Here is a 72089-nt window from a genome sequence, read left to right as displayed (position 1 = left end):
TACTCCCACCCCTCTTCCAAGACGTCTGGCCGGCATGGAAGAGTAGACCAAATACACTCTAGAGGGGCTCTCGAGGGCTCACTCTCGCGAAAGCCTTCCGGCTAGTGGTGGCTGGCGTAAGAAAGAAATTCCAGGGCTGCGTCTTTATCTATTTAACATTTTTTTAAAATCAAAACAACAGTGAACATCTTAAAATCTCTATGGAATACTACGTGCATGCTTATGTATAGTCCTGTAGTGTGCCTTTCGTGATGAGCAAATGACAGGTGATAAAACATGTGGGCATATTTTGGAGGGGTTGTTATCCATCACATGTTGATCCGATTCTCAGAGTGAAGGATAAAAAGTGTTCTTGGAAATCATAAGTCATGGACAGTTGTGTATGTGTCTGCCACAGATACCGTGCAATGAATGTCTAGTAGCTGAGCGACTGCAGGCGTGTTGAACAGTCATTGTGAAATATACCTGTCCTTGTTGAACGTATCCCTCCGTCTACTTTTCAATCACAACATTTATCCCTCGACCTGTTTACAAATCATGAAAACTAATTATCTGTCCGTTGTGCGTGCAGTTATGTTATAGTTGACCGTGCTACTGAAGTACACTCCTGAGTTTGCGTAGCGATGACTAACAAGCTCAGGATACAACAAACCCCTCCAGGCACCTGCAGGGTGCACTACTTTTGTTTAATTTCTAACAATTTAGCGACAAATTCGTACCGTACTCCCTTTCTAAGTCGAACGCATGCGGTTACAGCCTCAGGCGCCCTTCCCTGAGGGGGTGTTCGCGAAGGAACCCAGTTATCAAAACGGAGGAAGCTGCAGAGTTTCTACCACGTCACTCCAACAGGCAGAGACTTTTGAACAACGTCCTGCAAGTGCCGGGCAAAGGAAATAGCAAGAGAGGTCAGCCAACGAGCAGATACACCGACGAACGTAAGCAAGCTGGACAGTGAGCTCGGCGGAAGACATTGCGCAGATCGCAAACAACCGTGAGAGGTGGAAATCGTCGATTTGCCAAAAGCATCACTGGCGTTTCATGACATCCCCCCCCCACATCTTCTTGATTCTTTCGGTAAAGTCACGTAGAAGGGAAGTAATAAAATAATAAAAATAAAACATAATAAAATAATTCTGACGACGTTTCGGCCACAACGCAAGCAGCCGTCCTCAGGTGAAGAATGAAACACCACCAAGCTTGGAGCGTATATTTAAGCTGGGTTGGAGGAGGGAAGAAGAGCGCCTTGACAAAATAATTTTGCATATCAAGAGGAATTTAGCATATTTATGGAAATGCGTAGGAGGTGGGCGGGGGGTTTGAAAGTCATATTATGCCCGTGCATTATGCAGGATTAGCAGCATCCAAGGGAGGGGATGGGGGTAGCATTAACAAAGGGAAGGAATGTTAATAGTATGTAGCTGCAGTTACTAAACAACCACGTAAAAAACTAAAGTATAAACTACATATTATCATCAGTATACTAAATATACTTTCCAATAAGCTGAGCTACTAACAGTAAGTAATACATTACAATTCTATGTCGCAAAAAATATAATATGCTTCCAGCTAAACTTTTTTCTCTTACATCACACGGGTCTACCCCGTACTATATACTACCATAGACAAACCCAACATTAAATTATATACTGTATTACTATACACCACTCTATACAGTTAAGTGATGGTGCGGTGGTTCGAGCACTGTGTTAAGCAGAGCCCAAGTGGCATTAGTTCGACTCCTGGCGACGGTGAACATCACCTCGAGTCCTGCCGTCGAGATGGCCATCGCCTCTGAATGGTAGTGAGAAGGAAAACAGTGAGCATAAGGAAGTGGGGTTACTTTACTCTGACATCAGTGGTGATCTACTCTGTGATATCTGAACTGGCCTTTGGGCACGGCATGACTGATAAGGTGCAGGGATAACTTCATCTGACAATGGATTGACCTTGGGCTGTAAGTTATATTGCAGTTGTTTAATTAAACACAAAACACTACCCTAATTATTTTTTTCACTGAATTATAATCAAGCATTGTAGTCCTGGCATGCACACAGTGGGCTTTGATGAATTGTGATGCATATTCATGAACGCTAATGTACGAAGAGCAAAATGAACACGAGTATATGTTGAGTGTAATATTGTGATGTAACTTGAATTGTCCACATTACATTCCAACCAATTACCATACCTCAAAAATGCACAGGATAACATAAATTGCATTTTGTAATGAATGCTTCCTGGCTTTGCAAATGATGCGTTTTTTTTACTTCAGTGTGTTTGTTTTGGAGGGGGAGAGAGACATTTTATTGCCATTGAACTTTTTATTCACTTCACAGTCAAACCAAAACTTCCAATTATCACACGGGCGGCTTGCAGTAATGATATCCATGCCAGAACAGGGATCATGCATGCTGAGATCATGGGTTAAAGGTGAACAGTTAAGGTATGAGTGTTCTCAAGCGCAGTTGCCAATTGTGTGGTCTTAGTCCAATTACCAACAATTTTTAGAATTAAAGATTTCTCGAATTACTTCAGATTTTGCACCCAATTTGGCAATACTGCGGTTGTAATAGTTTGCAGTCAGTTGTCAACAAACTGACGGATGAAGGACTCCCAATGCAGTCTCAGTCATCGGAGCTGCATCACCATGCAACATCACAATTTGGCAGTGTGGATTGGTAAATAGATGGGGCCCAGAACTGCTTCAGACTTCACTTGCTGCTGACATTAGCTGTGGCCGAGATTCGAGTGCAAATTGCCCTTTTCGTAGCGCCGTACCCATCGTTTAAGTGTCAGACACAGAAAAAAGAGAGCTCATTGGATATTAAGACATCGCAGTCACTGAATCACTGAAGAGTCTATCAGCAGATTATATATCTTTTAAAAAAATATCCCCGTCAGAGTTGATTTGCTATTTATGACACGAGCACATTTTTTTTTAAATCACTTTAAAATAAACTGCTTACGTTGGTCACAAACAAGTTTGATGAGAAAATGAATGCGTTACGCGCCGCCAAAGAATGCAAAAGAGGTGAGTTTCATCATTATTCCGCACTCTGCATTCGCTGTCAGACGTGAGTGGTGGACGGCCACCACCACTCTCCCCGCATCTGTATGCAAACCGTGACGGGGCCCGCTTGTGTTTTGTGCACGACTCTGTGGCACGTGACAGCCGTACAGATACGAGACAAGCCGAGACGAACACTGTATAGACTTATCCATCTGAGAAGCCCATGGCAGTGTCTTGATAAACCCCTGCGGGTGCAAAGATATGCTCTGTGAAGTGGTCGAGACGTGGTGATTTGCAACACCCTGCCGGGCCGAGCGCGGGTGGGGGGGGGGTTTATTAGCGAACTGGACTTGCAATCTCGAGGTCGTCGGTGGAATTTCAATCTATCTGACGTGGCGGCTGCACTTACGTACACCCAACTCTTTTCGCACCGTTACGTAGCCATCCGCGCTAATCGTAGGTGCGGCGTAGGACGACGAACTGAAGGCTAAACAAAAGTTGAAACGATGGGGAAACAACACTCTTTAGTTCTTTCAGTAAAGTCACGTCGAAAGAAAATAAATTAAATAATAGAGTACGACGTTTCGATTGCAACACAAGCGGTCGTCATCAGGTAGAACTAAATTTGAGAGACAAAACACAAACACATAAACACACAGAGACGATCAAGTAGGATGGGGGAAAGCTTCTCAAATACACCCGTCACCCAGCTTGCATCCATCCGGCAGTCGGGCAAATCTATGAATGGGTTCGCCATGGCGGTCCGTCGTGGTGGGGTAAATTGTGGGCCTTCTCCCACCTCTGCCAGGGGAGCTGCCTCTCGTTTCTTCTGGTGGACGACCTTCAACCACGGCTGTGACGTTCGCAAACACTCGCGGGCCACTGCGGGCATTCTCTTCCCACGAACGGACACACCACTAATGATGAGATGTAACAATGCACGAATAGGCGACGGCGACGATTTTTTGTTTTCCACCGCAGCCATTCAATTCTTTTCTGCGGCGGCCCCTTCAAAACAACGAGCGTACGCACCTGCTAGCGTCCGTTGAACTGAACATAGGTAAAGTAGTTTGATGTAAAGCTTTCGTGACTGCAGGGATTCATATTCTTGGTTCTTTTGGTAAAGTCACGTAGAAGGGAAATAAGAAAATAAGAAAAATAAAACAATAAAAATGTTGCAGTCGAAACGTCGTGATAATTTTTTATTGTTTAATATTTTTATTATTTTATTATTTCCCTTCTACGAGACTTTACCGAAAAAACCAAGAATATATTTAAAGTAATTTAGCGAAAGGCTGAATGGTTACATGACAACAATTGATTTTATTTTATAATGTGCTGGATACCCACATTACCAAGGCAATCTGGGATATGCGTGCGGACAGAACCGTTGCCAGACGCCTGGAGTCCCAGCGGGGTTACACGTGCCATCGTGTATAAAAGTATGCAATCTCTGCGTCTATAAAGTACAGCCTGAACAACTGGAACGCCAATATATGTAATAGAATAGTAAATTAAGAGCAAACAATCTCGAAACAAAAAACAAGACAAAGATCCCCCGTATAGCCTTGAGAGACTGTTGAGGCAAGTGCTGTTGGCGAGCACCTACGAAGGCCGGCACGCCACACGAGGGGGTGGGTGGCCGGCACCACGCCCGACCGCCTTTGTCTCCCCAGTGGCGATGTTTTACTACACACCGCACGCAGGTATTCATTTTAGGAGGCTGAGTCGACCTAGGGGAGGCCCAGGACCGAGTCAGATCATCATCACCTCTACACTGCCACTGCCCCACACCTCATACACACAATCTCCACACACACAGCCCGTCAAAATATTACATAGAAAAGAAAAAAAAATGTTTTCATGAGTAGAGACAGAGGACATGAATGTAAACCCTACACGATTGTTAAACATACGAAGAAGAATTACATTTAGATGTGAGGGATATTTGGAATGTTTTTAAACATAGTTTATTGGTTCGAGTATGCAATGTCAAATGTTGAAGCTGCGAATGTACCACGTATTGATAAAGTTTGTGACAATTATACATAGTCTGCTTAAATGTTATGCTTGTCTGCGCATTTTGCAGTGTATCCATCGCGAAGCAAATTAAAACTTTACACTTGTCGATTTTGATGGCTTTTAACGAGCACAATTGCAGCCGAAACTATTCCGCATTGACACAGCTTATTACAGCGTTTAATTAAGTAAACGTATCGAACTACAGTTCTACAATCACAGGAATAAATATCGCCAACATTCCCGTCATGATTCGGTCATCTCCCAAATTTCATGAACTGTTACGATTCAGGGCCATTATTTAATTGAAGAATTCTGTTATATATTATTTTTACCACTATGGTGAAACGTTAAACGTGTATATTATTTTTGCCACCGTGGTGAAACGCTATACGTGTGTCGCGACATCAATGGTATCACTACAGTGTAGCGACAGTACCGAGGGAAGAGTGGTACTATACGCGGGGTGACATTCTATGGCACCAGTGTGTGCACTGCATTAAGAGGCTCCCTAAAGGGCAGGGTCCGGGTGTCACGGAGGTCGGGTCAAGTTCAAGTTCAAGTTCATTTATTAGGTATAGCCCTGTGAGCCATTCGGCTCTTGAATCGGGTGCAATCGCAACAAACAAAAAACATGAACAAAAAACATCTTAAAGTGAATATGTCAGGACATGACAGCCTGCGTGCACCCGCGAGAGCACGTGACCGGACAAGGGAGCACGGGGACCCCCAGAAGGGGGTGAGGGGGCCACGTGGTTTGGACCGAGAGCCTCCACGAAGGATCTAGAAGGGGGCGTGGCCATGGGCGGAGTCCGGTCACGCCGCAGCGAATATAAGCCCAGTCCCTAGAGGGAGCTGGGCTGTCCGACCCGGGAATGAAGCCGCTTTCTTCGATCCCACGCTCTTCGGTCTTCGCGCACGAGGGCCAGGCAGCGTGTTAGTTGTCCTGGTCCAATCATATAGTGATCCCGTTCAAGTGGTTACGTGGTTAGGAGCGGTGGCCACCACCCTATGTAGTTAACCCGTGATGTACATATTTAACCCGTGATGTACATAGTTAACCTCGGAGCGTTGCGCAGTTATCTGTTATGTTAGCCGGTTCGAGTTGTGTGAGTAAATAAACGTGTTGCCTCCAAGACTCGGTGTGCTCCTATTTAGAACCCACTGCACGTGTATATCATTTTTGTCACTGTGGTGAAACGCCTCCAGTGGCTGCAGGGTACCAATTACCCAATACGTACAGTTCTCACGTCAGCGATTGCATGTGCTTACTACTCGATTCATGTGTCTTGAGCACGCAAATCAATTTGGTGTTGTGAGTTTGAAGATTCATATTATGTTTAATCGTCAACGTGCACCTCTGATTAGCACGGTTGGCTACGTATGGTGAAAAATAAGTCCAACGTACAAGTTCAACATACAACAGACATATGCACAGTCATTCCACCGATTTGCGTCTCCCCTTTTTGCATCGTTTCACAAGTACGTCGTCACTTTATTGACACCACTGCCTGATTTGCATCGCCTCAACCCGCACTTACGTCGCTGACAGCATCGTCCGTCTTTTCTCACATCCGTCGCTTCTCAGCCTTCGCCTCGACCTACTACCCTGTAAATCGCTCGATTCACATCGTTTCGATATTCGTCATCGCACCTTTCAGGAACACAACCCGCAGTACTTAAGAACACTGTAGTTTCAAAGCTTCAAGTAGAAGTATACTATTCATTTGTAAAAACAAAAGTTTTCATTCTAAAGATAAAGGTGAATAGTGAAATAATAAATGTGCCCTGTAATACATGTTTAATGACGACTTGGACGCACTTGTCTTGAGATGGTTTCTTTATTAAGGAGCCAGGTGCTCACACTTGAACAGGCGGAGACCCCAATGCAACATCCCCGAGTCTCCCGCGCACAAATCAACAGCAGACTCTACCGTCCTCTTCCATCACCTGGCCACGCTCCCTTCTCGATCAATCTCGAAGCCACCAGTCCATTCGTACTGCAGGCTGACTTCCCTGTCATTACCTCCCATGGCCACTAGTCCATTCGTACTGCAGGCTGACTTCCCTGTCATTACCTCCCGTGGCCACTAGTCCATTCGTACTGCAGGCTGACTTCCCTGTCATTACCTCCCATGGCCACTAGTCCATTCGTACTGCAAGGCTCACTCCGCTGTCATTACCTCCCATGGCCACTAGTCCATTCGTACTGCAGGCTGACTTCCCTGTCATTACCTCCCATGGCCACTAGTCCATTCGTACTGCAGGCTGACTTCCCTGTCATTACCTCCCATGGCCACTAGTCCATTCGTACTGCAAGGCTCACTCCGCTGTCATTACCTCCCATGGCCACTAGTCCATTCGTACTGCAGGCTGACTCCCCTGTCATTACCTCCCGTGCCCACTAGTCCATTCGCACTGCAGGCTGACTCTACTGTCATTGCACATGTAAAAATACGTAATGTTTTTAAGTCAAGGCATTTCAAATTAAGTTACCATATTACCATGTGGTGTATATCTCCGGAATGTCAGTTGAAAGTGTGATGTCAACACATGCGATATTTACAAAGTTCTGAACTTGCAGTGACTGAAGCCAATGTAAGCATTTCAGCAGTTGGTATACCTGAATCAAGATCACTTTCTGATTCACCAAACATCACTGCCAAGAACAGCTTATGTTAGGTGTGGCGCATTGAGTTGGCTCAATCGTTATTGCCAAAACGCAGTTTGGCTTGTCCAGCTTATGTGCTTTTGAGTAGATTTGTCATCTGCTTCGAGAGAATGCTTTATAATTCTGCTGCTTTTTTGTTTTGTTTACCATTAAATATATACTCGGGCTTTGATAAAAGGCCAATTATGTTGCATGAATGCGTCTTTCCTTGGCATAAAAGAGATAGTGCTGCCTAATTGTTATGCCAGGGCAGAGATACTCGATACAGAATAATGAATGTGATTAAATGCTAGTTTATTAGGTAGTGAATACCGATGAATTTTTGAATATTGTTAAACATAGCAACCACCATAACATACACAATGCATGCTTTGGTGTTTAAAAATTGCTGTACAGCAGTGTAGCGGCGTACACACTCAAACTAGAATATCATACGCATTATGAGGTCAATTCTGGCATTCAACTTAATGAAATTGCATGTCCATTTTAAAATACATGGTTGTGTTTGTTGAAATTAACATTTTTTGTTGTTCGTCAATATAAATAGATAGACGGGAATGACGATCCCACTTTGCTTACACTAAACTCTTAGCTTACTCAGGGTAAAATTCACATCACTGAGGACTTTCTATTTTAATATAGAAGTCCCATCTTATTGTGATGTTCACGTGCATCTTATTTAAAGCGCCAATGCAGCAATTAGTGGAGTTGTTGGCACGTTATGTTCCCTCTACCATGCTTTGAAACGGGCAACCCGAGTTGGATTCCCAGCCATGGCTAACATCAGTGGTGAGGGACATCTGTCCTGCCACACTGTAGCTGAAACAGCATTGGGAGGATTTCATCCAGCAGTGGATTGGCAAAAGGGGTGTAGATTATTATTGTCATCAACAGCAATAGTTATCATTATACGTGGAATCCGTATCGAATACAGAATAAACGAAGCATTGCAAATTGGTAACGTAATTAATTGCATCACTGATTGACACAGCATTAAACAACGGGGTAATTATGCAAACACGCATATTTAAGGTTGCAATAACCCATGGCATTTTGAATTGTGGTAAGGATTATGAACATAAACTTTGGAGCAGATGGCTCCTTTATGTCAATTGTCCTGAAGATGGACACGCGAGTCACAAAGCTAAATAATTAGCGCTGGGATTTGGCAGCCAAATTGACTGCAAACACGGCCGCCTCCTACAGAGGCAAATGACTCCTCGGTGCAACATTTGTGGTATTTACACCGCCAGGACAGAAAGTAATTGGCAGCACAATGTGTTTAAGATCAATGGAGGAGTGAATCGATTATTTGCATGGCATTTTGCTGTTGCCTCCTTATCCTGCTTGCTCACTTCTTTGCTCACCCCTATAGCGTTTTCGCCTCCTCCTCCTCCTCTACTTATTCCATGTGACATCGCACTTCTATGGGCTCTCGGCATTTTTGTAATTGGAGAGTGTGAATGTCACTTTCTGAAAATAACTGTTTTGATTCATAAATGAGACAGACGCACGTGGTCAATAGGGAATATTTTGAGTGTACGTTTTTCTCCGTGTTGATCCTTCCAGGCTAAAAATATCAACCATGGATCATCATTACACAAGCATAACATTCCAATGAAATATAAATGCTGGCAGAAATGTTTGTTTACAAAATAGTTTACGATCCATAAAATATGCATGTATCTTATTAAGTATTATAGTTTTATATATATAGTTGGGTTGTATGAGTTTTCATGGATTTTTGTTGTTATTTTCTATTGCAAAGAGAAGGCATTTGGAAAGTGAGCTGAATTGATTTCACGGTCCAATACCACCAAACCAAGACAACTCTGCTGACTAAGGTTATAATCCACACTGTGGGAAAATGTGTCTTTCTCTGAATTATTGGCTTAATAAGCACTTTTGTTGAAAGACAGTGAGTCTCTCTGTGTGTATATATACTATATATATAACACCGTGTTATCGCTCACACGTGTACCGCCAATTCTCATGACAATAAAAAATATAACCTTCCATTCTACACTGATTCAATTCAAGTTCATATTAAATACATCTTTCGACTCTCATTTTCTAGACTGCTCTACACGAGGAAATAAATGTTTCCAAATTTAAGTTAAATGGATTTTTTTCACTCCACTGCGTTCTACTAAGTGAGTAGTCATACCTTACGGAGATTTCACTGCTGTCAGCTCGGGTTACAAGGACATTTATTTCGTGAGCGCTAACAAGGAATCTGCTTTTTCCAGTGTGCTACAGAGGAGTATCGGTCACTCCAGAAAACAAACCAATAGATCTTGTTTTCAGTGCTAAGAACATTGGCCTACGGGGAATTTCCATAAAAAGATGTCTGGACTGCTCCTGTCCAATTACTGTCTGTTTTCACACGTTAGTATACACCAAAAGTACAATGTATCTGTCTAATAGAATGCATTCATGAATACGGTAGATCGTCTTTGTCGATGTTGTATACTTTTAAAATGAAAGAACGGTTGAATAGTTTTTCATCTTTATCTACAAACCATGCATACCATTGGACTAAATATTATGTAAATGCGGTATATTGACCGAACCGTTACTTTTTTTCACACCATCGTTAATGTTGCGGTACAATATTAATGTATTGCAACTCGCAGCATTCATGCGCATATTTCTCATTATAGCATAAAACATTCTAACGTTGTGGTAAATTTCCCACATTGGGAATTAATTTGTACTGTTGATTGAATGGCATTTTGCATCATTGGAATTATCATTAATTAAATGCATTGTCGTTTAAGTCATGAAGTTTAGAACACTGAAAACCCAGTCGAGCATGGACTTATTTTTTTACTATCATCATTGTAAAGCTTTTGAAAAAGCTGCAGTAGTTAGCAGTGTATACGAGAGTCAATATTTTGCTGTCTTTTCTTGGATTTTCTGTTTGCACTTAGTCACATATTCACTTTAAGATGTTTTTTGTTCATGTTTTTGTTTTTTGTTTGTTGCGGTTGCACCCGATTCAAGAGCCGAATGGCTCACAGGGCTATACCTAATCAATGAACTTGAACTTGAAACTTGAAGTTCAAGGTCGCACCACGACTCGCTTTTATAACAAAGACAACTGGTCAACCGACCTACCTAAGCAATGCCATCCATCCATATGTACCATCGCGAAGCCTATACTCATCTGGTATGGACCTGCGGGGTATAAAATCCACTCAGCGTAGGACAGTAGAAGGAAGACCTTAATCTGCAGCCCCAGTCAGTCTAGAACAGTTCCTACCAGCTAAAGTCCGCTCATCCCCGGCAATCGGTGCTTTGAAGACCGGACTAAACACATACATTTTATTTTCTGTGTCGTTTAATTTAGGTTATTATCTTTGTGCCAACGGCACTCATGTCTCAGCGTTTTGCTGAATATGGTGCTCTACACATCTTGGATTGATCGACATGGTAAAATAATACACATTGTTTACCGAAAGAAAACGCATACTGACGCCTATCTGAATGCAGTCACACCATCACCCTGCACAGAAATCTGCTCTTATCAAGACGCTCATTCATCGAGCTAAGAAAGTGTAAAATGGTGACAGTCTGAGAAGTGAAATTCAACATGTTAAAGAAGCGCTGCAAATGAATGATTACAATGATGCACAAATCAACAGGGCATTGAATGCCAACACCACATCAAATAACACGAGCATTGAAACTGCCCAGGTAATTAAAACGATCAAAATACCGTACATTGCGGAAGTAACTGATAAACTAGCCAGATGTTTAGAAAAACAAAACATCCGAGTCAGATTTGGCACGGTACATAAAATACAGAAATTCATACCTGGTACAAAAGATGTATTACCGAAGCTATCAACAGAAGGTGTGTACAGGATTAACTGCACGTGTGGTAAATGTTATGTTGGGCAAACAGGACGAATGATCAGCACGAGACTAAAAGAACATCAGAGAAATAGTAAATTCTCCCAAATACAACTTTCAGCAGTAGCAGAACACGCGTGCCAACAAGGATACTCAATTGATTTTGATAATGTTGAAGTTCTGTGCCAAACTAGCTACTACTGGCCAAGACTAATTATATAATCTGTCGAAATTGAAAGAAATAAAAATAACTTTAACCGTTTGGATAGCTACCGCCTTAGTGCTGCGTGTGAGCGAACCATCAAATAATGCATTATTGAAATGCATGCCTACAAAGGGCAGCTAACTTCAATAGGGATTACCGTTGGTACGGCTATTTTAATAAACACAATTGACAGTAATGACAAGTTCAAAGGGCTCGCATAATGCACATGCATCATGTACGTTGCCTGAGTAATCCCCCCCCCACGTGGCTAAAGAGCGCAGAAGCGTGGTCACCACATCTACGCCTCTATACAAGGAACAAAACAGACTTCTCCACAAATCTGGCTGTCGCCTGATGAAGCTAGTTGTAATTACTGGCGAAACGTCGTACTCAGATTGTAAATGTTGTGGCTTTGTTCTCCAACACACCGGTGGTGCTGTACTGGTGACGAATTGGCCACGTTCTGTTTACGTGCCAACCCTTACTAGTTGGCTGTGTCGGGTGGTGGTGGGTTTAACGACACATTTATATATTTACGCGATCTAACCCAAAAAACCTCTATTACTATATTCTACCAAAAATATAATTTTCCCGAACTATAGATGTTTTCACATCAACATATAGAAATCCATTCCATTTTGCATATTATGTTACCCAATTTCAAGTAAATATTTGAGAAAATTATTCTACATAGCAATACAGCAACCTCGAGTCAAGCTGTGAACTGCCAACACGCAATGTACATATGTGAAGCACAATTATCCAAACATTAAATTACATTACTAGTTTGAGTCAATATCATCATCAGCCATGATCAAACCACCACTGGATTAAGGTTTCCCCAAGCCCCCACCACCTCTTGCAATGTTATAATCCACACACTGATTCCTATTTTGAATCCCATTTCCAATTTCCATGCAAAAACCCCAGCATTTGTTCGTGAAAACAATGTTAAACACTGGAGAATACTCGTTGTCTACGTATGAAAGGGTAGATAACAATACACTATTTTTGTTCAATATACAAGCACACCCATCGACAGGATGTGGAAATGTGACAAGTGGAAGGAACATCCTCACACTGTACATCCTTGATGAACAAAAACACAAAGACTAGCCTCAAAAATTGTTGGGGCAAGTGCTATTCGCGAGCACTTGTGAGGGCCAGCACGGTACACGAGGGATGGGTTGCCAGCACCACGCCCGGCCGCATTCGTCCTCTAGTAGCGATGTTTATACATCGCACCAGGTACTCATTTGAGGCTGAGTCGACCTGGGGGAGGCCCGTGACCTGCTCAGATATTAATACTCGGCACTGGTGTTGGCCATGAGCACGAGTCGAACTCGGAACCCTGGTTTCGTAGCGCAGCGCGCTAAGCACTGCATCACCGCCCCCTTTGTAAAAAAAAAAAGTACACCCAGGGATAGACAATACTTGAAACAAAGTTTCAATGCAATGACATTTCCAGATCATCTGCTCATTCGCTTCTGCTTACAAATCCAATATACACATGTAATCGCCTATTACATGCATATATTTATTTTAGGGGCAGTGCGATTGATGAAGGTGTTGAGTTCAAGAGTCGCATTTGTAGTAAATTGAGTGTTCAGATAAATACATGGATGAGCACTTCTAATCGTACAGACTTTTGGAAAAATATTACAATTATATGTAATTAATAGTTATCATTATTATCATCATCATCACCAACAGCAAAAAGAAGCATAATCATCACCATCCCTTGCAGATTAGCCTTTGCATTTTTAAGTTCATCTTCTTGGTTCTTTCGGTAAAGTCACGTAGAAGGGAAATAATAAAATAAAAAAATACAAATAATGAGAAATATATTAATATAGAACAAATAATATTTTATTATTTATTTCATTATGTTTTATTTTTTTAAACATAATAAAATAATATTTTTATATTATTATATTATATTACTTAATTATGTTTAATTTGTATTATTTTATAATTTCCCTTCTACGTGACTTTACCGAAAGAACCAAGAAGATGAATCCCTGCAGTCACGAAAGCTTAAATCTAAATGTTTAAGTTCAGCAAGCACTGGTGTAGATTTGTGATTGTACTTCTTTGTTTTTTGTACCAAACGTGGCCAAATGTTGGCTTTTTGATACAATGGCAACGGATTTAGTAAAGTACCCACAGTACAATTTAACAACAATTAACACCGGCTTTTACAATGTTATTGCAGTCACAGTAAGCACTCTAATTGGAAAACGGAGACTGCATAGTTTTGTTTTAAAATAGTATTGCTGCATTCAGGACTTGACACTCATTGATATATAATGCACGAGAAGTGAAATAATTGCAGCTGCAGCACCAAAAACAATAAAGAGCCAAAAAACACCAAACTGGTTTTGTATTCACGCTTTCTTAGCTGTCGACATGTGGTAGCTGTTGAGTATTTGTGCAAGAATCTGTAGGCTGCATTGTACGCATGTATGTTGAACTTTGGAACCTCATTTGCCAGTACAAAATATGATAATAGTTTTTTTACCCTTTTATCTGGCAACAAAACTGACACCTTTTTTTACAAGGAGTCATGATTACATAGACCACAATACCTGCAGTCATAATGCAAACAAAAAACATAACTCTGATAATGTGCACTGTCCTTGAAGTTGATTGGTCCACACCCGAGACAGCTTTCCTTAGAGCCTAGTCTCACATGGGTTGGACCAGATGACGCCAAAAGGCCAGTGCACATTATGACTGCAGGTATTGTGGTCTATGTAAACACGACTCCTTGTAAAAAAGGTGTCAGTTTTGTTGCCAGATAGAAGGGTAAAAAAACAATTATCATATTTTTACTGGCAAATGAGGTTCCAATGGTGTAAATGCTTACCCCGAGCTCTCATACTCTGATGGTGCATTGTCTTTGAGTTGTGCGCCTTTTGGCGTCATCTGGTCCAACCCATGTGAGACTAGGCTCTAAGGAAAGCTGTCTCGGGTGTGGACCAATCAACTTCAAGGACAGTGCACATTATCAGAGTTATGTTTTTTGTTTGCATTATGACTGCAGCTATTGTGGTCTATGTAAACATGACTCCTTGTAAAAAAGGTGTCAGTTTTGTTGCCAGATAGAAGGGTAAAAAAACAATTATCATATGTTGAACTTCTTTCGCACCGTGCATAGACAACCGTGCTAATTGTGGATGTTTCTCTGGAAAGCTGCACGTTTGGTGGACAAGGTGGACTCCTTGGAAAGAGATCCACATAATTGTCAGATTTTACGGTGGAGATTGTACTGAATAATTATCACATTTTAACTGCAGGGAAACAAGATAAATGTGCAGCCCTTCCCACCCGTCTGTTGTTCCTCACGCCTCTGAGTCCTTTCGTCTGTACGAGAATGAGCGAATATTGTGCACATTACATGTTTAAATTATTTAAAATTATGATTATTATAATACAATATAACTTCTAAAATCTGTCCTCCAATCATCCACCAATCCTGAATCTTCGGCATCTCTGCCATTCGTGCACGGCAAAACTCATAATCCGTGGGTGGCGAATATTCTATAATCCACGTTTGTTCGGGAGTGATTGGCGCCACGGAGGGTAAAAACTCCCAAAATCCACGAAAATTGCCACATTTTCGGCACAGATTTCTGGAGTAACATCACCGTGTACCACAGATTACAGACTCACAAGACACACTACCCCACATTTCCGTGGGTTTTTTTAGGGTTTTACTGTAATAATATACAGCCAATTGTCAATCATAAGCTCTATGAAGGCTTACCCATGCCATTGGTTATTTGCGTTGTTTGACTCAACACGATGACCATTGAGGAATGGTGAATTGCATTGTGGGGAACCAGGACCAGGAGTCGAGCCTGTACTGTACCTCCACTCCACCCCACAACTTCGCCACTGACCCACCATAGTCATTGTGCTCATAGGTTCATGATGTTTGTAATTTTATAAATGAATACATACATTCATAAAACCAGTTATTAATTAAAAAAAATGTATTGTTAACAAACATACGTAATATATATCTATTATTTGTTCATCATGTGTTGAGGACCCAAGAGTTGCAGATTATTTGCTTTCATTTGAACCTCGTTCACACTAAATTGTTCGAAATAACCCAATAAAAACGAATACTCACCCAGAAGTAGCTATTGAAACATATATACAATAGTATTCATAATCAACGTGGGTTTAAATCGCGTTATTTATAAATGTGTCGTAACCCTCCACCACCCGACACGGCCAAAAAAGTGTCACGTTGACAAAAGACAAATAGTTCACTGCTTTAGCTCACCGGTGTGTTGAACCGTGAAACCACAACATTTACAATTTGAGTACGACGTTTCGCTGGTAATTGCATCCAGCATCATCGGGCAATTCGCCACACCGGTGGGCTAAAGCAGTGAACTATTTGTCTTTTGTCAACGTGACACTTTTTTACTGATTGGCCGTGTCGGGTGGTGGAGGGTTACGACACATTTATAAATAACGCGATCTAAACCCAAAACGTTTATTATGAATAATATTGGTCGCGAAAGCCTATGTGTTATATATACAATAGTGTGGAAGATTAGGCAAAATACACTCTCAATGTGCTCTCTAGAACTCGCTCTGATGGAGGCCTTTCTGCCAGCAGTAGCGTGAGCAAGCTCTTGCAAGGCTGCACCGTAACATGAACATGAACATTGTTGAAAATGACAAAATGCATGAGAAACACCGTTTGCATAAAATATAAAAGTGAGAAATGCGTTGAGATGGCATATATTTAGACAGCAGTTAAATTGCAACTGCACATCGGGCCCAAACATGTGGATGTAAAAAATGTTGAATGAAGTCAACAAAAATCAGTTTAAGTTGCCATGCTTATTATGTTCAGTCTATGTCCTAGTCTGAAAAATGCTCAGCATCGGGAGCCATTTAAATGTTTAACGGTTACACAACGGAGGGTTATTAGACATTTTTGCCATTTTAAATTACAATAGATTTCATTGCATTATTACACATGAAATAGTGTAATAAATGAATTACATCTAATGTAAAACTGGCTCTCGGCAGACCCATTGCCATGCAGATTGGAAAACAAATGCAACGCATCTATCAAACCTTCAAATCATTCCTCAACAGCCACATATGATACTCTGTGCTACAAAGTGTAGCATAAAATGTGAACACATTGCACGTCATTTCTCAAGTAAAATGTATTTCTTTATTTTGTTTCATACATATTAAGTTTAAAACCTTACACTGAGTTTGATCACTTTGTAAATAGGAGTCATCATCAGCCATAATTAATTGTCACGAAGCGCATACTGGGGACAATATATGGTCAATACCCATGAATTACTCAAGGGTAATAGGGTGACTTCGCTGTCCTTATCCGTGAAGAGTGTATGAAAGGGAAGGGCGTTTCATTAGCTACTGAAATGTGTTGCGTAACATTCAAGCCAATATTTTTTATCTCACAACTGGAATTTAGCTAAGTGATTATTTTTGCGTGTGATGTTAATGTGACGGATACAGTCTATATATATATTGCAGTCGTTGATGACTGGGCTGAGAAAATCAACTCGCTCCACTTGAGTGCCTGTTTAATTCACAGGCGGGTTGGAAGCCAGGATCTCAGTGGTGCTGGCTCGGGCATCTGCCCTCTGAGTCACCTAGCCACATCCTCATCAAACAATGTACTTATTTGAGAATGCAGAACACAGTGAAATGCACACGACCAACATCAATTGCACGAACTTTTTTTTAAAATAAAGTGTAATGTTAGGAAATATTATCACTGTAATTGGATATTTAAAGTCAAACTAAACCCCAATATAAAGCAAGCATATAAGCCACTATATTTTTACCACTTTCATTATATTCGCTCATATCTCAACTTGCCAAAACAACGTCTTTGTCTAAACCACTATTATCGAATTGAGGTTTCAGGCCATTCGATACGAATACAAATCAAAACTTTCTAGTTTTTCAATTATTTTAATGTAGATCAACAATACCTGCCCTAAGATTGAGCAAAACAAAGTATAATGTCACCGTAAAAAAAATCAGAAAAATAACTGTGTAAGGGGCTTGCCAATCCACTCATGGGGTATTATCCATCAGTTTAAGGGCCATCCAAATTAACTTTCCCAGTAAAGTTTGTTTACAAAAAGCAATCCGTGGGCCAGTTTGAATTCAGTGACGAGTTATTAGCAACATTTAGTTCATCAAGCCCTTTCTTACTATAGCAGACCATACAAATGCACTTATGTCATTTTAAATAAAACATTATCATTACTTATTTATCCAGGAAAGCCGCACCGAGGCTTCGGAGTCTTTTTCCTGAGGTTCTTGCATTAGGTTTCTATTTAAATACGTTTTGAGCCAAAGTATGAGTGTTTATACGTGGAAGAAGACGGCACCATTCAGAATTAAAAAAAAACATGCATCATGGGACCTCCTTTGCCAGTACCAAAATATACTAATAGGGGTTTTTCCCTTTTTTTTGGCAACAAAACTGATACATTTTGCAAGGAATCATGCTTACATTAACCACAATACTTGTTTTTTGTTTGCATTTGACTGCAAGTATTGTGGTTAATGTAAGCATGATTCCTTGCAAAAGGTATCAGTTTTGTTGCCAGAAAAAAGGGGAAAACCCCTATTAGTAAAGCCATGCATGTGAGGGGTCAACACTATCTCTGAACAGATGGAAACAGATGGACATTAGTTCGTTTTCTCTATTGCCTTATCATGGCGAGCCAGGGTAACCCCCCCCGCCCTACGCCGTCGCTGCTTCCACAGTGCTGGATTACGGGCGCACACCGCCACCATCGCCCATTGTGTTACAAATAAGCCTCATCTGTTTGCGGAACGTTTTAGAAATATTTTAAAATGTTCAAATACAACTAATTGCCCTCGTAGATGTGGTAATTATGTTGTAAAACAAAACTGAAGCGAAGCAAAACTCAAAATTGCGTAAGACGTGTTTTAACCCTCTTAAAAATAAGCTAACACACGTTACTCGCCTAAAATGATTTCTTCAGCAATGTAATTGAATTCACTCTAAAGCACATACATCACCAATAATGTGCAGGAAATTAAAAGGACGACACACATTTGCTGTATAGAAAGGTGTCCTTCTCCATTCATCCCGAAATTTTATTTGGGTTCAAAACCATTGAATTTTAACCAAAGTGACAGTCGCCTCGATCTTCTCTGACCGATAGATGACAGCTGCAAGCCGCACTTCAGCAAAGACAAATCACGCCGCTTCTTCTGATGGAGCCTGATCCACCCTTTCAACCATCCATTAAGTATCATTCATATGCAACAAGTCCCAAACAATTCCACAGATCAATGAGAAAGCCTTCCCTTTATTATCACAAGTTGTTAATATTACTAATCTACTGTGTTTCTCTCATAATTTTTATTTGTACTTTATTCGTCACCGCTTTAAAACTTAAATACGATTTTTCATGATTTAAACAGCACGTTTATTAATAATAAATTTAAAGACTGGTTAAAACAAAAAAATAAGCAGATTGTTTCCAATAAACACAATCTGATGCGTGTTAATTTTAATCAGCTCCGAAAAAGTAAATTTTGGTTCACAGCAAAGGATTACAAAATGTCCCCCCCCCCTCATATCAATTGTCAGTCTCCAGCGATCAATAAAACTATCATCACCTTCTCTCGATTGTCCCATCATTTGCTAAAAATCAAACAGTCCTCACGATACAAGTACTACATTACATTAAATAAATACACACGTGTGGAAATAAGTATACCTATAATTATATTTAATTGTAGTGATATAACAGGCAAGATATTTCAGACGGTTCCCAACAAAAGTGTGCTCCAATGAAAAAAAACCACCCGTCTTTTTGCTAACATATTTACCCCAAATATCAATATAGAACATGCAGTATAAAATATGATAATACCGTGGACTTTTCCAAGCATCCCGATATTAGGCTGGTGACATTGTTTGACATCACCATTCTCAAAACAATCGAATCGCCCTGTTTAGAGACGTGGCATTTTTAGCGTATTTGCATACGGAAGTGATGTGTGGTGTATTAAAGTAATAATTCCACTAAGATCAAGTATTTTCAAGGAAAAATAAATCGGACATAAAACTTAATGAAGTGTGGGTGTGTGCCAATTAAATATTTAGAAACTGCTCAGGTGGTGTAAAAAGTGGTCATCGAACATTAAAACGTTGGTCCGTCTCAATACAAAACAATAGCAAGAAGGAAAAGGCCAGCGGCGTGGGTCAACTTGTTGACAACGAGAGGCACAGCAGAACCAACGGTGGCCGTCTCAGATGCGAACACGATCCTCGAGTTGAGTTTTTGCACCGGGCGAAAATTATTCACCATGAGTGTCTGCTGTGGGTCCTCTTTCGTGGAGAAAAACACAGTGGAGAACTTCTTAATCTGTACGAAGCACAAAACAGTCGCGTATGAACAAAAAAACATACATGAATGATCACATGTCTGGAACACATACTTAGCAGTAACGATTCAGCGCTTAATAGATACAAATGTATTTTTACACGAATGACACCCATTGAGTTGTGCATGTGAGAATCGATTACAGAAAATGTTCGAAGGTATGCAAATGATATGCGGATGTAAAATGGATAATGGCATGGACACAGTCACAGAAATGAGGAAGAAAATGTTAAACAATATAAATCGGGATGGTATCAATGATAAACGAATAGATTCTTAAAATCACGTTGCAACTCCAAAATGGCGTTGCAACTCTGGGGGTGTGGGGGTAGGAGAATTGTCACGTGCCTGTGTGCACATCGTGATTTTAGAGAGGCATGTCATCATCGTCAGCAATGCAGTTCACGGGAGAAGTATTCATTCTACCAGTATATGTATAAATAGATTATGTAAATGTATTAAAAAATTTAGAGCCCTCTGACAGTCCACTGCTGGATGAAGTGCTCCCTGCCCCATGGGCTGTCAAGGTGGTTATTTCACTATACGTCACCCACTTTTGTCAGTGCAAGTTGGTCGAGATCCAGGACCGGTTCAAATATCACTCGCCACCGACTTCAGCCACAGCCAGGAATCGAATGCAGATCAGCGGCCTCACGGCGCAGTCCACTTCCTACCCCTCTCCACCCCACGTAATTGTACGTATACAAATCTAAATAATAAGGAGGTAAAAAAAAAGGCATTTTCAAACCTGATTTTCATCCATGATAATGGGCTCTTCGAATACTGTCCAAGTAACCACTTCCCCGCAGCCAGGAGTGGTGAGCGATCCAGAATACCGGTAATACTTACTCATGTTAACGTACGATGGAAGCAAATTGTCCAAATTAAACGTGGACGAAAAATTGAGCTTCTGGCCTGCAGAAATGAAAAAGGCATAAACGCAAAGGAGAACACATTAACAGCCAACCCTGCCGACAGTGAAGCATTAAAATACTTCGGGGATTATTTATGATTAACCAGTAACATTATTATTTATGCATACACGGTACTAATATAACTATTCCCACATACAACTTACATTCATATACAGTTCGTGTCGTGAACAGCCATTATCTATCCACTGCCAGATGAAGGCTTCACCAGGTCGTGAAGGGGGAGCCCCACCACTGATGTTGAGATATCACTCACCATTTATGTTGGCCCTACTGATAATTTAATTTAGGTGCACGATTCAGTGTCCCACTTCTCCTTAATTTGACCTATGCCTCCCCACCCCTCATTACATAGTAGGAGTACTATAATATATTCTGGAGCGGATAACTCTGTAAACTACATACCTTGGTTTGCCACACTGGGTAGCGCATTGATGATGGTGTTATAATTGTTGTTTGTTGGTCCGACCTTTAATAAAGAAGAAAGAGAGTTTTAAGATGAAAGCACTGAAAAAAACATCACAAATATGCTGCTCTTTTAAGTTGTTTTCAATGATGTCAACCATGTCTTTTGTGGATGTCACTCTCTTGCCAACTCTAGAAATGTGCACGGCGGGGACAATCTGTATTAGCATGTACGCAATAATGGTTAGAGCCACAAGTTTTTCAAAAAAGTGTCCACATGCACTATTCATGGCCAGAATCGTTTGCATTACCTACTTTTATCACCCAGAAATGTCTGTCCGTCCTGCGCGAGACGTCACTCCACATGAGGCCCACCCCCCTCATTAATATTCATGAGTGGTGGATTTTTACACTAACGCAGAGGAAGGTCGATCTGAATTTAATTATTTATTGCGCTAAGTCGCTTCAAATGACGTTTCTATGCAGAAAGTGACGGTAAAAAATAAATCTACGCAGCACAGTGCTACATCCGTGCGTGATGTCACTGCAAAGACCCCCCCCCCCCCCGCTTCATTAATATGCATGCCCACGTGGCAATTTACACTAACGCACAAGAAGGTCGCGCACTCCACATGCTGCACACCTCCCCTCATTTAATAATCATGAGCGGGTGACGTCACTCCACATGCCGCACCCCTCCCCAATAACCATTAGCGAGTGACGTTACTCCACATGGGGCAACTTCCCCCCCCCTCATTAATAATCATGAGCTGAACAATTTTTCTATTGAATATTTCAGATTTACTGCAATATACACCCGTCCTTGGACGGGCAAAAAAAGCTTGTGGTTATATAATATTGATATTCAAAGTAAAATAAACATACAATGGGCTTCACTTATGGAATACTAATGCATCATAAAACGACTGAAAACTATTTCCAGTACTTTTAATGAACAGGTGGAAAAATAAAAAAACAGTCTTGAATTCAAGGCAAGGAGACCAGTGTTAAGTCCAGCCAAGATCAGTTAAACTATTAAACTAATTAAAATTTACCAGGTAAGACCCAGAGCTATCTAGCTCTGTTTCAGAAGCGACCTGGCCACAAACAATAAAGCGGCTTATCCACGTGCACATTTATAGCAACCAAATACGCTAAAAACTAAATGTTTCTAAAATGTAGAGGAAGAAAAAAAAACGGAGGACCCGGAGAAAAATTCACGTGACCACATGGATTTTTATATTCCTCTTGGAGTTCTCGGATCCCGGCCACCACCCCCAGAGGCCACCCACCCCCCAATGTCAATGTCAAGGTCAAGGACGACCCCTGGGAAAATGTCCTCGAGCCGACTTCGAGGTCGAGAACGGTCGTCCTCGAGGAGGACACGAGAAAAGAACACGCATGCCAACTGTGCACGCAAACAGCCCAACAATGATGGGTGCACATATAAAATCAACTCACTGCATATAGGAAGCCAAGAACGGCCAATCCATCCTTTTCATTCTTTGCTCCGTCAAAGGTCAAGTACTTGGCGTTATAGTGAACAATGTGAAGCTACAAAAAGGAGGAGAAAAGAGAAATGAAAGACTGTTAGCCTCAAAATAACCAAGATATACAAACATAAAAAGCAACGTCGAGAAAACTGCTCAACTATTCCTTTGCTTAAAATAATACAAGCTAACGTGTACGCTAGACGTCATGGTTTAATTTCTTCCCCTCAGAAAAACAATAGAAGCAATGCTATTGTTTTGCAAACCACTATGCAGGCAATCAAACAATTCGTGGGGCAATACTTGGTGAAGTTGTGGAAGGAAGTTGTTTGCATGTTTTCTCCTCACAATTATGAATCAATACAAGCAAGCACGACACATTTTATGGAAACAATGAGGCGAGGATTGCACCAACTTTTTGTACGCAAACAGTAGGGGGTGTAAAGCTTCACCCACGCTGAGATTTAATGATTTGTCGCGATTCAGGATCGTGACATCATTGCTTGATTGTTTTTCTTCTTGGTTCTTTCGGTAAAGTCACGTAGAAGGAAAATAATAAAATAATAAAAATTAAACATAATAAAATAATTCTCACGACGTTTCGGCCACAACGCAAGCAGCCGTCCTCAGGTGAAGACCAGGTCTGTCGGGGGAATTAATTCAGACGCTGTCTCCCCGACAGACCTGGTCTTCACCTGAGGACGGCTGCTTGCGTTGTGGCCGAAACGTCGTGAGAATTATTTTATTATGTTTTATTTTTATTATTTTCCTTCTACGTGACTTTACCGAAAAAACCAAGAAGATAAATCCCTGCAGTCACGAAAGCTTCAAATCGAAATTCATTGCTTGATTGTTTTTAATTCATATGCAATGTGGTGGAGACCGTGGTAACCTCCTGGAGCTGGCTGACAATGGCGGAGGTAATTTTCAACGGTGTCAAGGGCGCCTTGACGTTCAAATGACCCCGACTTCGCCCACCCACTCAGTCGATGCCCGGACCGATATATCTCACAGTTAGCTTAGGTTATCTCGACATCGTAAATGCCGATGGGCTGAGTCGCTTGATGCTACACATCCACAGACACCTTGTTATTGAATGGGTTAGGTGGTGCACCTAACATTCAAAATATTTAGCCCATTTCAAGTGTCAGACAACTCGACGAGGCATTTCGTTTACTTAAAAACTGTGAAGGATCCGACCCTGTGCCCTTGCCTCGCTTGCCTACTGGGTCCTCTGCCTCCAAGCTGGCTGAAGGTCTATCGGGTTCGGAGGAGGGGCCTGTGATTTATAAATATATTTGACACAACCTACGACGCAAAACATACGCCGGTATCGAGATCAAATGGTCACTTGTGTCGCTCAGCAGGTACAGCAGACACTGGTGTCGGCAGCGGTCAAGTGATCCCAATACGTAGAACACGTAGGAATAAAAAAAACCCATAGTTTTTACACGAGCGAATCGAATGCGCTGGTCACGAGTTTAGGAATGAACATGAAATTGATGAATCGATGCATCATTACACCTCCCTAATAAACAGCACCACTCATCCTTAACCGGCATCTCTCTCACCCCACGATATGAATGCATTGGCGATACATGCACGCATGCACGCGCGCACATCTATAAAGCCAGCCACAGATTCCCATACAACCCTTGCGATTGTAATTGGTGCAAAACTGGTAATTGCATGCGGTGCGGAAGCCGCTCACTTCAACGGGGAATTGCTTGCCATTGATGGTGTGCTCGGATCCCGGTCCGTGTGGGTTCCCCCAGTGAAAGTGCATCTGGACAGCATTGAAGGTGCCTGGCAATCCACCGCCACTCACGGCAATTTCCCCTTGCAAGTCAACCTGCACTGTGGGCACAGACGCGTCGCACGGCGGCATGGGCTTTGTATTTGCACTTCAAACAACCGTTTGTTTTTTGCGTTATGTGTTATTTTTACTCTCTGGAATAGCGAGCGTGGAGACGCGAATGCTTGGGATTGCACCGAGGAGCGAAAAGGAGTTACACGTGGATATGAGACATCACGCTGGCGAAAAGGTCAGTAGGCTCGGGTAGAACGTGACAGTGATGAAGGTTAATTATGAAGTTGGGCAGCCAAAGAAGGGAGTGTGTTCGAGAGGACGTCCACTGCCGAGATGGAGCAAAGAAAACGTCTCAACAGGTGCCCGATGGATTTGTTCTATCGCGAGACGTGGCGACGGCTTGTGGGAGGCCTTCATCCAGCAGTGGATAAATCATAGCTGTTGATGAGGATTTAGACATTTTTTTACACGTTTAAAAACAACAACAAAAATCACGAAACAGTTGTTGAGACTTTCAATTAACAATAATAAACTCCTTACCGGTGTGACCATTGTTTTGTATGGACCACGTGACCCCAGCAGGTGTCGAGTCGTAGCCAATGAATTTGAGCTTCTGGAGCGTCGTGTTGCGTTTCACACTATTCGTGTGGATGTCGATGGGAGACTGACTGGTACCGCCGCACGTGGGGCTGTTTTTAGACCACTTGCTTGGACCTTCACAAAGGCAGATGGCATAGAATAAAAAAAATGAACACCAGTGCTGAACATTACAACTAAATGGAGTTATGTACAAAAACAAGTTTGAACATGTGCTTTGCGTGTTAAACGGTCATAATATATTAATTATGGCAAATTTCTATGTACTACAAAACAAAATACTTTTACGAGTGTCAAATTAGTAATTATGAAACGTTGACGAAGTTGTAATGTTTTTTGCTCAAATAATAAATTAGAATATGCATTAACTATGATATACATACAATGTTTATTGTTCCTGATTCTAAACTAAATGCAAATTTGCATATCCATGTTACCAGTGCATAAAAACAATGCAGCAAACACCCAGTAAATTGAGCATTAAATGCAGATGACACAGTCACACCATAACAAATGTGGTTTGTAACCTGCTTTTCTTTGCAATTAAATAATCATAGACTCCTTACAATTTTTTCGTATGAAACACTAATTAAAATCTCATTTACTTCACATGAAATTGTTTTTTAATGAAAACTGCTTGCTGCTCAGAGCTCCAAACGGCAATGTTAGATGTAATTTCCATTTTCTTACATTAAAAAGGTTTTATTGCTTAAGAGTTACATCACAATACAATTTTTCTACGCACAAAAGATGTGACATTGGTAGGGAAAAATGTCATTTATCACAAGCGAAATTAGACAGAAAGCATGGTGTGACTTACCACATTCCGAATCCTGAGAGTCATAACACCAATGTGCTGTGGAATAAAAAACAAACAAACTACATGATGAATGCTCACCAGCATCGGACGCAAATATTTCTCAATGGACAATTATATATTTTGGGGTTTTGTAGTTTTATCTACAGTGAAAGGTAAATTTCGATTTAAAGCTTTCGTGACTGCAGGGATTCATCTTCTTGGTTCTTTCGGTAAAGTCGCGTAGAAGGAAAATAATAAAATAATAAAAATAAAACATAATAAAATAATTCTCACGACGTTTCGGCCACAACGCAAGCAGCCGTCTTCAGGTGGAGAACAGGTCCACCTGAAGACGGCTGCTTGCGTTGTGGCCGACACGTCGTGAGAATTATTTTATTATGTTTTATTTTTATTATTTTCCTTCTACCTGACTTTACCGAAAGAACCAAGAAGAGTAAAAGGTAATTTACATATATAACCAGCGAAGTTAAGTTGGCTGCTTTAAGCTCTCGTTATTTATCTTTCCAAGGCTGGAGTCAGCAAAAGCGGTGCACTATGCAGCACACACACACACACAACACTCGTAAGCATAAGTGGGGCTTTGCCCAAATTCTCACAGCTTAAGTGTCGCAAGCCACGAGAAGCAAATTACTTGGTTGGTTTAATGATGGTGATCACATATTTCTGTGTTAGGCTCGAGGCTTTGATGAATTTTGAAGCCGAGGTTGACCACACACTATGCATGAAGCGACTCAGCTTTCGAGGCATACATTTTATGGGCCCAATTTATTTAAAATTTTCAGATATTTTTCCTTCTTCCAGTTTTTTTACATAGACTCAATCATATTTTTTTTTGCCCAAGGTCAGCTTTTTATCCCTTTGAGAACGTCTTTAGATTGTACACGAGTCACTCAGACATTACTATGCGTCCGTGTCATATGAAAGAAACCCATGATCGAGCTCGAGGGCCTTGTCAATCTAGTGCCAAAAAATAATATTTTCATTTGGCACAATTGTCACAAAATGCCGCCAACATCATTAGTGCAGGTGAAGTATTACAGCTGCATAACCACAAGACAAATACAAAAAAAAGAAACGAGCTACATAACCACAAGCCAGTATAAATTACTTTCCAGCATGCTGTTCTCAAGGAACCCAGGCAAGTGTGTGTGTTTAAATCCTACTGGGCAGCAAACAGCTCATTAATTATGGATTACATGTGTATCTTATATATGCATTTACTCTCACTCAAAACACACAATCATTCTTCACCGAAGCAACAAACATGACCGGCGGACACGACGTGAAGTACCTATAAGCCACGTCAATCAATTGTCACGGATGCTTCATTTGCAATCACTCTCTTCGTGGAAACAATAACGTGATACCAATGGCAGAGCCAGGATTTTCAGGTAGTGGGGGCAACCCCTCCAGCAATGAAAAATGATAGAGGAGTTGTTAGTAAGTAAGGACGCGTCCCTTGCTTTTAATTCGACGCGTGTGCGGCGATGGTACAGCCATCGATCGAGGGTCGAATTCGAACCGCGTTGTGTGATCGGCATCGTGCTCGCTGAAGGTGAATGCCTTCAGGGAAGTCGTGTACTCTATACGCAACTGCGCACAATTCTGAGTCACTTATAACTGCTTTGCCGTTACTTATTGCCAATTATGGACTCAGACTATTGTCCTATCATCTCATAGAGTCCCTGGCACGGAATAATATGCTACACAGTGGCAGTGGGGATCGCAAAATGCTTATTTATTACTAATAAACCGCAATGATCGAAATTAGGGATTTCGATCGGATCATTGGGGGGGGGGGAACGTGCCACCCCACCCCCCACTGGCTCCGCCAGTGGTGACACAGTCGTGAGGGCCCAATCACGTGAAAGCGCCATCGGACCCCCACTTAATTTCGTCAATTACAGGAGTTCGCTAGTCTCCGATAGCTACGCTATCCAGGAAGATTATTCCTAGATACATTAAATCAACGTTACCTAACGTGTCAAGCGAGGTCAAATTATTGTCCGTCCTGTGGTTTTTTTTGCGGAGAAACCAGCAAAGATTTGAAGCTTTCGTGACTGCAAGGATTCATACTCTTAGTTCTTACGTGACTTTACCGAAAGAACTAAGAGTATGAAACCAGCAAAGAGCAAAGGAAGCAATGATTGCCGAGGGTCGCCAAAGAGAAATCGAATGCGTGCATTCGATTTCTTTTTTGCAGCACATCCGGGAAAGATAAAATAAAAGTTTTGGCAAGCTACACAGGTGGACAAATAAAGCCACGCTCAATTTGTAAAGCTCAACTCATCGCCCACGATTGTACATCTCAATGCAAGAGGCCGTCAAGGTCGAACCAAGTAAATTGGAAATTTAGTTGGTGGATTCTAGATTTGAAGCTTTCGTGACTGCAAGGATTCATATTCTTAGGTTTTTTCGGTAAAGTCACGTAGGTAAAACATCAAAATTAATTAAAATAAAATAAAAATAAAATAAAAATCACGACGTTTCGGAGGCAACACAAGTCTCCGTCATCAGGTGGGACCGTCACAGCCGGATTAGCTGCAGCTCCGAAACGTCGTGATTTTTATTTTATTTTTATTAATTTTGATGTTTTACCTACGTGACTTTACCGAAAAAAACCTAAGAATAGTTGGTGGATATTTGTGGTGTCTTCGACTTTAAGAAGACAACATACTTTGCATTGTTTTAGAAATTGCCAATTCATATAACGAGGGAATGATTTAATTGTAATGTTTTAATACGTGGTAATACAACAATGGCAGAATGAATTCCACCACAGTAAAATTACGTAAAAATTTAAGGAGCATTTCCAATGCAAGCTGTCTGAGTGTACCTTTAACAACCCCACGTCTGCAGTGTTATGCTCTGAACTGTATTTAAACCATGCAATTAACTTTCAAGAGGTGTTTGATGCTAATAGGCTTTCTGACCTCTTTGAAAGCGAGTTGAGCATTTGACATTGATGCAAAGCAGTATTTTAAATGAAGCTTATGTTTAAATAGCTGGTACCACGTGACATCGTGTCAATGCGACACTAATTGCATTCAACATTAAAACACATCCGATGTAACAGTTTTTTTTTATGCCCGGTCTACTTACATGCCGCTTTTAATGTTCCAAATCAAAGCAATTCACATGCAGCTTTCACAACGAACATGTTTAAATCATAACAAGGAATAACACACGCCTACCGTAAGTTCTCACAGTGTACATTTAGCTACTGTATGAAAAAACAGTACCCACAAGTTTGCCTTTTCATCCACGAAAATGCCATGGTGAGTAATTATCTTAAATAAATAGATCTGACGGCAACCGTAAAGAGAACATTGCCAACAGATGATGGCACACTTACATCCATCACTCATTCACATTGATTTGAAATACGGTGCAGTAAAATACAAGCCCATAGTTATTAAAATATATTTTCCCCATTGGCGTTTCCTCTTTGCGAGACGCTCACGTCACATGAATAACCCGAACGAACATCCCTTGCGGTATTGCAGCAGTGCAGTAATATGTAACGTGTTTCCACACGAACACACACACACAGACTTACCATCTCCGGACGCACTTGCACGATTTACCCTGGAAATCACAAAGATGACCAGCACGCAAACGGTAAGCACGGGGAAATACATCTCTGTACGCTATTGGAGCTCTCTGCGTTGACACACCGCGGGTAAGATTGACAAACAAAACACCTGCGCGGTAAGCCTACTAATACAATGAACAGTAACCGGTAAAAATAGTGGATAGAGTAGTGTAATAGTACACAACAGGTTGCCGTCGTCTGCTTTCAGAGTGAGCGCTGCAACACTGGCGCAAGCCGCCGTGCTGTACAAAGTATCTGCCCGTGCGTCTAATGTAGTAGTAGCAGACAGAGCTGGACAGAGCGGGGTGGGTGAGTGGGTGGGTGAGATGTGGGAGGTATGGCTGAGACGGAATGAATGCGCAGGCTCTCAGCGCACGCAGCCGTATTTATCCTCCAGGCTCAGCGCTCCTGGAGAATGGGCGACAAGCTCCGATGCTATTGACGATGATGATGCTGTTGCTGCTTCTGGTGATGATAGTGATGATGATGATGACGGTAGCAAGGACAGAGAGATCGCTCAAGTCGCCCACGCCCCGTTGTTGAGGGCGCAGCGTGTGTTCAAGTGCGCGCAGCAACACACAATGCAGTCTCGTCCACGTGCGGATTGGAGTAAGGTAATCTTACCGGTTTGTTTGCTTCGATGTAATCTCCTTAATGATTTTTGGACCTGCGACGGTACCGATTTCGTGAGCAATTGTGGGAAAGAAAAAATACCGTGCCCTATTTGGAATCAACGTGGTATCCCACACCTGATAGGTACACACACGCCTTTTCGGGTTCAAACACAACGAGTTATCAAGGAAGAAAAAAACATGCGTTTTGGATGGATACTGTAACTTTTTAAAACCAAGGTTTTGCCACGGAATTTTTTTTTGACATGGATTGGAAACCAATCTCTGTATTGGTTTCGATATGTTTGGACTCATCAGCAGTCAGGCGTGATGAACTACTGCCGTACTTCACACACGATTGGAACGTGTCAACTGCGTTGGCAAAAGAAGAGTCATATACAGGGGACGTTTTTTGTTCAAAAGCGGGTTCTATATACAGTATAAAGTAATCGGCGAGTCAGTGAATACCAAGAAGTAATATTGAGTACATCCGCGTGGTGGTTTAAAGCAGTGGAATGAGTAAGGGTTCCACGTGTACTCTGTTTACGCGACAACGTGCAATGCAGAATGCGGCATGGAGAGATGGGTACAGGGTACGCACGCCTTTACATTATCAGGTAAAATCAATATGCGACGACGGGGTTATCAGAATGAATGGTGGCAGGTACAGGTGTTTTTTTTTATGAATAACATTTTATGGTTGCGTTTCGCGAAGTGGGCTACGCCAGCGCTGCAGTTCCTCAGCACGTGGCAGAGGTCGCAACCGGGTACCCGATACCCGTACCCTACCCGATACCCGGCTACCCGTACCCGGTGCGGCCGGGTACCGGTACGGGTAGACCGTGAGTCACTGGTGAGTAACCGTTTGTCACTCATTTCCCAACGTCTTGTCTCTTCTCACAATTCAAGATCCTAGAATCAACCCACCCGCGCCTGCAACATGGCTTCATCCCAGAGGTCGCAATCAGGTACCCGATACCCGTACCCTACCGGGTACGGGTACGGCCGGGTACGGGTAAGGAATCAAAACCCGTTTGCGACCTCTGGCACGTGGGGCGCGCAACCCGTGAGGCGGGCAAGGAAGCATTTGGGGGTCAGGCTGCGGCATGGACACCGTGCTGGGAAGAAAAAAACAAACATCCGAACGTCTGCGGGGAATGTCATCGCCCACTTTTGCGATGACAAAACACGCGAACACGCAAAACATGTTTTCAATTGCCTACAAACGAGAAGCGACGTCTCTGTGTAACTGTGGGCCTGAGTAATCTCTGTTGTATTATCTGGGGCTGTCGGGGAGAGAGGGGTGCGGGGAGTGGCGGTCAATTAGTCATGATTAGGGGATGCTAAACAATGTTGAAAACCACTCTCCAAATATCAAGAGTCCAAATTCCAAAATATGTTCTACACAGCTCTTTCCCAATCCACTGCTGGATGACCCCCACGCAGTCTGTACTCACCACGCTAGCCGGTGCACTGTTCGTGGCGTGGGAGTCGGGGTGGAGACGGAGCCGGTTCATGTAACAACAACAACAACTCCTCCTCACCGTCCCTGACGTTAGCCGTGTGGCCGAGAATCGCATTCGTCGGCCAGGTACATCGAGCGCAGTGCGCGCACACATTGCGCGCCACCGCTCAGCAACATCGATGCGGTTACACGATCATAGTGTGCGGGGAATGAAAATAAAATGAAACGAAACTGGCGTTGATGGCTTCAGTCCGATGTGAAGTGTGGACTGGCTGCTGCCGGTCCCGAGCCGCCCAACACTCAGCAGCAGCAGCGCAAGCAGGGAGAGCGGAGCTCCCAATGAATAGATTTCTTGTTAGAGACGAAGACGTGAAGACAGCGACACATAGGGCCCACATATCAGAAGCCACTGCGAATAGTTACTTGCTGTGGAACAGCTGTTGCTTGTTCTGACGACGAGCTGTTTCACACACACGCACAACACCAAGAGCATTCGACCCCGACATCATGAGTCATTCATCATTGTCCTCGGCAGCCATGATCAGTCCACTGCTGATCAGTCATTTCTATCTCTCACGGTCCTGCGACGTAGGACCGTTCCTGCACGACGATTATTTATTAAACTAGTAATTAACAATAACACGACTTTATTACGAAGTTGGGGTGTGAACCGAGGCGATCTGACGTATATTTCTGACCGTGACTAACATAACCCAACGCAGAACACGACCCAACATGGCTTTGATCATGCTCCACCCAAAACCGCATCCGCACAAACCGTGGCAGATGCACAAATGGAAAATGTGATGCACAACTGGAAAATATAAAACTATCCAGCGTGCGACTGTGGTCATCCGGACCAGACCGTACAACGCAAAACGACGCAATGTCCCCGGATCCACAGATACGAAGGAGACGTCACGGCGAGACCACTCCGCTGCTCCTGAACGTGAAATTGGAGTTGGTGCTCTGCACCTACATCGAGCCGTACGAAGGAAGAGGATGAACACACGTGGGCTGTGGATGTGTAAACTGGTCCAAGCACCCCCGTCTCCCACATCAACCCGCACCGACCAGCGTGGTGAAGTATGGTCAAATCAACCCCCCAACGCCGACACGACGTGAAGCGGTTTTCATTCAGCAGAGGATTGGCAAAACGAATGAAAACTATTATTATATTTTTAAAAAAAAGTATTCCAAAGCCACTAACGTTTCGGAAATGGCTCTAATGTAGGTCCACTGCCCGGAACGTTAGCCTATTGCAGGTACAGTATTTGTTATATGCTAACGTATTCTCTGAATTCCAAGCAGCAATTTCCCCCATGTAAATATTACAATGCGGTCGGTGTGCGTGCGTATTGATACAACGACGTTTTAGCGGTGCGTCTTTCTTTTCAGATCGTCCGGAGAAGACGGTAACGACGAATGTGTTCGGTTTTCCAACACGACGATAAAAGGGAAACGCGATCGTCTGCGCAACAATAATAACAATGGGCGCATTGTACCCTTAAATGGCATTAACTGTGTGAGTAATCCTGAATTGTGGCAAGGCGCAATGGGATTTTTTTTGGTTAAACCTGCTGCATTTCCTGTCCGTATTAAACACCACTCCGAATGTGACCACTTGTACAAAGCGCGATTTTTACAACAAACTAGAAAAAAATCGCAAAGGCGTTCGTGAAAGTCGGCGCTGTGGCGAGCGAGAGAAGTAAAAAAATGTGGGGTCATTTGTTATATTATTTATATCGACCTTATCACCGCGATACAGGGTAAACACAGCGGATAAGCCTGAATAGCAAAGCTCCACAGAAATAGCACAATAGGCTTCAATTATTAACGCAGATTATGAAGGTCACTCGCGGCGTTGGCTTTCAAGTTAAGGTGGATCATTTATATGCTCGCGGATCCGTATGGGGAACGCTGGTAATTAAGGGACTCGACTTCACATAAGAGCAGGGAGAATAATAGTACAAGCACCCTTGTCACGGGGTATTGGATGTCGGGGCATATGAAGTCGTAAAGGTCAATTGGCAGGTAGATTGCAGCCTCGCACGCCTGCAATTCAGCCCTCCTGTCCAAGTTCTGTGGAAAACTCGGGAGAAAAGAAAACGGCTACCACAAGGTAACTTTGCAAGCCAAGGCAGGCTACCCCCCCCCCCCCGGGTTCAATACGACCTCCCGTCGTAGCATTTGACACGTGGTGGTGGTGGTGCAAGTTCCTTAAAGTGTGAGTTACCTTCCACCTCTACCAAGGCGTCTGCGCCAGTCGGCAACATTTTTTTAATCTCCGCTTATAGAGGTGGCTCTGTAGCGCTCCCTCCAATGTAGGGGGCATCCCCTTCTGCCAGCATTGGCGTCAACGAGCAATTGCAGGGATGCACCTTTATAGGAGTGGGAACGTCTGTATGTATGTATGTAACAGACTATCGCTGGAACATTTATCCGAAGATTTGAGAGCCTGCATGGCTGAAATAACACGGCGTGTGGTTGTGTGTGTGACTTAATAGCGGTTAAGCAGCGAAAATGTGGATGAATATGTGCAATGTGTCCGTTTCACGTGCGCCTGGCTGTCTGGTGGATGACGGCGTTGGCATTTGAGTCGTGGGGAAGAGTTGGTGGGAGTCTAACCAACAGCAGACGATCCACTCGGTGCACCACCACCACCACCACCGCTGCCGCCGTGCGAATAGTTACAACTTCTTTCTCGCCGTACGTAGCCAACCGTGCTAATATCCGAGGTGCGGGACGATGTGAGGGGGGTGGGGTGGGGGATGAGGACCACGAAGTAAACACAGACAAAAATAAGCAGTTCTAAAGAAATGAGTAGCGTAATCAGTGACGGATTAAGCTAGTGCGGGGCCTGTAGCATATGTTATAAAGGGGCCCTAAATAAAAAAAATTTAATATTAAAACACACACACATTTTTAACTTGCATAGTAAAGCAATTGTATTTTTTCATTTGCTATACATCCAGATAATACGACAAATCGCTAACCTTAAACACCCAGTCGTTCGTAAAAGTTGAAGGCAGTATAGTACTATAGTAATAGAGCAAGTGCAGAATCACTGAACCGGAATTGACAGCTTGAAAGCGTTTAGCGCGGAGGGCCTTGAAAGTGCGGGGCCCGTAGCAATTGCTACCTTCGCTACTAAGATAACCCGGCACTGAGCGTTGTAGCCTCCTTGATGGCGAGGTGATATGGGGGGGGGGGCAGTCGTGGGCCCGTGGGGGGCAGGGAGGGGCAGGGGGGGGCACTCGTTGAGGGCGGTAGCGACACTCAGCGGTCTTTCAGGCTGGTATCTTGATGAGGGTAACAATCGGTTCGTCAATTGTTTCTCGGCGAGTAAACGCCACTTATCGTGTCTGCACAGCGGGGGAGATTTGGGCGACGCACTGTCTGGGAAAAGGGCCGATAGGAAGGGGCGCTCTCGACCGTTTTAAATGACTTGTTTTTAACTTTCTTGTTGCCTTTTTTTCTTACTTCCATCCTCATTGCGGACGTGCGTATGCTGCTTTCATTTGAAACTCGTCGCAGCGAGTTGTGCACCACCTAGAGGCAGAGAACGTTCCTGGTCAGGTTTGGCCGTGAGCCATTGTACAGCCTGTTCTCGCATAACGCGCTAGTTGCGTTCCTGAAGAGCACCGCGTTATGGAAAAATCGCGTTATGACAAATATATAACATAGGGTAAAGCCAAGACTGAGGCGCGTGGGTTGCATCTAGAAGCATCCAGCAGCATCACGCCTTGTGTGATGCTACGCCGAGGCAGCCGTACGTACAACCGATTAAATCTACTCGCGCTGCGACGTAGTTCTGTTCGCTCAATCGCGTTTAATCCAATTCGCATCCGCGTTATAAAAAAATGTGTTGCCTAATACATTAATTGTGTTCTATCCAAATCGCGTTATGAAAAGATGCATTAAAGGAAAACAGATTGTATTGTAGAGTACGGTAGAGTACTTATGATTCATCATCTAGCTTGCTTGCTACATATCCGAACTATGTGGTTTTTCGTCAACAGCCTAATCGATTTGTTTGATTATCAGAGCTGTGATTTATGTTATAAAGTTGCACAATGGGGGTGTTTCTGTGTGCAGTCATTGTTAAACTCACTGGGTGAAGGTGAAACTGAAACAACAGCTGTCGAAACAGATTTTGTAATAAATGTATTACTCTATCGATTATTGGTATGGATCTTCTGACGAGGAAAATCGCTTAAAATGTGCATGGGCAAATGGTTATACTTTGAATACCTTGTAAAAGTAAAAAAGAAAAATGTTAATTAAAATGTTACCCAATGAAACTGTAAGAATGATTGTGTTTATTTTTTCTGGATTTGGTTGTAGCATAAAGTCACACAACTCTCATTCATTGTCTTTATATAATGTGCACAGACACAACAATACAGAAACCCCAAATAAACAAATGCTTCCATTGCATAACTAAAATAAATCGAGGTCACCTCACCCTTCCACACACTAGGGGCACACATTGTATGCATCTGGAGAAGTGTTCTTTGTACGCCAATCAAAACAACCGTTACAAATGTGCAAATTTTCACTTGTGGGAAAACAAACTTGATGCCAAATTAAAAAGTTGTGTGCTTAACATCAAATGATCTTGGAAACAAAAAGTTGCTAATATTCATCGCTTTTTTTTCCTACTCTCTTAGAACTATATACTCTTTGAGTTTTTCGGTAAAGTCACGTAGGTATAAAATAAAATATTGTATTGGATTCCTGCAGTCACGAAAGCTTCAAATCTCTTAGACCTATCTGGTAAACACTCAAGCAGGCTTAGACCATCTGAGAATAACTCGGTTTCATCTCATCCCAACCCTAAAATGCCATATAACACGACACACATTCTTGGATCTTTCGGTAAAGTCACGTAGAAGGGAAACAATAAAATAATAAAAATATAAAACAATACAATTCTCACGTTGTTTCGACTGCAACACAAGCAATCATCATCAGGTGGATTTCACACTTGATGATGATTGCTTGTGTTGCAGTCGAAACGTCGTGAGAATTGTATTGTTTTTTTTATTGTTTCCCTTCTACGTGACTTTACCGAAAGATCCAAGAATGTGAATCCCTGCAGTCACGAAAGCTTTAAATCAAAATATAACACGACACCTTTAGATATAACTATTTTGCCATGTGACTCCATTCACGTCCAACGAGCTCAACGTCTTGGACACCAAAGTCGACTTGGCGAGGACCGAGCAGTGGAGAGTGCGGCTCGAACAAGTGTCCCTGTGCTCAATCTGAACTGCCCAAGGGTCATCGTGACGGTCTGCTCCGCTTACACAGCTGCGCATGAAGCTGCTCACGCCCGTCGTTGTGTGGGTAAGTGCTTGTTGCTCATCAATCACCATTTTTTGCCGTTCTGCTGCTCAAAAGCTAATCTGCAAATATATTCAATTAGTTATTTTGGCATCCGATCAATGTACCTCGAGTTGCAATGCGAGAACACGTTGAGCTTGGACGAAGGCTTTCTATATCGCTCTCTTCACAAGAGGCAATATACGCCAACGTAAGCTGCTGCCATTTGTGAAAGGAGAGGGAGACCTGGGTTATTCATTTCTTTTAATGCTGGCTTTTTCTTTCAACAAAAAATTCTGCATTGGTATATACGTTAGATCTTTGCAGAGGTAATTAGCTTCGCTGCTCCATTCACCGTCAGTGGTACAGGAACTGTCAGCTAACAGTATCTCGAATTTTTTTTCTTATGCCTACCAGCAGACATCAAGGCAGTTTTCTTACTTGCCGCAGATTGTGCCCTAGTAATACCAGCAATAGCAAAGGGCATGGCTGCTCTTGATCATGGTCAGTGGTAACGTGCATTGGAACTGCCATGATAGTGGCTTGAACATGACTGGCATCACGTTGTTCCAAAGGTTTACATTTCTGTATGTTGGGAATCCAACGCTGCTGCAATGACCAAAGCATGTATGACCACGGCATTAAACTCTTTCTTCTATTGCTGGTGAATCTGCTTTGGGGCTTATGTCTGCAACACTTCCACACCGGCTGACTCGCTCTCAGACTTTCCATTTACCTGATTAGTCTGCTAAATAAGCGTGGACACCACAAACGTAGTCACGTGTCTGTGACCACTTAAGAGCACGGCTACACACTGGACACGCTCCAGTCTATTTTCTAATACCTCTGGCGCATGCCACTGCTCGGGCTGCAAGGTCAAGCTGACTTCGGCTTTACAGAGTCTCACCGGGATCTTTGAGGACAACCGATATTGGCTCTCTCTCTGCTGCAGTATCCTATCAGTTATAAGGAAGGAGCCCCCGTTAATTGCCCTCGCCTTGGACAAGCAGACGTTCAGGTATTTGCTGCTGCTTTGCTCCGATGATTGACCTGCAACTGAAATTCTCCACCAGTGTTCTTGCAACTCCTCGGCATGCTGGATGGCGCTGCTAGCCACCGTGCAACAAACTAAAGCCCTTCCATGTACCCACAATACTTGCCCCAATTGTCGCGAACCAGAACTAAACATGTAGGCTTTCGCGACCAATATTATTCATAATCAACGTTTTTGGGTTTAGTCGCTCTGTTACGTCTTTACTTTGAAATCTATGAAGGAGATGTGGCATCGGCCCGTTGATGTTCTGATGAGGCTGATGGTTACACCGCTATCCTCGAGGAGGAGGAAGAACGAGGGAGGAGGAATGTCAAAGCCAGGAGGTTGCGATGTTTGGGTCTCGAATGAGGTACAGCATTTATCCGAGAAGTCTACATTGCTTCTCTCTCATCGTCAGCATTCTTCTTCATCTGGGTGAGGACCAAACGATCATGCCAAATAATGATTATAAAATGCGTGCCACGTGTTAATACTAACTTTCAAGCACTCTACATGACACAATGTTATTCATTGGGTGAGTGAATCTTCAATTATTAGTTTCATCTCGTTCTTGATATGAAGCTTTCGTGACTGCAGGAATCCACACTCTTTGGTTCTTTCGATAAAGTCACGTGGGTAGAAAAATAATACATCACGACGTTTCGATCGCAACACAAGCAATCGTCATCAGGTGGGACAACCACAGCAAGAACAAACTGCTGAAGTAGGCGAGAGATCTGCCTTGGCACGAGGTTATATAGCAGGCCTGGGCAGTAGGGGGGGGGGGAGTATGGGGGGAGGGGGGAGCGGGGCAGAAAGTGGACCCCATAGCAGCACCCGGGTCATTGGAGTGATTCTAAATTTGAAGCTTTCGTGACTGCAATGATTCATACTCTTAGTTTTTTCGGTAAAGTCACGTAAGTAAAAAATGAAATTAATAAAAAAAATAAAAAAAATCACGCCGTTTCGGAGGCCACACAAGTCTCCGTCATCGGGTGGGACCGTCACAGATAGATTTACTGTCTCAAGTGACAGTCCCACCTGATAACGGAGACTTGTGCTGCCTCCGAAACGTCGTGATTTTTATTATTTTTATTATTTTATTTTTATTAATTTTAATGTCATGTTTTACCTACGTCACTTTACCGAAAAAACTAAGAGTATCATTGGAGTGAAGTAGGCCACCGTTGCGGGGTCCACTTTCTGCCCTGCCTCCTTCCCCCCACTTATCTCACCCCTCCCCCTGCAGCCGACCTCTCCAGTGCTGCTGCGGTGGCCCACTTTGCGTGGTTTCACCTTAGACTGATGGCCTTAATCTAAGTTGTCTTGTGGTTGTTGTTGTTGTTGTTTGACTTGCATCCCACTGGGATTTTTGCACACAGTGTTGGTGTACGGTGCTTTTTCTGCAATATTTTGCTGTCTTTTCTTGGATTTTCTGTTTGCACATAGTCACCTTAAGATTTCGATTTAAAGCTTTCGTGACTGCAGGGATTCATCTTCTTGGTTCTTTCGGTAAAGTCACGTAGAAGGGAAGTAATAAAATAATAAAAATAAAACATAATAAAATAATTCTCACGTCGCCGAAACGTCGTGAGAATTATTTTATTATGTTTTATTTTTATTATTTTATTACTTCCCTTCTACGTGACTTTACCCAAAGAACCAAGAAGATCACTTTAAGATGTTTTCTTGTTCATGTTTTTGTTTTCTGTTTGTTGCGGTTGCACCCGATTCAAGAGCCGAATGGCTCACTGGGCTATACCTAATAAATTAACTTGAACTTGAACCTCAAGTTCACCTCTTGGGGAAGTGGTGGAGCAGCAACGCAGGAAGCGGTCACCTGAGTTTGATCATCGACTCTGGTTAACGCCAATGGCGGCAAGTTGTTCTATAAACCAGTCCTGGATGCCTTCCCTCACCAACTGCTCCCACCAGATCATCCCCCACCACTCGGCGTGGCGCAACGAGACCTTCATCCAGCAGTGTCTCATTGACAAAGGGCTGCACATTGTTACGATAGCTCTCATAGGAGCGCAAATGGGCTTGTCACGTACGCAAAGTGACGCGAAAAATACTTTGATCTCTTGAATTTGACGACGTACTGCAGCGTCGTACACTATGAAAGTGAATCTGCCATCTGCTATGAATATTTAGCTATTTAATCGCCAACAGAGTATACGAAATTAAAATATCCTGCCATTCTCCCCCCCCCTACCCCCAACGCGACCCACCGCCCATTCCGCCAGACTCAGTCGGCCACGTTGAGACACTTCTGCTCCCAGATCATCTCTATAGATGAAGGCTTGCACGGCTGCAATGACATGGCGCGGTTTGTGTGTGGTGTGCGTGTGACTTAATAACGGTTAGGCAGCGAAAATGTGGATGAATATGTGCAACGAGTCCATGTCACGTGCGCCTGCGTGTCTGGTAGATTTGGTGGGAGTCGGCCCAACAGAACTATTCACTCGGTGCACCACCACCGAGCGAATAGTTACAACTTATTTACGCACCGCACGATTGTGTGTGTGGAACTTTTTTCGCACTGTACGTAGCCAACCGTGCTAAATGGACGTGTGGGGGAAGGACAACAGACACTACTTATAGACGCACGCTCTCGGTGTCATGTACAGCGCGGGTGCTGCAAGACAAAGACAAAGATCCCCCGTATAGACTTAACAGACTTTTGGGGCAAGTGCTGTTAGCGAGCACCTACGAAGGCCAGCACGGCACGCGAGGGGGTGGGTGGCGAACACCACGCCCGGCCGCCTTTGTCTTCCCAGTGGCGATGTTTACACATCGCACAAGGTACTCATCGCACAAGGTACTCATCTGAGGCCCAGGACCGGTTCAGATAATCGTCGCTGGTGTTGGCTGTGAGCGGGAATCAAACCCGAGTCGCCGGATTCGTAGCGCAGCGCGCTAACCGCTACACCACCGCTCCACATTGCTTGCCCCCCCCACACACGCGCGTCAATCTTTCAAGCCAGAGGTAGAAACGTGGCTCAGAAAGTTAACACCGTGTCAGAGCAACCGCAGAGTGAAGTGAGTCAATGAGTTGAATGTGAATGGGTTTCTCTTTTAACAAACACTAGCTTTTTTGCCCGTCCAAGGACGGGTGTATGTTGCAGTACATCTGAAATATTCAATAGAAAAATTGTTCAGCTCATGATTTTTAATGAGGAGGGCTTGCCCCATGTGGAGTGACGTCACCCGCTAATGGTTATTAGGGAGGGGTGCGGCATGTGGAGTGACGTCACCCCCTCATGGTTATTGTGGAGGGGTGCGGCATGTGGAGTGACGTCACCCGCTCATGATTATTAATGAGGGGAGGGGTGCGGCACGTGGAGTGCGCGACCTTCTTGTGCGTTCGTGTAAATTTCCACGCGCGCATGAATATTAATTAAGGGGGGGGGGGCTCTTTTGCAGTGACGTCACGCGGGGGTGGGCCTCATGTGGAGTGACGTCACGCGCGGGACGGACAGACATTTCTGGGTGATTATAGTCGGTAATGTGAATAATACATCGGAATGCATGCGAATATGAACGCATTTATGAATAAGAAATGTGAATGCATTTCGGTAATACTAAATGTTGACGCCTGTCAAGAAATATTTGACGGTGCCCATAATGCGCATCAGAAAACAACACAAATCGATGGTGCTCGTGGAACAGGGGCTGAACCTGTTCCTCGTCCCGTGGTGGATAAGACACGGGTATTTTCACGAGATGGTCAAGCTATCAGAATCAGCCTACAGCCTTTCTTTACAGAAACCGTTGAGCGCTGCTCAGGGGAAAACGCAGACAGCAATAGAAATCCTAAAATCTATCAACAAAGCTGCATTAACGGACAATGTGGAGAAAAGCATCGCCTGTCGAATCTTACCATAATGTGTGTCACCCGCCCTTGCATTCAAAGGAGGTGCCCGAGATCGCAAATACTTAAATCTCTCAATGAAATACCCAGCGAGAAGACATACTGCAGTATACATTGCGACCTTGTGATGGATTGATTTATTGATTGTATTTGTAGGAAACAGTCAACCTCTTTAAACTGATGCACAAAAATGACCGGCAGAGGAGACCTTGGTGAAAAAGACAGGAAATGACAGCGGCGAATAAACACATAATGTAAAACGGAAGTATGGAGATGTTTAGTTCTTCATAATCAACGTTTTTGGGTTTAGATCGCGTTATTTATAAATGTGTCGTAACCCTCCACCACCCGACACGGCCAATCAGTAAAAAAGTGTCACGTTGACAAAAGACAAATTAGTTCACTGCTTTAGCCCACCGGTGTGTTGAAGCGCGAAAACCACAACATTTACAATTTGAGTACGACGTTTCGCTGGTAATTGCATCCAGCATCATCGGGCAATTCGCCAGAATGGTGAGGCTCTGCTGTGTCTCCCAAACTATGGACCACATCGTAAACCACTGTAGTCCGTGCTCCTCCATTTGAGGAGAAATAGCAACACACCAACTGTCTCTCTCCTGAAGCAGGCCTCGATATTGTCACTTAGCTCCTGAACACATTGCTGCCATACGCAAGAATGTCATATTTTGCTTTTTCCACAAAATTATCTTTTAAGCATGAAAAAAAACAATTCTCAAATGGCGTTTAAAAATTCCAATCAAACATCAGATGCCCAAACGGGTTAAGATGTTTACCAAATTAAGTCCTAATTCGCCGGCAAAGGGAGCGACGGAGACAGGGGGATTAACAGCGCCGCTCGCTCGCCACGTCTGCGCGAAGCGAGAATGCTAATCATTGCCACTGGATGTTACAGCCACACGGTGCTTTCACGAACGCAAACATAATCGGGATATATATATTTGTTGCTTTCCACATATACTGGAGGAATCCGATGAGTTGTAAAGCTCTTTTGTCACAGATGTCCAGTCGGGGCGGTTAAAGAACAAACAGGACACAAACACGATTGTAGTGCAAAGTACAATAAAGGTAAACAAATCACCCAGATGCATAGAAATAAAAACTAAACCATCCCCATCCTACCAGACAAAGCCCACTGAGGTATTAACTTATTTTTTATGACATTCAATCAGACATTCCGCTTGTGCCCCTTATCCAATTGCCAAATCTTAACCTCCCACATTTTATAAATGATATTCTCAGTGCTCCTGACGCCGTTAGTATTTAAATTTTATACCGCATTTAATTCCCCCACTGTGAACGCACACATGCACTGACATGTGCCATTAGCATGCAGTGCTCACAGAAGGCAAATCGCGGAATGTGAGAAGGTGTAAACATCTGAAGAGTGTGGAGAGAAGCATGCAGCGGTGTACGCTTGGGATTACACCGAAAGATAGAGAGAGTGAAACACATCGAATTCGGGAACAAAAACAAACGAGAAACACCACGTTGATATGTTGAGGAGCATAGGTACCAGTATTTTCTCGTTATTCACGAACTTGCTATCCGCGATTTTGACTATCCGCGGATCGCATCTGGAAATCTACACGACTATGTCGACAAAAAGAAAGATAAAAAGTAATGAGATACAATGATTAGATGAAGGTAAATGCATTTATAAACTATTAGTTAACACTTTAATATGCATTTTGTTTCCTTTATGTTTATTATAACCAATTTATTTGTGGTATTATGATTGCCACGTATTTAATGGCCTATTTATGTATTTATTTAAGGTAATTCATTCAAAAGATATGTTTTCGTAGGCCAATATCATTATATGCGAAATGTGCTATTCAAGAGCATATCGAGAAGATATCCCTCGCGAATAACGAGGGAATCCTGTAGGCTTGGTCAGGATGCATCACTGGAACGGATGATGGACAAGACTGGGAAGGGAATGGCAGCCAAAGGATGGAACAGAGATGGAGCGATGAGATCACCTCGCACAGGAGTGAATTTAATAATTTCCATTGAAGCACCGTGAGGGATTGCACCGGCATAAGTAGGCCCTCATCCAGCAGTGGAATGTTTTTTTTTAAACCATGTTCTTAACAATCACAGCAAGAGCAGACTGTGAAGAGAATGAACAGCCACGCTCTTGCAGACAATGACAATAATAGTATTTTGGACGAGGCCTTGACCAAACCTTGAAGTTGTAATTTTAGTAAAGTGTTCTGTATCCATAGAGATAGAGTTTGGCATTGTCATGGTTACCAGCTGTGCTCCACAGCAGGACAGACACCGTGCACATAAAATGGGGTATGGAGTGTAACAATTGTAACAATGCATCATCAATACATGTGTAGTGAGCGAATTCCGACACACGTCCAGTAGAGAAGGCTTCTTATTTATTAAGAGCACACAGGGCGATACACTTCGTAACGCGGCTACACCTAGGCTGTCCAAACACGCAGCCCATCTCCGTCCTGCGCTACGGTGGCTGGTTAACGAGCTAGATTTGAAGCTTTCGTGACTGCAAGGATTCATATTCTTAGATTTTTTTCGGTAAAGTCACGTAGGTAAAAAAATAAAATTAATAAAAGTAAAATAAAAATAAAAATCACGACGTGATTTTTATTTGGATCAAGTGATACAGCTATCGTGCTGTGACGGTTCCACCTGAAGACGGAAGCTTGTGTTGCCTCCGAAACGTCGTGATTTTTTTTTATTTTTTTTTATTTTACTTTTATTAATTTTAATTTTTTACCTACGTGACTTTACCGAAAAAACCTAAGAATATGGTTAACGAGCGTAGCGGCGGCGACGGAGATGGTCTTGCAGAAGAGCAGCCGCGTGGTCGAAGACGAAGAGATGACGATGGCAGCGACGCAACAAGGACCAAGAGCTCACACGAACAACCCCGAAGCTCTGGTTCTGTGCTCCTTATATCTGCCTGGCATGGCCAAGCTCCACCTCTGGCCACGCACCCTTTCTAGAACCTACTAGACCCTTCGGGACGGTTCCCGGAGCTTCTCGACTGACACCGCCCTTAACCTGTATCCCAGATACGTCCCTTCATAATAAAGCATTATGCAATGCAGCCATAACTGTAATTACCCTTACAGGCGGTCATTACACATGCATCCAACCACGTGTGTAAGAATTGATGCGTATTTTTCTACTTCGTGCAAATGGAATGGAAATTAAATGCAAAAATAATAATTACCATTAGGTAACTTCATATGCCAATTAAAAAATAGTTAATCAGGACACATTTTTGTAAAATCTAATTCACAGTGCGAAGTGAAATCTCAATTCTTATATCCACTCTGTCTCTCTGGCCTATCTGTCCACGTGCTCTTAAGAAGGGCCATCTCCCGAAACGTTTCCTATTATATATATATTTCCTATTAAGGCCACAGTGCTATTGACGAATGTGTCGAGTCTAATGTAATATGTAGGTCCACTGAGAAAACACACTTGTGGGAAAAATGAGAAGCAACACAAAGGAGATATTAAAAGGGGGAAAAAATATGATGAACATTTTTTTTGTACAAATCACGCCCCCTGAATCGCAAACAAAAACAATTATGTTAATTTACTGCAAGGAACATAAGGTGAAGGGTGAATCACTACGCATTTAGACGTTTCAGTTGCATTTATTTGGTATAGCCCTGTAAGCCATTCGGCTCTTGAATCGGGTGCAACCGCAACAAACAAAAAACTAAACATTAACAAGAAAACATCTTAAAGTGACTATGTGACTATGTGCAAACAGAAAATCCAAGAAAAGACAGCAAATTATTGCAGAAAAAGCACCGTACACAAACGATGTGTGCAAAAATCCCAGTGGGATGCAAATCAAATAACAACAACCACTAGACAACTTCGATTAAGGCCATCAGTCTAACTCCGTACTACAACAAACAAACATGGCCAAACCAAAAAACGTTTCGAAATCACCAAAATAATGCCATAAAAGCAATGTAACAGTGATCATAGGAACTGTGACCGAATTTTCACAATAAACGACATAAACAACATGTACCACTAGACCCTGCAGCCATAGCTGGCTGCATGAGTCACTCCACAACAGCAGGAGCATCAGTCGGAGTATCAAAATGTGACCACGTGACAATTGCTTGTCAGTCTGTGCCTCTTGCAACTCATCTCTAATCTACATGTTGCTTTCAAAATGTGCTCCATATTTATTCCAGAGCACAATGCAAAAAAAAATACTTTCACTTCAGCTGGAAGCCTTTGAGATGAGCGGGAGGGGATCTACCGACTGTAAGCAAAGACTCCGTGACGGGGACACATCCTGGACCTGGGAAGAGGCTGCCCGAACTTTCCTGTCCCATGTTCACCTCCAGCTCTCAACGTGCACCGAGAGGCCGACTTCGAGGGGGATCGGACATGAAAGGAGTCCTCAATTGTTGTTGCTAATTCCTCAGAGTTGGCTGTACATGAAAGTGTTTGTTAATGTGGCGGGTTTTTTTTCCCCCTCTCACTGTTTTTGTTATTCACGTAAAGGTCAAGGAGATGTTGACAGACGGTCTTTACTGCTGTGATTGAGAAAACCTCGTGACGTTCAGATGGGAGGCAGAGACTATTAAGCTAACTTTTTAAAGTCTAGATTTGAAGCTTTCGTGACTGCAAGGATTCATACTCTTAGTTCTTTCGGTGAAGTCACGTAGGTAAAAAATGAAATAAAAATTTATAAAAATCACGACGTTTCGGAGGCAACACAAGTCTCCGTCATCAGGTGGGGCCCTCACAGCCAGATTTGCTGCATCAAGTGAGGGAGGGATTCAAGGTGTAAGCTCTTAAGTACCAGTTAAGGGGGGAGGGGCTTATCAGAATTGGCTACCACATTTTGATAAGCCCCTCCTCCCCTCCCCCCTTAACTGGTACTTAAGAGCTTACACCTTGAATCCCTCCCTCACTTGATGCAGCAAATCTGGTTGTGACGGTCCCACCTGATGACGGAGACTTGTGTTGCCTCCGAAACGTCATGCTTTTTATTGTTTTATTTTTATTAATTTTTATTTCATTTTTTACCTACGTGACTTTACCGAAAGAACTAAGAGTATCTTCTTGGTTCTTTCGGTAAAGTCACGTAGAAGGGAAGTAATAAAATAATAAAAATAAAACATAATAAAACAATTCTCACGACGTTTCGGCCACAACGCAAGCAGCCATCCTCAGGCGAAGAATGAAACACCCCAAGCTTGGAGCGTATATTTAAGCTGGGTTAGAGGGGGGGGAGGTGGGAAGAAGAGCGCCTAAACAAAATAATTTGCATATCAAGAGGAATTCAGCATATGGAAAATGCGTAGGAGGTGGGCGGGGGGGGTTACAAATCAATACTATGCCCGTGCATTATGCAGGATTAGCAGCATCAAAGGGGGGGGGGGAAGGGGGGGAGCATTAACAAAGGAAAGGAATGTTAATAGTATGTAGCTGTAGTTACTAAACAACCACGTAAAAAACTACAGTATAAACTGCATGACAAACTAAAGTATAAACTACATAGCATCATCAGTAAACTTACTATACTCTACAATAAGCTGAGTTACTAACAGTAAGTAATTATTACAGTAAGTTTTTTACGTGGTTGTTTAGTAACTACAGCTACATACTATTAACATTCCTTTCCTTTGTTAATGCTCCCCCCCTTCCCCCCCCCCCTTTGATGCTGCTAATCCTGCATAATGCACGGGCATAGTATTGATTTGTAACCCCCCCCCGCCCACCTCCTACGCATTTTCCATATGCTGAATTCCTCTTGATATGCAAATTATTTTGTTTAGGCGCTCTTCTTCCCACCTCCCCCCCCTCTAACCCAGCTTAAATATACGCTCCAAGCTTGGGGTGTTTCATTCTTCGCCTGAGGATGGCTGCTTGCGTTGTGGCCGAAACGTCGTGAGAATTGTTTTATTATGTTTTATTTTTATTATTTTATTACTTCCCTTCTACGTGACTTTACCGAAAGAACCAAGAAGATGAATCCCTGCAGTCACGAAAGCTTTAAATCGAAAACTAAGAGTATAACTTTTTAAACTCGTTTTTATTTGACCAGGTAAGGCACACTGAGCTATACAGCTCTTCTCCAGAAGCGATCTGGCCACAAACGATAGCTCAACGAAGTGGCTCATTATGTGGACATTGATAGCAGCCAAACACTCTAAACGCACGTTTCTAAATGTAGAGCAAAGAAACCGGAGGACACGGAGAAAAATCCGCACGACCACGGGGAGAGAGAGACACGCAAACCCCAAATACATAGGATCGAACCCACGACCTCCTTCATACCAGGCAAGGGAGTTAACGTCTCGCCTCCACGGTGCCAGACATTGTTACAAATAGGATATGTGGCCTTTCGGCTGATGAACTGAGACGTCAGCTTCATCTCCTTTTTTGGCAATGAAAGAAACAGACGTCTGATTATTATTATTATTCATCATTGTAAGCTGCGACCACTTGTTTCCCTTGATGGACGAAAATATTTAACGACTAAAATATAGACTCCGCTCCATTTGTGTCGTTACCGGTCTGTGAACATCGGTTTTCATTTTGCCTTAGTTTCAATCACCACTTGCCTTACCGCAGCTGCATTCACATACTGTGCTTTGTGACGCCTTTTAAATGATTGTAAGAAACAATACTGAAGGGGTAACCGGTGGGGCTCAGGGGTTGAAGCTTTGAGCCAGCACTGCTGGAGATCTTGGCTTCAAATCTGGGAAGTCGTCCGTGAAAAAACCAGGTTCACGAATGACGTTCGTTTGTTGGTCTCAGTCCGACCACCAATGATTTCACAAATAACCGTGTTATCAATATGACAATTTAGGTTTTCACTCAATTTGGCTGCATTGTCATTTCTGAGAATTGAAAGGTTGACGTGATTGTCATGTAACAAACACACCTCCAAGAAAACATTATTGGAAAGTGTGCCCCGCTCTTGTGCGGATATAAAAAAAAGAAAATGCCAATGAAGGGTGTTTGTGATGTTTTGTGAAAATCTCTTCTCAGATGCACAGGATCACACTGCTCTGCAAGATTTGTAGAATGACATGACGTCATGCTGTAAAACCAGTAATAGCGTTTATGGGACAAGGCCAAAAGCAGCGACAGTACTTACAAGTACAACATATCAAAACAACACAATGGGTCATTTAAAAAAACATTCAATACTGCAACGATTCCTGAGTGGAGTGATGCCCTGTTGCCAGCCTTGTTATTGTCGTTCAAAAAGAAAAATGTGCAGTCAGACCGGCCTGTCTTCAGCTCAAGCATACTTTAGTTTGCATTTGGTGTGAAATGTCAGTGGGGCATTCTTTTCTCGTGATAACGGCTTTAGTAAAAGGGTAGCCAAGCATGTATCTGATATGCCAGTGTGTGGCCCAATCTATCAGGAAGCAGTGAATCCCACTGATAAAGTAATTGAAACGTTTTTTTTAAGCAGTTGGTGAACACTGCATGAGCTAAATCTCCATAACAGATGCAATCACATTTGTATCTTGATTCATTCAATTGCCTCTCAGTTTGCCTATGTATTTCAAATGCATATACACTAAATGATAAGGTCAACGTAAAAAAAACACCTCCTTTATATAAATCTATACAATACGGTATTGATTTACATAGCTTCTATATGCAAACCGAATCTCAAAGACGCTGCACAGAAATAGTGGCTATGTTTACATAGTTTGGACAAGCAGTCAGTCATAGGCAGAGTACAAAAGGAAGGTCTTAGACGTGAACAGTGAAAGAAAATCGATAGCATGGATGGATGGGGTAACGGAGTTCCAAATTTGTGGGGAACAATAAAGTGCAGAAGAATGAGCAGCCTGCTACCATTAAATGTTACATAGTTCCAACGGGGTTCCAAATGTGTGGGCAAGAGTAGAGTGGAAGAGAATGAGCAATCTGTTACCATTGAATGTATGCATCTACACACATTTCACACTCACCATTCGATCCACAGTGTGCTCCAGTGACGTTCATATACACGGTACATGTTGCCTGCTATACGAGCATAAACACACCGTGATAACTTAGTTGTTATTCACCACTTCTCTCAAAGGTTGATCTAAAAAGTTCCCCAAGAAATGGGCCGGGGTTTTCAGAATATTCAAGCCTTTAAAATAGGGCTCTACATTACGATGAATCATTATTATTAATACAAATCTACGTCCATAATAGAGGTTGCTTGGTGGGATCGTAAATGTATTTACGTAATCTAACCCCAAAACACCTGTATTATTGATAATATTGGTCACGAAAGCCTACGTGTTAAATTGACAAATCTACGTATTTTCTTTGGCAAATATCAATAAAATACCATTCATAATAGAGGTTTTTGGGTTAGATCGCGTAAATATATAAATGTGTCGTTAAAACCCGCCACCACCCGACACAGTCAACTAGTAAGGGTTGTCACATAAACAGAACGTGCCAATTCATCACTAGTACAGCACACCGGTGTGTTGCAGAGCCAAGCCACAACATTTACAAACTGAATACCATTGTTTGGGGTCTTAGGGCTGGGGGCAATTGACCCAATCGCCCCACCTCCCCACCCCTCCCCCCTAGATTCACCACATACTTTTGTGAAGGGACTACCCAGTCAATATGAAACGTTGGGTCAACCAACGTTGTTGACCTTAGACTAACGTTGGTTCAACGTGAACCAACGTTGAATCAACGTTGCATATTTACTGGGCTATATCTGTATTCTTGGGTCTTTCGGTAAAGTCACGTAGATAGGTTCAAAGAAAATAAGAAAAAATAACAACAACAACAAAACTATGACGTTTCGATCACAACACAAGCAATCGTCATCAGGAGAAAAAAATAGCGGGAAACCTGCCGAGAATAGAAACAAACTTAAGCTTGCTCTAGTTTGTATTCACACGTTGTAGACACTGTTTATATGTTTTTGTTTACGTGGCATGGTTTTGAAGAGTTGCCACTCCATTGAACTTAAATGGTAGGCTCCGTGCAAGTAGAGCCGACGTTTACAACTTTTTGTTTGTTTTATGTTGTTGTTTTTATGTTTTCAGAGCTTGTGCTAATATATATATGTGTGTGTGTGTAAGAGAAATACACCCATGGCCCTGACCAGCACGGTGAACTACAGTCAAACATCCTCCATGTCCAATATAGTGTAGTCAGGCATCCATCCAGCAGTGGATTGACAACAGGCTATCAAATATCATAATTAATATTTACACAGATGGTGTGCGTGAACGTGTGCTGAGATTCATCTTCTTGGTTCTTTCGGTAAAGTTACGTAGAATGGAAATAATAAAATAATAAAAATAAAACATAATAAAATAATTCTCACGACGTTTCGGCCACAACGCAAGCAGCCGTCCTCAGGCGAAGAACAGGTCTGTCGAGAAGACAGCGTCTGAATGACAGCCATTCAGACGCTGTTGTGGCCGAAACGTCTTGAGAATTATTTTATTATGTTTTATTTTTATTATTTTATTATTTCCATTCTACGTGACTTTACCGAAAGAACTAAGAAGATGAATCCCTGCAGTCACGAAAGCTTTAAATCGAAAAGTGTGCTGAGAGTAAAGCAGTTACACTGGATAGATGATTTGTTAGCATTGCAATGGGTTTAGTTTGAAGGTGGAATTACTATTCACTCCAAGCTCATGTAGCCAACCTCCTTCCCATGAGTTGCCAATTTGCATTGTAATTCGACAGTCTCAAATATACACATGCTCTACTATTATACATCACATAATGCATTCATTTTTTTTTTGCTATTCAATAAATATGAACGTAAAACATATATGTGTCAAGATAAAATATTCCAGGCACTGCTGCGTGTAAAGTATGACTTCCCAAGTATATACATAATCTTGATCATCTCTCCGCCCTTTCTCCACTCAAGAAGGGCCATGGCCCAGAACATTCGCTTGCTATCCATAATAGAGGTTTTTTTTGGGTTAGATCGCGTAAATATGAATGTGTCGTTAAACCCGCGACTACCTGACACAGCCAATTAGTAAGGTGTGTCACGTACACAAAAATGCCAATTCGGCTTGTTGGAGAGTAACCCCACAACATTTACAATTCGAGTACGACGTTTCGCCAGTAATTACAACTAGCATCATCAGGCGACAGACAGATTTGTGGAGTAGTAACGAATTAGCATGTTATGTTTACGTGACAAACCTTACTAATTGGCTGTGTCGGGTGGTAGCGAGTTTAACGACGCATTCATATTTATATTTACGCGATCCAACCCAAAAACCTCTATTGTGGATGACACGTTTGTTTACTTTTCATATTAACGTGTGCTTGTGTACCACATCAAATGCAGACGATGTTATGTCACCGTATTATGCCCGAAGCATTGTGTAATATGTTATTAAAGACTCCCCCCCCCCCCTCATTAATAATCATGAGTGGGTGACGTCACTCCACATGCCGTACCCCTCCCCAATAACCATTAGTAGTCATGAGTTGAACAATTTTTCTATTGAATATACACCGGTCCTTGGACGGGCAAAAACGCTAGTTACTACTATAATGAGCCAAGAATGTCTGTTTGTGTGTCCCGCGCGTGACGTCACTCCACATGCTACACCCCCTCCGTAATAAATACACTCATGCAGAAGGTCGAGCGGAAATTCAAATTTTCGCAAATGTGCTTTAAGTTTGATGTTTCTTTATTGAAAGTGAATGTAATAAATAATTCTACTCAGCAACAAAGTGTATTTGGTGTCTTAATTACTTCAGCACTTGAGACAAAAGGTAAGTATAATTTATGCTTCTACATTATGGTCAAATAGACATTTCTTGGTGATTTTTCAGATATTGTATCGATTTCCAATTCATTTTAACCCCAGCGACCAAAAGCAGAAGAGAATAAAGTATCAGAGCAGTGAATTTGAACAAATTGAAGGTCAGGTATATACAGTGCTACAGTGACATGAAGTGAGGTGTTTTATGACTTAGTTTCGTGCCACATTCACCTCCATTAATACAGTGCTACAGTGAAATTCAGTGAAGTGTTTGATGACAGACATTCGTGCAAGATTCACTGGCGTTAATTTTACACAAGATACAATTATACTCTGCTCAATTTTTTCGTAAATATTACAGCTTCCGTCCTAGCACGGGCAAAGAAGCTAGTAAATAAATAAGAGCAGTCCACTCAAGTGGCCATGACGAACGCGAGGATTAAGCATTTGTCTTGTTACATTGGCTTAACGCTTAATTGCAACATTTTTTTAAATCACAAACCATGTTTTTTTTTAGCCCGTTTGGGGGGAGACGATTAAATGCACGCGCATTTTCATTCGGTGGTCAGACGTCGTGGCTTACGGAAGAAAAAAAAGTTAGTATTTCAGCATACGCAAGCCTGACCGGCAGTACGTGTACCTAATTGCCGCATACATCATTACACGATGGCAATAAAAGTCGTGCCGCATGAATGCTGAATCTTTGATTAAAGGTTTGGCACTTACCATGGATTTTCATGACCAAACCTGCAGAACATTTTAACATTAAATTTCGATTTAAAGCTTTCGTGACTGCAGGGATTCATCTTCTTGGTTCTTTCGATAAAGTCACGTAGAAGGGAAGTAATAACAACGCAAGCAGCCGTCCTCAGGTGAAGACCAGGTCTGGTCTTCACCTGAGGACGGCTGCTTGCGTTGTGGCCGAAATGTTGTGAGAATTATTTTATTATGTTTAATTTTTATTATTTTATTACTTCCCTTCTACGTGACTTTACCGAAAGAACCAAGAAGATGATTTTAACATTAGTTTGTTTAAATGCCGTAGCACAACGGGGAGCACAACTGCTGTGAACCTTTTAATGGGGACAATGGTTGTCTAAGGCTCTTGACATTTTTTTTATAATAATGTTAATTATATACACTGTACAGTCGCGCATATATGCTGATGATTATGTATACAGTAGTTATGCAAGCACAATGAACAGACAAAACAATTGTTATTCTTAATTGTATATTTAAAAATAACAATTGTGCATTCTTAAATAAATGTGTGTTGCTATAGTGATGAATCATTAAATATCTAAGTCTGTCCTCTCCATTTGTCTGTCTCAAAACTAAAAAGAACGAATTAATAAAATTCGTATGAAATAACAGGTTAATTAATAACGATAACAACAACAACCATTTTTTTCTAGCATTTGATTGGCCTTTTTCAGGAAATGTGGTTTACAGAGAGTGTCTTAAATATTCTTCGAAAGTATGATCTTCCTTCTCACTAAGTCACGTATAACATGTGTTTATCGTGTGTTTTCTTTCTCCCCGCCCCCCATCACCCAGTTGTATCTCAATTGCGCTATCGGTATCACATCATGAAACGAATAATCTCTTAGGATCGCTCGCAGAGCAGTGCATCCCTCCATGTAAGAGAATGGTCTGAGGAGGTAGATATCCCAGCGATAATCTTGATTTGAAGCTTTCGTGACTGGAATCCATACTCTTTGGTTCTTTCGGTAAAGTCACGCAGGTACATATATAACCTCGTGCCACGGCAGATCTCTCGCCTACTTCAGCAGTTTTCCTTGCTGTGGTTGTCCCACCTGATGACGATTGCTTGTGTTGTGATCGAAACGTCGTGATCGATTATTTTTCTACCTACGTGACTTTTCCCACCAGATGACGATTGCTTGTGTTGCGATCGAAACGTCGTGATCTATTATTTTTCTACCTACGTGACTTTACCGAAAGAATCAAAGAGTATGGATCACAGAGCTACTTTGAAAATTCCTTCGATTGACCTCTGGCCTACACACAAGTAGAAGGAAGCATTTTACCAACCACCCAGCTGTATAGAAATGCTAATAGCATGACATTCAAGCTGATACTTTTTTTTTCATTCTCAGAGTTGGAATTTTTGCCAAAATAAGTGCAAACCTATTTTAATGCCGGGCTGAGACCAATGACTCGCTACACTTGAGATCCAAATTTATTCCCCGGGGCTGCTAAAAATCAGATATCAAACCGATGATCATCAGCAATGCTGGCGCAGTGCTCAGACCTCTGAGTCATCTGGTCACCTCTGCGAGTAATTATTTTTCTATAACATATGACTACATTATGCAGAAGTTAACTGAACTGATAAATACATTATACATAACGCATAGTATAGGTGTACATTTTATACTGGTAGGAACCACCTGGTTCCACCAGCCCACAGGGGATTATTGTGTCCGTCCGTCCGTCCGTCCGTCGTGCATCCAAAAATGGGAGGGGTGGGCTGGGTGGAGAGGGGAGGGTGGGGGGGGGGCTGGGTGGGGAGGGTGGGGCTGGGTGGGGGTGGGAGGGGTGGGGCTGGGTGGGGCTGGGTGGGGAAGGGCTGGTCACCCCGTGGTGCCCTTATAATACTCAACGTTTAACCTACTCACGCATGCTTGTGCCCACCCTCACAGTCGGCCATATTTGCGGAATACACCACGCCGCCGTTGACCCTGGCCATTGACCGAGCAACCCAACGTTCCTACCAGCTCCCTCGGCAGGAATGTGTTACATCACATACTGAATTCATAGGCTACCAGTTCGATTTCCCGGCGCAGGGGTTGAAACAATCAGCAAGTTATTTTGTATCCCTGTCTTTATGTCCACCCGGGAGTGCAAATGGGTTAATCACTGTTAGTGGTGTTCGGCAGGTCGTGCGTGGTGGGGTCAAGTGTGGGTCACTCCCACCACTTCCAAGACATCTGGCCAGTGTGGAAGCGTGAGCCAACGTACCCTCTGGAAATGGGGTTTCTTTGGGCCCTTTCGCTCGAAGCGGCATCAGTAAGCAATTGCGGGGCTGCACCTTGATTCAATGTGCTGCATTGACATGCACTGCACTTTCATTTAATTTGCAGCATGCACTATACTGTTTTTATTCAAGCGTTCATTTAAAAATACTCCAAGCGTTTTGATTGAGATATTGTAAAAGCAATTAAGTATGCACGGACTTAAAAAAATCGTCACTTACTTTGATGTGAAACTGCATGACATAAAACATTGAAGAACTGCTGCAATTTAAAAAAAGCCAAATCTATGCAAATTAAAGGAAATTTCTGGGCGCCCGCTATCTTACATGTAAAGACCTAAATATCCTCGGGGAAAATGGATTTTAAATGTTGGTTACCGATAAGGAGCAATGTGTCAATCATAATTATCAGGATCTCCCAGCCCTGCAATATCACAATGCTACATTCTGTTTACTCTGTACATGAATTTGGACTATTTTTGCATCGGTTAGTGTATTTATTCATTTATAAGTAAATACAAAAAACATTTCCATGGCTACAATGTTATTGTTATTTGCAAATGAGTGGATTATTTTAATGCTATGTTGGGGCATGGAACATTCTTTACAAGGCCGTAGCCATGGAGTCAACATTGGGGGGGATCAAATCTTCCAGGGTGTCTGGGGGTCCCAACCCAGGAAAATATCTAAATTTGAAAAATAATTCGCTGCCTAAAATATTAAAAAAATTCACTAACAAATGGGATGGTATTTTTATTTACAATAATGTCTAATAGCGTATTGTATTACATTGCTCTGTTTTTACTTTTTTACCATTTCTTGTTTCATTGTATGTAATGGCAGAGATTATGGATTAATAAAGTACAACCATAACCACAATCATATAAACAGAAATCTATGCATTGATTTATATGAAAACAAGTCCAGATATTGTGGCCAAGGTTTAGCAAATTGTTGTTTTTAAAAACAGCATAGCGATAAATACCATAATTACGGCCTTGATTCTTAATAGTAAAATGATTACAAACAATAACAATCTCAGCTTAATTCTCAAAAGCAATGCTATTCTAAATCTACCACAAAATTACAGAATAGGAACCTACCCCACCATCATACCCAATCGCAAGAGCTGCGTGAAGATGAATAAGTCCATGTCAATCCTGCCAACGGTGTCTCAGCGAGATGTTTTTAACATTATTACCGTGGATTTGGGCCATTCCAGTTTTTGCCTCTTAAATTAAATGCCGTATATTTTCTACGTCTAATATGTCTCGGGGATTTGGATAAGGGGGTTATTAAAAATCTTGCTCGTTTAAATATTTGCCAAACAACAGCAAATAAAATTAATTATCGTGATTCAGTTTAAGAACTGATTCTTTCTGCAATTTTGTACCATTTAGTTCATACTGTTTCCCAATCGTTTCATTCAGAGAGTTGCATTTGCTCACTTAGCCTAAATGCAACATTCACGAATAATTTGCATACAATTTGCATATGAGAATAACTATATATTCTTACACATGAAATTTTAATGCATGTATCTTCAACCTTCAGAATCGAGGTAAGTGTATTTATCGACGCATCATGACATCCCTAGTTTTAAGTCTTAACGTTAATGCTGCATTGCCAAATGAAACACCCAGGCCTCATGCCAAAGAAAGGTATAATCATACATTTATTTTTATATCGCGTCATTCATGCCATGGTCCTTCCCGCACATTCCGATTAGCATGGTTGACTACATACGGTGCGAAAGAAGTTCAACATACATTCATACATTCAATTGCATCTCACAACGCTGTACAATAATTATATATATACGTGCCCAATGCTATTCATAACAGTTAAGTTTATAAAAGCAATCAGAAAATAAAAATGTATAAACAAATCGAGAAACGGCATTAATGCAAAAAGCATCATCAAGAAAAGTTATCACAACATAGCAACCAGTCCACGAAGTGTGACATCCCAGACACGTACATGTGAAGATCAGCGAGATCTCTCATCAAATTATACAGGCTACAGACGAGCAGGGTTGTGTAAACAACTGCAACACGCTTGTTCACAGCCAGACACATTGAGATATGTTCTACAAAACCTAATATAGAAATCCAGTGTCACTGCCTGCTCACCACTCCCTACCTCATTCATGCGTTTAAAGCGGATCGCTGGAGCTTAAAATGTGAGCACCTTCCACCTCAATGAATAATGCAATATTTGGAGCTTTGGCTCATCAGGGCTGTAAATAATGTACAAGAGCCAGAATGGGAATGCTCCAACTGGAACCGTACCAAATCTTGAATAAGTAAGCACCACGGACAGCAGCCTGCACTCTGCAATTACGTTCGCTTCTCGATTGTGTTTTAGTGAGTACCTGTGAAGGCTGGAACAGTGCTTGAGAGGGTAGTGTGGCCATTACTTTGCCTGGCTGCCTTTGTCTCACCCAGCGCTGATGTTTACATATGACACCAGATACTTATGAAAGGTTGTGGTCTCGTTCCAGAGGCGGCCGTGTTACCTGCTACCTAGTAGTGGCCCAGGAATGGTTTAGACAATCGTCATTGATGTTAGCCATGGCCGAGACTTCCGATTCGCATTGGCAAGTTTGTAGAGCAGTGCGCTATCCGTGATGCCACTACCCCACCCACAATCACACACAGACACACACAACTGCCATTCACCTCTTAAGAGGCAGATGTATCACTGTGCCAGGCTAGGTTTACATATGTTGACTGGCCGAGGTTCAACAGCAGGAGATTACGGAAGAGAGCTGAGTGACTGCCAGATGCAAAACCAGTGTGCATCTCTTCCTGATGCCAGAAAACATCTGCAAATTATTATATTAAAATGTTTTCAGCGGTAATTAATCAGAGATATAAAACAAACATTTCGAGGCAGTGTTGGAGCAGTGATGATGATGATAATCTAATTGCGCTATGAGTCTAATAACCTGAGTTTAATTCCCGGTCAAGGATAACATCAGTGGTGAATGATATTTGGCCCAGAATTTGGGTTTCCCCAACCTTCACCAACCCACACTAAACAGCGTGGTCAAACATGGTCAAACAAATCCTCTTGACCAATATGTCGTGGAAAGGCCTTCATTCAGCATTGCATTGGCAAAGGGTTGTAAATCACTTTTATTTTAAACATCAATTAACATGGACATATATCATGGGTGTTATGTTAATGGACAGTCATTTTGAGTCTGTGCTTTGTTTTACTCACATGCAGAATTAACCATTTGTTGAAGAATTCAGTGCTGCTCACTTCGCTTGCCTCACAAAGAAACTGATAATCTCAATGACTCATTAAATTTTACAACTCCCTTGGATGTTTCTGGTACATTTAGCGTGAGCAAAATGAACACAAACACGCATCCTCATATGTACCACCCGCGTTATGACATGCACATTTATTGGAATGAATTTCGCCACTTGTAATCAGAATCGGGTACTGGCCAAATGCTGCCCGTGTCAATCTGTGCTTCAATGGACGGGTAGCCAACTGTCCTGGGTTTCTCAGGAATCGTGTGTTTGTACCATTTTTTGAGGTAGCTGTCCTGATAAATCACGAACGTATGCCCAGAAGATTGTACAGTTTCTGTCAGTGGTAGAATAATACACCGCTCAAGAGAATGTAATTAAACTTCCCCACTTCCAATATTGTGACAGATAATTCTTCTCATTATAAATCCCCCGGTGTTTTTGCACCTCAGGAATTGGCAATTCTATTCATTACTTTGCTGCAATAGTAATATGTTCTCATATGCACAATTACAGTACGTTGTAATGCCACTCTGCTTAATACTGCAAGTTAATACAACTTCGAATATAACAATATTAATCCATAATAGAGGTGTTTGGGTTAGATCACGTGACTATAAATGTGTCGTTAAACTCGCCACCACCCGATATAGCCAATAAGTAAGTTTTGTCACATAAACAAAACATGCCAATTTGTTGCTAGTTCAGCACATATGTGTGTTGTTACAATTATAGCAATTTTATGATTTCATATACAGTAGTGTAGATGTAAGAATGGTAAATAATAATGACTTATTTACCCGTAAAGCTATAGAGCGCAAATACTTTTTGTTCAGGGTCCTGCTACATTGTGATGTTTGGCAAACACCAATGCCATCTTGGTGCTTTTACCGATGGGAGGAACCTGCAGAACCAAACGGGGAACCTTTGCAGAACAGGGGTACAGCACACCGGTGTGTTGGAGAGCCTAGCCACAACATTTACAATCCGAATACAATCTGAGTCGTACTAGTGACGGATTGGCATGTTCTGTTTACGTGACAAGCCTTACTAGTTGGCTGTGTCGGGTGGTGGCGGGTTTAACGACACATTTACATATTTGCGCAATCTATCCCAAAACAACCTCTATTGTGGATGATATTGGTCGCGAAAGCCTACGTATTATAATTATAATAATAGTTCAATTTATAACGCGCATAAATTTGCAGACGTAGTGGCCGCAACTCAGAGGCGCGGAGCCAAGCTCAGAGTCGCTCGAAAACATGGTTCTAGAGGTGATTTTTAAGTCTCTCTTGAAGGAGGCGATTGAGGTGATGCTGCGAATGTGCAGAGGGATATCGTTCCAGACTGTTGGGGCTGCCACCGAGAAGCGGCGCATAGACATGACCATCCTGGATCTTGGTATCAAGAGGAGGTCGTGAGTCGCGCTGCGCAGGCATCTGCCGTGTGCTGAGCTGCAAGTTGTCTAGTTATATGAAGAAAGGTACGGCGGGCAGGCGGATATGAAGGCATTGTGGCAGAGGCAGGCGGTCTTGTATGTGACCCTACTGGCGATGGGTAGCCAGTTGAGAACACGGAGACATGTATTAGACTGAATCTGCCCGTTTAACAATAAGAAAACAAGACAGCCACGCAAACTGGCTTACTACATTTCTCCAGTTCGCCCACTTCATTCAAGTGTGACCTGAAACCTGCATCAAATGCCCACAGTGCACTGTCCATTCGAGATGCGTTTAGCAGTGGGTTTTTTTCTTGAACGGCTATTTACATTGACACCCAGGGAATGCCACGATATTATGTTGGGCCTTACGATTTTGTATACTGCTGCTGAAAGCTAAAAACGCTGAGAGAATTATAGGAATATAACATGCCACGTATAGCAATCTCGTTAATATTGATGGTAAAACGCATATCATCAATGTTAATTAGAAATGTGGGCGGACACTCAAGCGTGCCGTTACTGCGCGATGTCACTGTCTCTGCCATGGGGCATGAGCAGGTGCACACTCGTGAATATTAATGGCCTTGGGTAACATTTGGCATGTTGGGCTTATATCACACCACCCCACCCACAACCTGCTCCCCTACTAAAACTAAAACATTTTTGTTACTTTACCAGCTAAGTACTGCTGAGCTACACAGCTTTGTTTCAGTAGCGACCTGGCAACAAATGATAGCTCAACGAAGTGGCTTATCATGTGGAAATGTACAGCGGCCAAATACTCTAAACGCGCGTTTCTAAATGTGGAGGAAAAAAAACTGGAGGAGAAAAAAATCCACGCGACCATGGCGAGAACATGCAAACTCCAAACATACAAGTGGAGTGACATCGGGGATGTCACTGTGTGGTGCCGGCCCATAAGGGCCGTGCCGTTCGATGTTCCTACATCCTGGACAGCACTGTGTGGCTCGCTTTGTGTAATACCAGCCCTAGTGGGGCTTGGCGAGCACTGGGATAGTGCGGGCACCACGCACAGCGTGTGGTGGGGGCTCCCACGAGAGGGAGTGGGTGATTGTTAGCCCAGCGGCAGGGTTGCCCTGGGCCGTGGCACTCTGGTTGACCCCGTAGACACGTGATCCGGAGTGTCCACACAAGGGGCCCCAGGTGGAGGGGCTAGTGGGTGATCACGTGTCCGGGGAGAGCTCTTGAGAAAGATCGAGAGGGAACAAGAATGCTCGAGAAGGCAGGCAGGGCTGAGGGCGGACCGGGGTCGCTGCATTCTACAAGCTGGAAGCTCAACATCTAGAAGCGGGAAGCTCTACGTCTCAAGCTGGAAGCTCTTCGCCTTACGAGGCAACCACGTGGTCGGAGACCCGAGTGAGGGTCCGACCCTTCGTAGCAGTAACTCCTCTGTATAATGTAGTTAGCTGGGTGGTCACCACCCTAGGCTGTATCGGGTAAAGGGACCGTTACCCCTTTGTGTCACGATGTTACAATAAATGTGTTGCCTCTAAAAGGAACAACGTCTACGACTCAGTTGGACTCACTACAACTGGTGTCGGAAGTGGCCAACACGCTAGTTATTTAGCTAGCTGTAGATTATGTCTACACGTCGCAGACCAAGTTCCTGGGCGTCGGGTGGCGAGGATGAGGACTTCGTGCAGCCTACAGTTTCGGAGGATGCGGGGGAGAAGCTGCAGGTGGAGCAGGGCGGGAAACTCAATGGCGCAGCCCGAGCGCTCGGCCGCCATTTTACCGCTGTCGCGAAGCGCACAACACGCCAAAATTGAAGACGCGCCGTTGGCGCCGAGGGACAACCCGGCTTTCCAATGTCGGCTTTCCTTTCTGGAAGACTTCACAGCTACCAGTGGAAACTGGGTGGCCTTCAAGCGGTGGTTCCTCACGAACACCGGCTTGGCAGGGTGGTCGGAGGAGGCGCTACCTGCCGCCCTTGACGACGACGCGCTTGCAGCATTTCTCGCCATCCCGCCGCCGGAGAGATCCACCCTTACGCAGGCCTTCGACCAGCTGGCGTCCATTTACGAGCCTCTGGCCGACGCGCACCACAAAGTTGCCAAGCAACTTTTACATCGGGACAGGGCGTTGGTGACTTGTGCCGTGTCCCGCACAGAACCGGGGCCACCGCATGGAGCGGGGCCCCTTACGAAAGGCGCGTCGACTCGGAGTGGTGGCGACCGAGGTGACGGTGGCACGCGGCGGAAGGACGGGCGGGGGCGGTCCAGGTCGTGGTCTCGTTCCAGAGGCGGCCGTGTTACCTGCTACCGGTGCGGCCTGCCGGGCCACGTGGCTTCGGGCTGCCGCATCCCACTTTGGCGCCTTCCAGTATCACCGCCATCCTGCACTTCTCTACACCCTGAGGCGAGTCGCAACGCACTCCACACTCGACCCCTGGCCTCACTTCACCCATCTAGGCAATTTGGTTCGCGACCCTATCGCGTGTCGGTACAGAAAAGTCCGTAATCGCGAGGTGCGTCAGCTCCGGCCGGATCAATGGTCGGAGCTGGCCCATCGAGTGGTGGCTGCGACCGCAGGATCATCTACGGTGCTTGCGTCTATCGAGGGTGTGGAACTAAGGATGCTGGTCGACACGCGTGCATCGGCAACTATCATTTCGGTCCTGATTTTTTACATTCTGCCCCCTAAGTGTCAGGTTCTCGACCTTGTCGATGCGCTGTGTGTCGCTGCTGACGGCAGCTTATTGGGCATCGTCGGTCAGATCACGGCTGGGGTACGCATCGCTGATGTTAGCTTGTCGGGACACATTTTTGTCTCCACGTCCCTGACTATTCCATGTTTACTTGCAACCGATTTCCTTGGTAGGATGCCAATGGAAATCTGCATTGACCGCGGCTGTTTGGAATTGCCATCCGGACGCCGTGTGGCATTTTTGCCTTCCCCTACCCGGTTGTGTGCGGCTAACGCTACGGTGCAGGTGTCCGTGCGCCAAACGGGGTAAATACCAGAGGTGTGGACTCGAGTCATGTGACTTGGACTCGAGTCAGACTCGAGTCATGAATTTGATGACTTGCGACTCGACTTGGACTTGCATAACAATGACTTTGTCCCACCTATGAGATGTGGACTCGAGTCATGTGACTTGGACTCGAGTCAGACTCGAGTCATGAATTTGATGACTTGCGACTCGACTTGGACTTGCATAACAATGACTTTGTCCCACCTATGAGATGTGGACTCGAGTCATGTGACTTGGACTCGAGTCAGACTCGAGTCATCAATTTGATGACTTGCGACTCGACTTGGACTTGCATAACAATGACTTTGTCCCACCTATGAGATGTGGACTCGAGTCATGTGACTTGGACTCGAGTCAGACTCGAGTCATGAATTTGATGACTTGCGACTCGACTTGGACTTGCATAACAATGACTTTGTCCCACCTCTGGTAAATACCGCCCGGCGCGGCGAGCATGAGGGTGGGGATCGGGATTAAACCCACGATTTCCTGCACACCAGGTGAGGTAGTTAAAATCTTGACACCGTCACTCCCCCACTGTAAAACGGTACCGTATTCTCCAGATTATGAGACCTTCTGGAAAGTAAGACGCACCACAAACTTGTGCTTGGTATACATAAAGTTTTCCAAATCTGGTCATACACAAATACCCCGTCTGGATTAGAAATCAGAAACCGCAACTTTTGCTTAAAAAAACAGGGAAACAGGGCGTCTCGTAATCAAGAAAATACGGAAATACAAGCAAGTCACATATCACCCTCAACATAACTATTGACCACCGTAATCATTATTTGGTGAAACTGTCCTTTTTGTGTCTTGACTCGTGTATAGGTGTACTCAAGTGGACTATTTTAAACAAACTACAATTGTTATCAATGTATGTCTTCTATAGTACTCAAAATAAGTGCTCACATGATTTAGTTTAGATTTGAAGTTTTTGTGACTGCAGGGATCCATACTCTTTGGTTCTTTCGGATAAAGTCAGGTAGGTATGAAAGAAAATAAAAATGTACGTTACTTAAAGAAAAAAAATACGTGACTTTAGCGAAAGAACCAAAGAGTATGATTTAGTTTGAGACCAATATAGCCATGGTATGTTTCTGCACGACATGCTCTGAATACTTTGTAAAAACAAATTAACACATGTATGAAAGGTTAAAAGGAGCTGTAAATTGCAATCCCTGTACAGAATGTTTCATTATTCTCCCAGTGAATTTACAATTAACAAATATAATATTTAAATATCTCAAGTGAGATTTACAAATTTGAACACCATCAATTAACTTTTTTTCCTCTCGCAAAAAATAAACATTACCCAGCATTTAACGAAAAGAAAACATTAGATTAAATGTAATTATTACTGTCAGATAATTTCGTACGTGAAAAGCAGTGCTGTTTAAGTAAATGTTTTTAATTGCACCTTTTCCCACTGCAACAATTCCCATCTCGTCTTGCAAAGTATTTGTCCTGTTTTTTCTTTCTTTCGCCACCCCCCCCCCCTGAACCTGGAGTGGAGACAGCTTAACGTTTTCTGAAAGATTGCCCGGAAAAGTGGTTTCGTGGTTGCAGCACCTGCTGCGGTTAACAAAAAAAAAACACTTTTCGCAAAAACCTTCAATCGACGCCAATTTATATGCCATCGCTCCTGAAAGCTTTCGGGAAGACAAATGAAAGGTATACATGAAGTTGCAGAATTTCTGGCGATGAGCAGAACAAATTCTTAGCAAAGGCTGGATTTTATTCGAACAGCAGTGAACCACTGTTCCAGGAATACAATACCGTATTTTACAGCATATAAGATGATCCAGAGAGTAAGACGCACCACTAACTTGTGCTCAGTATCAATAATGTGATACAACAACAACCGCCATTCGCCACTAAGTGGCCATGACGTCACCACGGCCCTTGTGCCAGGCTATGTGCACCTTAAGTCCACGTGAAGTGGCGAACGCCCACTGACAGGAGGTCACGGGACAGACCCAGGTGCCATGGGTTGACTGACTGAGATGACTGGCCGATGCACCACCTGTGTCCCCTACTGTGTATTAGCCGCCCCGGGGCTCCACTTGTTGTTATGAGTTATGTGGGGTCACTCACACATGCTTCAGGTGCACCATCATTATCCTACTGGATAATAAAGGTGCAACTCTAAATTCTCCTTTAAAATACAGGGGGATGGGGGGGGGTGGAAATTGGGACAATGTGGAGAAACAAGAACAAAATATAAAACAAAAATACTTTCAACTGGAGCAGTTTTAACTGTTCCGTAGGCCGTCGCACATAATAAGGCCGTCACATGATAAGAAATAAAAATAGTGTTTTGTTGATTGAAAGCAACAGCATTCATTGACAGTGTAAATATTTTTTTTAAATAAAAATGCAAATTCCTTTCTAAGCACTAAATTTAAAGGCAATGTCATAATTCAAGGGAAGCCAAAATGATGAAATTGCCAAATTCAATTAATGCTGCAAACACCATGTTCTGAGAAGCAACGGTGGTAATGATATAGAATGGGAATATATACAACTGAAATCACTATGGCACTGGAAATTCATTCAGAGTTGAAAGCTATTTAAATTTGAAATTATACATGGACAGTGCGCTTTTTTGTTTCATGCCCCGTTCACTGACCCTCAAATTATACCATAATAAAATAGCACGTTGCTTAGGCATACGACGACAAAGTAACAGTATTATATGGAACATTTCAAATAGGGATGCGATGTCCCGGCCTAATGCATTGTAAATGAGAGTTGTACCTCAGAGCTGAATTGGAATATTTTTTACAGTGAAGAAGAAGTCATTATGGGATGTGGTGGTGGCGGTGCGAGGGATATTAGAATGTTTAATACCCACAGACAAAATAGGCAAAGCCATTCACTCAACTCTGAAGGATGCCACTGCTAATCAATTGTATCCATGCAGAACCGGTTGCTCTGGTCGCATTAAACGCATAAAAATTTGTGATTTTGTGCTGCTGCACATGCCATTTAACAATTACATTTCACGTGAACAGACTGCATAGACCATGCTGTACAAGTGCAAGTCATAACACGGATTGGAGCTATCCATCCTCAGCCTATTGCTTACAGTATTCTCTTCTTGGTTCTTTCGGTAAAGTCACGTAGAAGGGAAATAATAAAAGAATACAAATAAAACATAATAAAATAATTCTCACGACGTTTCGGCCACAACGCAAGCAGCCGTCCTCAGGTGAAGAGCAGGTCTGTCGGAGAGACAGCGTCTGTCAGGTGAAGAGCAGGTCTGTCGGGGAGACAGCGTCAGACGCTGTCTCCCCGACAGACCTGGTCTTCACCTGAGGACGGCTGCTTGCGTTGTGGCCGAAACGTCATGAGAATTATTTTATTATGTTTTATTTTTAATATTTTATTACTTCCCTTCTACGTGACTTTACCGAAATAACCAACAAGATGAATCCCTGCAGTCACGAAAGCTTTAAATCGAAATACAGTATTCTCGTATGCAGTGCTTGATTTCAGCAGGAACTGTGTGGAAAGATATTCAGGGAATTATTTTGCACGCCACATCCATCTCGTCTCATTTTATTCTTATTGTACCCTATATTCCTATGTGCCTGTTCATAAGATTAAAGGAATATAGGATACAATAATATAGGATTACTATGGACGGGTGTATCTTGCACTCGAGTGGAAGTGCATCATGCCAATAGTCGCGACCCCAAGACAGCCCAGCACATATTCCAGAAAATATTGAGTGAGAAATTAAGCATGGGCATTGCAGTATTTATTTACTTTTCTGTTTGAAGGCGGTATTAATGGCGAATGCGGTGAATTTATTTATTTAAATATGTGTTGGTGCATTTATTAATGTATTTGTGCACCACTGGTAATGCAGTGTGGTGGACTGTTGTCATGTATAGTAGATGCCAGTATGAAATCACATGGAAAACGTGGAGCACTGGCTCGAAAAATCACATTAAACCAAAAACAAATTTATTTCGGTTTTGCTTTTAATAATTGACACCAGAGAGGGCTAAGGTGGGCCTGGTATTGTTGAGTACGAGCACAGCATCCATTGTTATGTTAAGTGGGAATTTCCTGCTTGAAATCGTTTCTGCTGCAAGGTCATTGACATCTGACAGCGGACTGTGAACACGTATCTTTGTTCCGCATTTAGGTACAACGGAAAAGACATTTGCAAAACAATTATAAGCTAATGTTAAGGTTCAAGTGGGTGATGTTTTGTTAATATATATATAGATCTAAAAACGACGTATTATATACAAATGCTTTGTTTAGTGGTTGCTGTTTTATGAACTAAAACCAGGATGCCACCATGGTGATGTGTTTAACACGTCGGGTTTCGCAACCAATATCATCCATAATATCGTTTTTTTCGGTTAGTTCGCGTCAATATAAATGCGTCGTTAAACCCGCCACCACAAATCTGGCGGTCGCCTGATGAAGCTAGTTGTAATTACTGGCGAAACGTCATTCTCAGATTATAAATGTTGTAGATTTGTTCTCCAACACACGGTTGTGCTGTACCAGTGACGAATTGGCACGTTGTGTTTACGTTACAAAGCTTACTAATTGGCTGTGTCGGGTGGTGGGGGGTTTAACGACACATTTATATATTTACACAATCTAACCCCCCAAAAAAACTATATTGTGGATGGTAATGTGGTTACCACACTGGTTCGATCTCCTGCCATGGCTGTTGAAACAATGGGGCAGATTTATTAAATTCCCCCACCTCTGTCCACTCGGGAGTACGAATTGACACATCACAATTAGTCAATCATCAGGTCGAATGTGGTGGGGTAAAGTATGGCGGATACTTCTGGCCAGAATGGAAAAGTCGGCCAAATACCCTCTAGAGATCCTCTCTAGAACTCACTATAGTCGGGACGGGGTTCGAAAGAACTCCCTCTAGTAGATACCCTTTAATCAACAGTAGAATGAGCAAGACATATGCAGGGCTGCACCTTTACCTTTTACATTCGTGCCGGGTGGTGCTGCGGCTCAAAGAATGCTCAACCTGACATCGAATTATTGCAAGTTCCAATCCAGCTTGGAGTTATGCTCAAACCCATTGTCTGGCTGACATTGATAAATATAGTGCCACCTTGCAGGGATACAGAATCAGAATATCATTGGAAGGACGTTAAACCAAGCAAAGTCGTAACTTGCTGTGGTGCTTCGATTCTTTCCTGCCGTTTGGCTGTTATCTCCGACTCTCTGAGTTGCATTGCCCTGTTGGGTGCCTCTGCATTAACGAGCTGGGGTCTCACTAAAATGACCACTTCTGTTCCATTAGCCTCGATGTACCGATGGTTCTGGCTGTGTGATGGGCTTTGTCTCTCACTGGCGCGACCACCGTTGCGGTGATTCCCTTGCGTGGACGCGCTTGCCTCTCACAGCGCAGTTGGCAGCGCCGCAGCTTGTGTTACACACAGACATGACATTAACTTACTAATCCCCCTAATCTCCCTGCCTAATCTCTCCCATCAACATAGTGATAATCTAATGGTAGGTTTTTACCCTTTTAACTGGTACAAAACTGTACCAGTTAAAAGGGTAAAAACCTACCATTATATTTTGCCACTGGTAAAAGAGATCTCATAGTATAGTGATAATCTCCCATTAACACTGCTGTTGTGCGCATATACGGGGATGATACTCTTATGTGGCGACGGAAGTTCATTTCATGCTAATCTCTCTCCCTAACACGTTTCTTCGGCGTGGGCAGGTAAGAACTTGGTTGGACAGCGTGGCGTTCAGGTGGGGGGGGGGGGCAGTTGGATGAGTGGGCGTGTCTACCCTTCCCCCCCACCCTCCCCGACATCGTCAACCAATCGCGGCTTAGCTCGGTGTTCGGTGGGAAGGTGCATGGGTGGGCGGAATTCCGGATATGCACGACAGACAGACAGACAAATAATCCCTGGTGGGCAGTGTGGAACCTGTTGTTCCTACCTGTAATATCTCTTTCCCTAATCTCCCCCATTAACACAACTGACGTGCTTGCTTCCGGGGATGGAATTCCTTTCCAGCTCAGACCCCGCTTGCTTGCCCATCGCCAAATAAATAACCTCTTGTTGTAACAGCTCTCTCGCTGGTTCAGCAGTTCCACTGCTGGATTTTTTTTCCACCTGAGGATAACCGTTTGGTAAAGTAGTGATATATTCTTTTTTGTTTTATTTTTCTACCAACGTGACTTTACCGAAAGAACCAAAGAGTACTAAAATATATTCTTGCTACCTGCATTTATTTGATTATAGGAAATAAAAAAAGATGTTCCACAGCAAAAATTACAGCAACGAACAACTACACGTAAAATACACGTGAAAAACATGTATTTAAACGAAGCAGCACACAGCCTGTGCGCGCAACTAGCCAGCAACACATAATCAAACGCAGTTGAGATCCGAGGAAAGACACAGATAACATAATCCTTGCTGCATACGCAACGTTGATCATCATCATCATCAGCCATGATCAATCCACTGCTGGATGAAGCCCCCTCCTCAAAGCTGACATTACTTACTCTTTGGTTCTTTGGGTAAAGTCACGTAGGTATAAAATAAAAAAAATTAAATCACGACGTTTCGAGCGCAACACAAGCGTCCGTCATCAGGTGGGACAACCACAGCTTGTGTTGCGCCCGAAATGTCGTGATTTAATTTATTTTATACCTACGTGACTTTACCGAAAGAACCAAAGAGTATGGATCCCTGCAGTCACGAAAACTTGAAATCTAGACTGTCCTTACTTCTTCCCATCCGCTGTTGGCCTCTTCAGCAAGGCCAAGGGCTTAAAATGACTTTTACACTATGGGAACCTCATTTGCCAGTAAAAATATGATAATTGGTTCTTTACCCTTCTATCTGGCAACAAAACTGACACCTTTTTTACAAGGAGTCATGTTTGCATAGACCGCAATACCTGCAGTCATAATACAAACAAAAGAACATAACTCTGATGATGTGCACTGTCCTTAAAGTTGATTGATCCACACCCGAGACAGCTTTCCTTAGAGCCTAGTCTCATATGGGTTGGACCAGATGACGCCAAAAGGCGCACAACTCAAAGACAATGCACCATCATAGTATGAGAGCTCGGGGCAAGCATCTACACTATGGGAACCTCATTTGCCAGTAAAAATATGATAATTGGTTCTTTACCCTTCTATCTGGCAACAAAACTGACACCTTTTTTACAAGGAGTCATGTTTGCATAGACCGCAATACCTGCAGTCATAATACAAACAAAAGAACATAACTCTGATGATGTGCACTGTTCTTAAAGTTGATTGATCCACACCCGAGACAGCTTTCCTTAGAGCCTAGTCTCATATGGGTTGGACCAGATGACGCCAAAAGGCGCACAACTCAAAGACAATGCACCATCAGAGTATGAGAGCTCGGGGCAAGCATCTAAACTATGGGAACCTCATTTGCCAGTAAAAAATATGATAATTGGTTCTTTACCCTTCTATCTGGCAACAAAATGAGGTTCCCATAGTGTAGATGCTTGCCCCGAGCTCTCATACTCTGATGGTGCATTGTCTTTGAGTTGTGCGCCTTTTGGCGTCATCTGGTCCAACCCATATGAGACTAGGCTCTAAGGAAAGCTGTCTCGGGTGTGGATTAATCAACTTTAAGGACAGTGCACATCATCAGAGTTATGTTCTTTTGTTTGTATTATGACTGCAGGTATTGCGGTCTATGCAAACATGACTCCTTGTAAAAAAGGTGTCAGTTTTGTTGCCAGATAGAAGGGTAAAGAACCAATTATCATGACTTTTACACTTTAACATTTTATCTACAAAATTACACCTTGCCATCTTCACAACATGTTACCCTATTTGTATTTTTGTATTTTAAGGTTGTATATTACGGCTAGTTTACATTTTATATTGTACACTTATTCACAATTTTACATACTTTAGCCCCTTAGTATTAGTTATACTTTGTAATTTTAGTATAGTTAGACTGTATATCACTTATTTAAGTTTGAAGATTCCTACATGTTGAATGTATGCACATTCCGGCCATAGTAAATTCCTTGTCTGTGCAAACTTTCATGGCGAATAAACCCCTTTCTGATTCTGATTCTTCTCACGGTCATGTTATGTAAGGATCTTCCAAGCACCTACTGACGTCACTGATCCATCTCCGCGGCGGACGCTCCAACCGCCTCTCGGGCGGTGCTTTTCCTCCCCTGGCAACAATGTTAGGAAAGGCGGGGAAAAAAAATCATTGTTTACATTTTTGATGATCGTTCAACAAATGCTCTTTGTTCGAGCACCATGGAAAATACCTCGAGACTGAATAATACATAAGAATAAATATATAGCCCGAATAGCACTGGATTCATTCCACTTTGCAAGGAATGCATTATAGCTGTACAGGTTTTAATATTTAATATGTGTCTATTATAAGTTGCAGGATTACCAAAAAGTTCAG

At 42.8% G+C, this 72089-nt stretch overlaps 1 protein-coding gene across 1 annotated transcript; it reads right to left on the bottom strand.

Annotated features, from left to right (window-relative positions):
• Positions 1-19107: 19107 nt before the first annotated feature.
• On the bottom strand, positions 19108-31983 carry LOC144932953 (carbonic anhydrase 7-like; the record flags this gene model as incomplete). The annotated part of the gene is made up of 9 exons (XM_078857352.1): positions 19108-20192; positions 20959-21125; positions 21548-21611; positions 23009-23101; positions 24749-24894; positions 25388-25561; positions 26265-26300; positions 29824-29852; positions 31928-31983. Coding segments are annotated over 9 exons (972 nt in total), but the record flags the coding sequence as incomplete, so codon positions are not given.
• Between the last annotated feature and the right edge of the window lie 40106 nt (positions 31984-72089).

This window comes from Lampetra fluviatilis, chromosome 6 (assembly GCF_964198595.1).
Source record: "Lampetra fluviatilis chromosome 6, kcLamFluv1.1, whole genome shotgun sequence".
In the NCBI taxonomy this organism is placed as follows: Eukaryota; Metazoa; Chordata; class Hyperoartia; order Petromyzontiformes; family Petromyzontidae; genus Lampetra; species Lampetra fluviatilis.
Note: the sequence above shows the minus strand (reverse complement) of the source record. Positions and strands in the feature narration are given on the sequence as shown.